This window comes from Phascolarctos cinereus, unplaced genomic scaffold, assembly GCF_003287225.1.
Source record: "Phascolarctos cinereus isolate Bilbo 61053 unplaced genomic scaffold, phaCin_HiC Scaffold_2;HRSCAF=192, whole genome shotgun sequence".
Classification (NCBI taxonomy): domain Eukaryota; kingdom Metazoa; phylum Chordata; class Mammalia; order Diprotodontia; family Phascolarctidae; genus Phascolarctos; species Phascolarctos cinereus.
The window spans coordinates 227400312-227472400 of NW_027555625.1; the positions used below are offsets into that span (position 1 = coordinate 227400312).

Consider the following 72089-nt stretch of genomic DNA (forward strand, 5'->3'; position numbering starts at 1 on the left):
ATGTTTGCTGCAATATCTTTCATTTCCAGTCAGTTTGTTCATCTTTTCCAGAAGTGTATAGTCTTCACGGGTGGCTGTCAGCTCACCTCTCAGGTATATGGCCATTTTGCAGAACATGTCCTGGCACAGTCCCATGATGTCTACCTCAGAGGGCTCTGTGGCCTCCTCAGCGTCTCCACCACGGCATCATCTAGGTCGGGGAAGGGAAGAAGGGGAAAGGAAGGAGCGAAGGATGAGAATGGGGGAAGGGAGGGAGGGAGGGGAGGAAGGGGAGAAAAAGGGAAGTATGAAGAGTCGGAGAAGGAGGTGAGGACCAAGGGCAACATCTTTATGATCAGTTTGCTTTAATAATCTCTAATTTGTTCAGAGTCAATTCTGGTTTGAGAAATCAATATTGATAAATATTTTCCAACAACACTTGAGTGATGGTAGTTACTTTCTGACTTTTTTATTGGGCGGGCTTGTGTATCTGTTACAAGGGTCTCTTATCATTAGGAAGTGACACTTACTTTTACAATTCCCTTCAAGAATAAAAAAAAATCACGCACACAAGTTTCACTAATTTCTTGATGCTTTAATTCTCTTAATATGCCACATGAGCTGACACAATTTTCTGTTGCGCACCAAACATACGGAGCACACCATGATACATTTATTATACATGTCGTTAACCATTTGGGGCTAATAAAACCCATCTTTTAGTAGTTCAAGGGTTCTCCCTTGACTTAAACGTTGAAAGTCATCATGCAATGCTTACATGGTCATAGCATATTTACAAAGGTAGCACCAACCATCTCTAGATACCATTTGAAGCATCAGTCATCTCTTCCAAATTTCCAACTTCTCTGTCATTGTCTTCACAGTAGTAACCCTTCTAGAGAATGACATTCGAGTCTGTGAGGGTTAACCCCTCAATTTGTTGATTGCATTATTTCACAGAAGCCATCATCATTCATTTCTTCTTATCACCAGTGTGTGCTACAGTTACCCAAAAATAACACTCGGAGATTTTCTAGGTATAAAGTGAAAGATTTATTACGTTCTCGCGAGAAGCGGGCATCTGCTTCGTCCGACAGTCCGAGCGAAGCGAGGCGAGACACAAAGGTCAGAACAAAGGTTATATAGTCCTAATGCAGAGACCCCCACCCACCACTGGCTGTAAATTCCCATTGGACAGGAATTTCAGCCTTACAATCTAAAACGCAAAAATCTACCCCAGAAACAAGGAATCTCATTATAATACTACCAATCCTAGCTATTGTCTCTTTATTTAGCATTAGCCATTACCTAATACTAATGTAACAGTACAGATCATGTGTTTTTCTAGGAACTTGAAACTTGGACCTATTCAGGCTAACGTAACCAACCTTGAGTTTGTAACAGTCTACAAAACTGTTACACTCAGTCCATCTGAGAGATCTCACACTGTTTTCATTGTCTCACTCACCAGTCATCCAGGGATAACTGAGATAAAGAAGTTTTGGCTTAATGTAATATATTTGACCATGCTAATGTTATGATTTTCAGTGGCAGTCCCAAGCTTACGGTTGTATATATTGATAGTTAATTATCTTCCTGGGAGTTACAAACAGCTCTCACTTCTCTAATTATTAACACAATATCAGTATCATGAACTTCATGAAATAGGAAATCAGCCTCCATATTAGTTTTTCTTGGTTACTAGTATATGCCAATCTCATAGTCACAGGTAAAAAATGTCAGAGTTGAAAGAAACTTTAAATTTTATGTAGCCCTATGATGTCCTTTCACAGAGGAGAAAACTGAAGCATGAGGGAGGGGAAGAGACTTACCCAGCAGCACACAGTCAGTGAGAGGACACGGGCTAGCATTCAAGCAGTGAAGACCTAGAAGGAAATCCCTGTTCCCATTTCTTCAGACCAGGTTGCCTCTCTCCTCACTGAAGGCCTGGACATGGCCACTCTTGGTCATACCCTTGACATGGCTCTGATGAGGCCATATGGGCAGCAAGACCGCCCTTCCCCCCATTACTTCTCTAGCTGAAGCTGGTGGATACTGTTATGATGCCATTAATGAGTAGTTCCTTTCCATCATTTCTGAGGTCTTCCATTACATACAGAGGAGCTTTTCATGGCTGTTCTAGGAAGGCTCTAGAGAATGTGAGCAAATGAATTTTGTAATTTGTTCTTTGGGCATATTCCATGTTCCATTATTTTATTAAAGAACACTTCCCCGTCCCCTCCTACTGAGCTGTTCTCTTTGAGTTGTTGTCGATGTGTCATCAGACGGTCTGACTTTCTATCATTCTGTCTCACTTTGATATATTGATATGTTATTTCTCCACTCTGAACAATCAGGAGTCTCTTGCTAGGAGTCACACATACATTGAAGCTTTGAAGTAAGATTGATTTGAATTTCACAAGTCAATTCGATTTTCATAATTTGGAAAGAACATTCCAAATAGTTTGAGATTTTAACAGGTCATCAAAATGTGTCATATTTTGTTCATAATCTCAAACAACTAGATATCCCTAGAGTTGAAAGCACTCTTTCCATTCTAATGATATCTATTTTTTCAAATTCTTGTGCTCCTCTCGATCAGCCTTTAATGCTGACTAGCAACCCAAAAAATTCAAATTCAAATACAAATTCAAAAGATACATTTTTTAGTGGGATAAGATATTACATAAAGTTGGCATAGGCTTATTGAGGTGTTACACCAATACCAAATTCCCTTACTAATCACTATAAAAATTCTTGCTATGTTATTTCAGGCATTGATATTTTTATACCTTGTCTGACTTCATACATTGTTCCTTTAAGACTTCCTAACAGTGTATTTCTTTTTTCCTCTTTGGAACTTACCACCATTGTAGGGTTTGTTATATATATATATTTAAATTTAATAGTATTTTTTCCTAATTACATGTAAAGACAATTTTCAACATTCATTTTGTTAAATTAAAAAAAAATTTTTTAATTTAAAAAAATTTTTTTTGGGCTAGGCAATGGGGTTAAGTGACTTGCCCAGGGTCACACAGCTAGTTAAGTGTTATGTGTCTGAGGCTGGATTTGAACTCAGGTCCTCCTGAATTCAGGGTCAGTGCTCTATCCACTGCGCCACCTAGCTGCCCCCAACATTCATTTTTTTTAGTGAGGCAATTGGGGTTAAGTGACTTGGCCAGAGTCACACAGCTAGGAAGTATTATATGTCTGAGGCCGGATTTGAACTCAGGTCCTCCTGACTCCAGGGCCAATGCTCTAACCACTATACCACCTATGCCCCATAACATTCATTTTCTGAAGGATTTTGAGTTCCAAATTTTTTCCCTCTCTCCTTCCCCCTACCCCCTTCCCCAGGATGGCAAGTAATCTGATTATTATACATGTGCAATCATGTAAAACTTATTTCCACATTAGTTGTGGTAAAAGAAGAAATAGAACAAAAGGGAAAAAAATGAAAAAAAAAACCCAAAATGAAAACAGTATGCTTTGATCTGCATTCAGCCTGAGTGTATCATATTTCTAACCAAAGTGTACTATATTTCTGCTCCAGGGGATCATGGATCTTTCCCTGAAAAAAAAAATCTTAATGTAAGTCTGTGAATTTGATGTTATATTACACTCTGTGGTGTAGGGAAGCTTATTTACATCTATAGCTGGTTCTAGCATTTCAATTTTTTTAAAATTTCAAGTTAATTCTAATAACTTGTCTCTAGATACTCTGTTAATACAATTTAAAATCAATTAAGTATCTTCTCCTTTTTTCTGAGTGGATTTATAATTAGAAACCAATCATTCCCTAGAATCTCTAGCCTTTTAGTAATGGTTTATGTCCATTTGCAGGTAATCACAGAAACCACATAAGATTTTTTTCTCTCTTCATACTTCTTAGATAATGCTTCATATTTCCTGATATTTTTCAACAGTCATCCTTTAGCGGGTGAGGTTTGAATCCTGTTCATTTTTCTTGCACATTCCCCCACTTACCAAGTCAACAAGTGTTGGTTCTAAGCACTCCATGTCTGGTGCTGTACTAAGTATTGTGGTTCCCAAGAAAGGCCAAAACGACCCTGCCCTCACAGAGCTCACATTTTAATGGAGGAGACAATATTCCAAGAATTATATACCTAGAAGATAGATATGAGGTAAAGACACTAGCTTTGAGGCAGAGTGTGAAAGGATTTTTGCAGAAGGTGGCATTATATCTGAGACTTGAAAGAAGCCAGGGAAGCCAGCAGATAAAGATAATGGTAGAGAAGGGAATGAGCATTCCAGGAATGGGGGAAGGTCAGTGAAATATAGAGTCAGGACATGAGAGTGTCATGTGGAAAGAACAGCAAGGAGGCTAGTGTCACTAGATCTTAAATCACCTGAAGGGGAGCAAAGTCTAAGACTGGAAAGGTTGGAAGGGACCAGGTTACGAGGGGCTTTAAAATGCAAACATAGATCTACCATGTCACTTCCTCTCCCCCTCCCCCAATAAATTTCAGTGACTCCCTATTGCCTCCTGGATCAAATATAAACCCCTACTGATCATTTTAGCTCTTTAGCTGAGTAGAAAATTGACAGGGTATTTATGGCAGGGAGACATACCAGCTGGCTATTGCTGAAATAGGATTAACTCTTTTCTCCAAGAAATAGAGCTGCTTGTTGTAGAAACTGTAGAAAGATTGAAAGCCATTTGTATCTTATTCTATAGCTGTTTGGAGGGTCTCTGAGATGATGTTATAACTTCTTTTATATGTGTCTGGAGAATTCTTAGGATAACTTGCTTTCTTCTGGTTTGTAATATTGGGGTGGGGGAGGTGTTGCGGTAAGGGGAAGGAATAAACATTTATACAGCACCCACTATGTGCCAGAAATTGTGGAGATTAAGCACTTTGCAAATATCTCATTTCATCCTTCATTCCCACTGTCACTAATCTTCCATTTCTCCCTCTCTCCTGGCTGTTTCTCTGCTGCCTACATCAGGCCTACATTTCCCCCATCCTTAAAAAAATCCTCACTGGGTCCATCCAAACCCTCTAGCAATCATTCTATTTCTCTCCTCCCCTCCAAGGCTAAATCATCAGTATCTCTACTTTCCTCTCAGGGAGTTAGGTGGTGCAGTGGATAGAATACTGTGCCTGGAGTCAGGAAAACCTGAATTCAAATTTGATCTCAGACACTTACTGACTGTGTGACCCTGGACAAGTCGCTTAACACTGTTTGCTTCAGTTTCCTCATCTGTAAAATGAGCTAGAGAAGGAAATGGCAAACTACTCCAATATCTTTGCCAAGAAAACCCCAGTTGGGGTCAAAAAGAGTTGGATATGACTGAAATAACCAAACAATAACCACTGGAATAGTACTTTATAGTTATGGGCAACAAGGGAATAAACCAGAGCCTGGACATATTTCTTCTTCTGGAATACTGATGTTATAGCTGGAGGAAAGTATTTTAAGAATTATTCTGATGATTTGGTGATTGTCTAGCCTAAAGTGGTGAGACACTCTCATTCTAATGATTCTATTCAGTCTATGATCTATGTGACTAGAAAAGGATGGCCCAAATCAGTCCACGTGGCCGAGCCATCAGAGATCCTATCACGTCCATTTCAGAAGCTAGGAAGGAAATAAAGACCTAGCCCCTTTTTGGAAGGGCACAACAGAGTTATGATTTATCATCTTCAATCTAATGTGACAAATCTTTTTTACTCCAGAGAGAGAAAAATCATCTATACCAGTTGTGCTTTGGGTCGCTGCTGAAAGCAAACTTCCTTCTGGTCTATTGGCTTAACACTGACGTTAAACTTCCTTGTTGGCCTACTGCTTCACCCCTGAAATTTAATTTTCCTCTTAGTCTATTGGCTCACCACTGGAGTTACTGTTGGTCAACACCAGGCTTTCCACCAGGCAATCAATGAATCAATTTTTATTAAGTGCCCAATCTGCGCCAGACACTGGGCTCAGTGCTGAAAAAAATTGAACAGCCTCTGCCCAAAAGAAGCTTACATTCCAGGACTTCTGGTGAGGGAAGTGATGGGATCCAGTGGCGTTGATGTCTTTTTGAAGCATGAAGTTGGAAGTCCACCTTGGGAAGCCCTTGGGACTTTGTTGTGGTATTGGTGGTAAGAAGAACTTCCCATAAATTTCAAGGAGGTTTTGTTTTTATTGATGCCTCCTCGTGTGGACCTGCCAAATTTCTTTTAATGCTACATAGCCTTTGCTCCTTTTGAATTTCTCAGGTAACTTTGCTCCTAGGATCAGAGATGAAACTTGGAGAGTTCCAAGATTTCCAAGCACAGTTTCCAATTTGCTACTAAATTCCCTTTAGAAGCTTCTCTACATCTAGTCATCTTATAGCAATTGTAGGGCATAATGGTGAGCAGAGTTATTTACTTACCCTTGTTTGCTCTCTTCCTATTATTGACTCATTGTCTAGATGGGTTGTTTGCCTGATATAAATATTTTCTCTCTGAGAAGTTATATAGTTACAGCAAGTGAATTTTTCTTCTTCTTCTTCTTCTTCCTCTTCTCTCTCTCTCTCTCTCTCTCTTCCTCCCTTCCCCTCCTGTCCTGCTCCTTACTTGACCCCTGGTCTGAGGCAGTGCTCTGGAGAAACACCAGGGTTTTGAGTCTATTTCTCTCTCCTCTTCAGGATAGTTCCGTCAATTGACTTCCCTATAAATACATCTGGGCAGTTAGGCAGTGCAGTGGATAGGGTGCTGTACTGGAGTCAGGAAGACGTATCTTAACTTACTGAGTTCAAATCTGGCCTCAGACTAGCTGGGTGACCCTGGGCAAGCTACTTAAACCTGTATGTCTCAGTTTCCTCATCTGTAAAATGAGCTGGACAAGGAAATGCCAAACCACTCCAGTATCTTTGCTGAGAAAACCCCAAATGGAGTCACAAAGAGTCAGACACAACTGAAACACCAAAACAACACAACATTAAGCACAACGGCATACCCTATAAGTATACCCACATCAGCAAATGACTGAGGTTAACACCATTTATTTCAGCTAAGACAAAATAAATGGTTAAAACAAAGAAAGTTGAGCATGCATTTAAGAAATAGAATGTTCTTGTGTCCAGAGGAAAAAAAGCTTTAGGCTTCCATAAAGGTTATCAAAGAGAGAAAAAAAAAACCCAAGAAGGTTCACCTCCTTGGGGCCAGCATTGAGGATGCAGGTGGGATGTATCCACATTGTATCCACACCATCACACCAGCTGCCACATCAGCCTATACTTCCTTGCTCCCCAAGTTCGGTTTCCTCTCCACACAGCAGCTGGATTTGATGCTGTTTCTGCTTCTGCTCTTCCAGTTTTATGTAGCTTCATTCTACCTCTCTTCTTCTAGGTCCAAGCATCTTCTATGTATCTTGTCAGAAGTTGGGCTCCTCTCCCACTGAAATAAAGGAAGGAGAAGCTCTGAAGGATTATTAGGGAATGACCAGTCTTCGTCCAGCCAATGGCTAACTTCTCTTCCAATTCAATCAAGGAAACCATCATGCTTTGTAAAGGGATAATTAAGCATAGACCCACTTTTGTACTTTCTTAAAATTAACATCTCTTTACCTCTGTTATCTGCCCTTTACTCTCTGTGATTACATTGACTGAGCTGAGGGGAAATCAACTGATCAGCAACTATTCCAACTTATGCTCCCTGTTACATTCTCCCCTCCCCAGTTAAACATTTTCTGTTCTTGGCAAATCAGTTGTGATACTTTTGACATGTGTTCATACTCTCAGTTCTGGATAGCTCTCTAGTGGCTTTGGGGAAGCTCCAGCAATACCCTTTTGAATGATTTCCCTCAGTGCCTAAAGTTCATGTGGCACAGTTTTTAAGCAGTCCGGAAAAATAACATGCTTCCTCGAGGGTACTTGCCTACTAAACCTGATGAATTTGGGAGACTGTGCTCATCTCCAAATATGTGGTTATACTATTTCAACCAAACAATATCCTTTTTAGAATTCTCAAAGGTGATCACCTAATTTAGTGCTTTCTTGGCTTACCTTCCACCTTACCTCCTATTCACAAGACCCCTTCAGAACCAGGATCTCCTCCAAGTTCATGGTCCCAGGCCCACAGGGTAGCTTGCATTTAGGTAGAGTCTGAAATTTCAGAGTTGAGAGAGTTGGGAAGGCCAGCTATCTATAAATAGTCTCACCTGCCTACCTTGCTGTTCTAAGTTCTATTGGTGGGGCTCCAAAGAGCAGACTCCTGGGAATTAAAATGTTTTTCAGTCCTGTGAAACACCTGTTGTAATATGAGCAGTAATGCAATAATCATAGTAGGCTGAAAAGAATAACTTGAAGATCTAAATTATATTCAGGGCATATTATATACACATGTCACAGCATACATGTGTATCCATAGCATATAAACATAAAGACATACTGGTAAAACATAACAAAAAAACCCAAAAAATAATACCAGTAGGCCTAAATGATAACAGAACATAGTTAAATAGCAGTGTAATCACGTACAAAAACTATGCATAGCAAAAAAATCCAAATGTATCTGACACATGTACAATTCTAGTACAAGAGTAAGTAAACATGAAAAACAAAATAATAAAATAGAATATATATTCAAAAGGAATATTTTTTAAATCAGTTAGTACTGATTACTTTGATTCCTTTTTAGTTTGATTGTAGGATTAAAAAAATGTCTTTCTTTAGGAAAAGCTAGCCCTAACAGCTAAGCCAAATTAACATAGATATTCTTTTAAGTCTAGGTTACCTATAGATTTAGTGAATAGATAGATTGATAAGACTATCATTTAGTAGCAGATAATTTAGAGTAAGACATACATCTTCACGGGAATAAATTAATTATAGGATTATAAGATTTTAAAAAATCTTAGGGGCAGCTAGGTGGTGCAGTGGATAGAGCTCTGGCCTGGGAGTCAGGAAGACCTGGGTTCAAATCCAGCCTCAGATACTTGGCACTTACTAGCTGTGTTACCCTGGGCAAGTCACTTAACCCCAACTGCCTTGTAAAAACAAACAAAAAAACAAAAGAAAATCCTCTTTCTCAGTCTTAGTTCCCTTTTTCCTCAACACCCTGAAGTAAGTTCAAACTACAGGACCCTTTAAAGTAAGCTTTTTAATTACAAAATACTACAAGTGAAGGGCAGAGATTCCTAAAGCAATCTCACTTTGCCAGACAGATTGATAGTTACAGGCCCTAATCCAATAGGTTACCAAATTTAAGAACTCTCTCACCCTGGAAACTCTCCATTATGCCCCCAACATGCCCAGCAGCCTAACGCTATAAATTAGCCTACTTCCCTGTTCTTGTTACACTTCCCTATTCCTGTAAATCTTACGCCTCTTTTCTATTATAGACATAAGCTCTGTGAACCACTCCTTTGTCACTAATTATTGAGAGAATTATAGACCTGACTTAATGGTAACCTGGACCATTAGTATTAAATCATTATTTGCTCAGAAGCTTTGTATCACACAATTGTTTTCTTTTTCAGATAATTAATTTAACAAACCTGAAATGTCAGTTGGTTAAAAGTTAGTTTGTTCAGAGGTTAAATAGATTTCTTTTATAACCTGCTGCCCTGTTTCCCCCTGAACCTGAGCTGTTTTATGGTATAGACTGATCCTAGGCTTCATCAGCAAGATAGTCTTGCAGACAGCCTCAGTTGACTAGCAGTGTGACTATGCTCTTTAGGATGTCTCTTACCCTGGTAATCCCAGGGCTGAAGTTCTAGGCAGGAAAGGCTTCAGTCCTCTTCCCCTTTCTGAATTGGTTGTTATGCAACAGTACATGGTGTCTTCTTCATTTGAAGTATCTGTTTCTGACATACTGCCTTTCCATGTCACCTGCCATTCAAGCTGAGATTATTTGCATAAGACTCTGGAAAAGAATGCTGATGACATGCCATACCTGCATAAGAGAGACTAACAGGTAGAGTTGGCATGAGAGCTTGCAGGAAGAGAGACCTATTTCTTTTTTTCTTTTCAAATTTATTCATTTTTCTCTTTCAACATTCACTCCACAAGTTTTTGAATTCCAAATTTATACCCCATCTCCCCTCTCCTCCCACCCCAAGATGGCATGCATTCTGAATATCCCTTTCCCTAGTCGGTCCTCTTTTCTTTCTCTCCCCCCTTCTCTTATCCCCTTCCATTTCTATTTTCCTGTAGGGCAGGATAGACTTCTGTACCCCATTTCCTGTATTTCTTATTTCCCAGTAGCATGTGAAAACACTTTTTTTAAACATATGTTTTTAAAACTTCAGGTTTCAAATTTTCTCTCTTCCTCCCTCCCCACCCACCCTCATTGAAAAGGCAAGCAACTCAATATAGGTTGTACATGTGCAGTTATGCAAAACATGTCCATAGTAGACATGTTGTGAAAAACTAACTCTATTTCCTTTAATCCTATCCTGCTTTCCCATTTATTCTATTCTTTCTTTTGACCCTGTCCCTCCTCAGAAGTATTTACTTCTGATTACTCCCTTTCCCAATCTGCCCTCCTCTCTATCCTCCCCTGCTCTCTTGTCCCCTTCTCCCCCTATTTTCCTGTAGGGTAAGACAGATTTCCATACCCAATTGAATGCGTTTGTTATTCCCTCCTTAAGCCAAATCCTACAAGAATAAGATTCACTCATTCTCTCACCTTCCCCCATTTCCCCTCCACTGTAAGAGACTTTTCTTTTTTTTTTTTTGTGAGATAGTTTACCCCATTCTACCTCTCCCTTTCTTCTTCTCTGAGTATAATCCTCTCTCATCCCTTAATTTTATTCTCCAGATATGACCCCTTAATCTTCAACTCACCCTGTGCCCTCTATCTATCTATCTACATATACATACATATAATTTTTTTCCTCCAACTACCCTAATACTGACAAAGGTCTCATGAGTTATAAATATCATCTTTCCATGCAGGAATGTAAACAGTTCAATCTTAATAAGTCTCTTATGATTTCTCTTTCCTGTTTACCTCTTCATGTTCCACTTGAGTCCTGTATTTGAAAGTCAAATTTTCTATTCAGCTCTGGTCTTTTCATCAAGAATGCTTGAAAGTCCTCTATTTCACTGAATGACCATTTTTTCCCCTGAAGGATTATACTCAGTTTTGCTGGGTAGGTGATTCTTGGTTGTAATCCTATCTCCTTTGTCCTCTGGAATTTATATTCCATGCCCTGTGTCCTTTAATGTAGAAGCTGCTAAATGTTGTGTTCTCCTGATTGTGTTTCCACAGTACTTGAATTGTTTCCTTCTGGCAGCTTGTAATATTTTCTCCTTGACCTGGGAACTCTGGAATTTGGCTTCAATATTCCTAGGAGTTTTCCTTTGGGGATCTCTTTCAGGAGATCTGTGGATTCTTTTAATGTATATTTTGCCCTCTGGTTCTACTATATCAGGGCAGTTTTCCTTGATAATTTCTTGAAAGATGGTGTCTAGGCTCTTTTTTTGATCATGGCTTTTTAAATTCTCTCTCCTGGATCTATTTTCCAGTTCAGTTGTTTTTCCAATGGGATATTTCACATTGTTTTCTAATTTTTCATTCTTTTGGATGCGTTGTTCTGTGTCGTGATTTCTCATAAAGTCACTAGCTTCCAATTGTTCTATTCTAATTTTTAAGGGAGTATTTTCTTCAGTAAGCTTTTAGACTTCCTTTTCCATTTGGCCAGTTTTGCTTTTTAAGGCATTCTTCTCCTCATTGGCTTTTTGGACCTCTTTTGCCATTTGGGTTAGGCTATTTTTTAAGGTGTTATTTTCTCCAGTATTTTTTTGAGTCTCCTTTAGCAGGCTGTTGACTTGTTTTTCATGATTTTCTTGCATCACTCTCAGTTTTTCCTCTACTTCCCTTACTTGCTTCTCAAAATCCCTTTTGAGCTCTTCCAAGGCCTGGGACTGATTCATATTTTTCTTGGAGGCTTTGGATGTAGGAGCTTTGACTTTGTTGTCTTCTTCTGGTTGTATATTTTGATCTTCTTTTTCACCAAAGTAAGATTCTATGGTCTGACTCTTTTTGCTGCTTGCTCATGATCCCAGCCAATTACTTGAGTTTTAAACTCTTTGTTAAGGTAAGAGTCTGCTTCCAATGTGGAGAATGTATTGTCCCAAGCTTCAGGGGTTTGTATAGCTGTTTTCAGAGATACTTGTAGGGACCTGTAAATTTTCAGTTCTTCCAAGGTGGTATGATAAGGGGCGAGGTGTTTACTCCTTTCCTGGCCTGTGACCACAAGTATTCCTTTTTGTCCTGTAACTGTGAGGAAGGTTCCTCTCCACAGCTACTCCAAGCTCTACCACGCCAGCATTCCTCCTCACCCCAGCACCTGCCGCCCAGAACTGTGACCCAGATCCAAACACGGGCAAAGCAAGAGATTCCTGCCTCAGCACTGGCAAAGAGATCCCTGCAGTCCCTCTCTGATCAGCCACTGGATTCCCCCTCAGTCTGTGGGCCGGAAGCTCAGGAAGCAGCTCCCCCCCCCCCCCCCCCGCCATGCTTTTGGGGAATGGAGCTGAAACCCCGCCTTCCTCTCTGACCACCGACAGAAACAGACCTTTCCCACTGACCTTCTAAGTTGTCTTTGGCATTTGTGGATTGAGGAGTCTGGAAACCTCCACAGCTGCCCACGATTCAGTCCTCTGAGGCCTGCTCCAGGTTCCCTGCGGTCTGCGCGCCCACGCCACGCTGCGCTGCACTCCCAGCCCGGCGCGATACACCTTTCTGATCAATCATCCAGGTTGTCTTGGGCTGGAAATTTGTTTCACTCTGTCTTTCTGTGGGTTCTGCTGCTTCAGAATTTGTTTAGAGCCATTTTTTATCAGTATTTGGAGGGGTTTGGAGGAGAGCTCCAGCAAGTCACTGCTTTCACTCCACCATCTTGGCTCTGCCCCCCTCCCCCCAGACCTATTTCTTTCCTGCTTTGAGAGAGCATCCATGTGGGTTCAGAAGACCATTTCAGGGAGAAACTCAGCGAGAAAAAGAATAAGACTTCAGATATCGGGGACATGTGCGAAGGGAGTAGCTTTCCTTCGCATATCTGCCTTCCAAAGTTTATTCTCTTTTTCTCTGGGTTTTTTTCCCTAAAAGGGGCTGGAATCATGAGTGCCCTCTCTTGAAGCAAGAGGGTGTAATGCTTATATCAAGCCTTTTTTTTTTTTGGTAGTTGGGGTTAAGTGACTTGCCCAGGGTCACACAGCTAGTAAATGTGAAGTGTTTGGTCTGAGGCAGGATTTGAACTCAGGTCCTCCCGACTTCAGGGCCTGTGCTCTATTCACTGCACCACCTAGCTGCCCCTTTGTATCAATACTCTTGATAGAATTGTATTTGTTGCTAGGAATGCTACAGGCTAACTTCCCCAGTTTTGTTCTGGTCTCTATCCCTAACATAGGCAGCAGCATGAAGTCAGAATATTCAAGTATATCTCTGCATTACTTGATGCCAGCCAAAGCTGACATCTCCTTGAGTTATCTCTGCCTTGGCAGATCTCTGAGCCTGGTAGGAAATACTTTTCTCACAACACTTTAGCAATTGTGAAAACTTTCTGGTTGGCTTATGCTTTCATTGCCTTACTTCTTGGCTTGTATCACTTCTGATCAGGCATCTACTTTTGCTTCTAGTCATCCCCAAACAGTTGAGGTAGAAAAGTTTGGTTCAGTGAAACCAGCTTTACATATGCTGTGGGCATAGTGTCTGGTGGGAAGCCCCTAATTCTTTACTACACAGCCATTTGCTTGTAACCTAGTTCCCTGGCCTTCACAAATACAACCTTCACTTAGGTATCCTCCTCCACCTTGTTTGGGACTGAAATGGGGTTATATTATGGTACTATGTCACCTATATACTCGACAGAGGCTCTGAAAAGCTGAGACCGGTCGACTGGAAACTTCAGAACATTTTCCTTTTGATGATCCAGCACCTTCATTGATCTTCTCATGTTCTTCTAGGGTCTTCCTAAAGATTATGAGGTCATCTAACTATGCCAACATTTCTAGTTAATCCATATTTCTAACTAATTTCTCCATCAGTCATTGGAAAGTGGCAAGTGCCTCCCAGATACCTTGTGACATCTGCCCCAAACTGGCAAAATCCAGCTAGGTAGATGGAAGCTGTCCATCACTCCTTGTCTGCCATAGGAACCTAATATCAGTCACTGCATAAGTATAATTACTGGCTGCCTAACAGGTAGTCAAGGATGTCTTGAGCCCTTGGCACGGGCTACTGGTTCACTTTGATTTTTTTGTTCCAAGTCTTGTAATCTACACATATTGATATTTTTCCATTCTCTTATTGTACCACCATAATACAGTTGATGCATATGGGCTACTAGGCTCTGTGATGATGCTTTTGTCTAGTTGGTCTTTGGAAAGGTTTCTGAGGTCATGCAACACAGATAAAGAAATCTTTCTAGATCATTACTGGAATGGTTGGTGGTCAATGAAGTGGATCCTGTAGGTTGCTCCTTGAGTGTATATCACACCCCACTCATGCAGTGAGAATACACCTGTCCTCTTGCTGAATTTTTGTTTTAACCAATCCTTCTATTCTTCTGCTACTGGACAATCACCAAAGTCTGATATCTTGGGATCAGCTTATGAAGTTGAAGAGCCAGAATTCTTGGGCCCTATCTTGCCTCTATTCTCCTATAGGCCTCTATTATAGGCTGAACAGAGGGTCAAACTGTACAGGTATTGGGCCCAACTTGTTGTATTCAGTATCTTGTTAATATCTTTAGCAGACTGGAATTGGTTCCAATTAGCACTGACATGTTAAAGATAATAATATCTGGGTCTGGACACACATGAGCCAAGGTATCCACTTTTCTATTGACACCAACAAGCTCCATAATGAACTTCAGGCTCATTCTGATGTAACACAGACATGGCTAGTTTTTGTCACTCAGTTCTCTAAATCCAAACCCTTCTAAAGGCTATAATGGTATTTTTCCATCAAATATCTCTTACAAAATAATTAGAATACAATGGTCCTTTGTGCTCTACTCTCTGACAGTACATTTCACATTCTCAGCCTTTGTCTTCTTTTGTGGGTCCTATGAGTCCAGGTGGAATTGAGTCACAAGGGTCATGCTTCCAGTTTTCTGGGTCAAAGGTACTCTCCTTCCCTGGCCCCCTCTCCTGTTCCCAAAGCTGCTCCTGGACACATCAGCTTCTGTAACATTAAAGCTGCATTCTCCTCACTAATGCATTTGGCCTACGGTATGGCCATCTTCTTCACAGTTGTAACAGAAGGTCCTGCCTTTCTGATTGTCTCCTGGTGGTATGGTTTGCATGTCCAACCTTCTCGGTCTGGATTCCTTTGTGCCATTCATTACCTTTTCCAGAGAGCATGGTTTTGTCTATCGCTCACCAGATTTTCTGTGGTCTTCAGGACTCTAATCTGCGTCTTTAGCCAGCCAGCAAGCATTTATTAAGCACCTGCTATGTGTTTGATTAGGAGCCTTAGGTAGAGAACCTATCCTCAGCTCCTCAGGACAGAGAGCTGAGCCTGAGGAAAGAGGGCTAAGTGTCCAGGGTCAGGAATCTCAACCTACCTTTGTCAATCAGTCTATAAACATTTATTAATATACTATATGCCAGGCACTGTAATAAGTACCAGGGATACAAAGAAGTGCAAAAGATAGTCTCTGCCCTCAAGGAACTCACAAACTAATGGACGAGACAACATGCAAACAATTATATGCAAACAAGATATAGTCAGGATAAATCAGAGAAAATCAATAGAGAGAAGGCACTAACCTTTCAGGGGTCAGGCTTCTTGCAGAAGGTGGGACTTTACTTGGGACTTAAAGGAAGCTAGGGAAGTCAGGAGGCAGAGTCAAGGGAGAGAATTCTAGGTACGGGGGACAGCCAATGAAATTGCATGGAGTTGGGTGATTCTTGCTTTGCTTCTATGGCTCATACACAAGAGGGCCCTCTAGAGCTAGGTGAGGCTGAGTCTTCCCAGAACGAAAACTTTAGGTGGCTCTGCACTCTCAATCTGTGGCTGTGAGATCACTGTGAGATGTCACATGAGAGATTGCTTGGCATCTTCAAGCCAGTGCATAGAACCGCAGTTCTCTCACTACAAATTTAATTTTAAGAAAAAAAAATTATGTAGTTGTTCATTTATGTTATTAAACAGTAATATACGTTCTGTACAGTAATATTATATGTAATAGTACATACATTTTACGCATTTCTGAGCTCCTAAGCTTTTCCTGTGTCATCTGTTGGCCTTCACCTGTTGCCTGTGTCTTCCACAAAACTCCCCCCAAGTTCCCATTTAATTTCTTATGCCAAACTACAATATATTGAAACTGAGATGGGGAAAGTCACAATATGGAAGGGATAACTGCATGTTATTTATCTAGTTTGTCTCATCATCGAGCCTTACACCTGGTTCTTTCCTAGAGAATCTTCTTATTTCTGGCTTAAGATATCCTTCTTCAGGATATATCTAATTTCAGTCTTGCCCGCAGATACTTTGTCTTTGTTCAGTTCAGGAGTTTTCAGCCTTGCCTCACCCACAGAGGAGCTATCTCTCTGCCATGGGTAGCTATGGGTCATAGTGGATAGAGTGCTGAGCCTGGAGCCAGGATGACCTGAGCTCATATCTAGCCTCAGACACTTACTAGCTGTGTGACCCTGGGCAAGTCATTTAACCTTTGTTTGTCTCAGTTCCCTCATCTGCAAAATGGGGATAATAATAGCATCTACCTTAAAGAGTTGTTGTGAGGATCAGATGAGGTAGTAATTTTCAAGCAGTTAGTGCTGGCCCACAGCAAGTGCTATAGAAATGTCAGTTAGTATTATTGCCATAGCCAGCCTAGCTTTCAGCCTTCTCCCAGCTGAGTTGTCTCCTTCTGACTTGAGGACTCCCTTCAGTCTGTTGCTGTCAGGCTCCCTTTGCTGAGTAAGGCTGGTCTACTCTTCAGACCAACTCTCCCTCCTCAGAAGAGGACTCATAGCTCAGTTCCCAGGAGTCTGCCTCCTGTTAATGTATTTGGTATTTTCATATGATGCAGAGTCATTTAAAGAGCAGTAATGAGATAGTCTCCCCAGTTATGACCTTGCCACTAATTACCTGGCAGTCTCCCATTTTTAAAAAACTTTCATCATAATATCCTTATTTTTATTCTCTAGATACACTCCTAACATCAGGAATCCCTATGAGATTATAGTTTAAAATTATCATAATTCTTTTCAAGAACATCACAGCCTATCTCCCTAGTAAATTAATCCATGACGTCCACGTTCAAGAAATCATAGTCATGAGGTCACCCGGACATGCAACATCAATCTGTAGTGATACAATAAAGATCTATGCAAGGAAGGGATATACATATACATATATACGTGTATGTATGCATGTATATGTATTATATCTATATATTATACGCATATATATTATGTCTATATATTATATGTGTATATATTATATCTATGTATGACATATGTGTGTATGTACATGTATATATAAAATGTGTATATTGCAAAGAATAGCAAAGTGAAAATGAGAATTAGTAGCTATATGACAGTACGTTCTCAGCATTTCATTTTTACACCAACAATTAATGACCTTTTGATCTCAGCAGTTACTAGGACCCATGTAGGCAACGATGTGTTCCCTGACTTTCCAGCCTCCTGCCTCCAACTCTATCATCAACTACTCGGTGACCACAATGAGATGGGCTAACTTTTTCTGCAAGGACTTCCAGACTAGTGGCATTGATACCATTATGTCCAAGACCATAGTGTCCCCATTGAGAGAATTGTAACATAGCTTGCAAGTAAACCAGCTGAGGCTCACAAGGAGTACCAAGACATAGTAGATGGTATGGTTCAAATTCCAAAGGGAACCGAGGGTGTTTTCCTCCTGGTTGGGTAATTTAGTGAATGTCATCAGATATACCTGGCCGTACCATGAAAAGCATATTCAGGAAGGATACAGGACAGCTTCTCTATTTCTGTGTTGGTCATCCTCACACAGCAGGCAGAAGCTTGTATCAAGGCTAGAGGAGGAGATCCTGGCTCCACATTGGCCAGTTTTTATACTTAGGTGTCAGAAAGCTATATGAATGATTTTTAAAGTTAGCCTCTTGACCAATTAAGTCTTATGGATAGTTACAATACCCTTCCCTCAAATGACTTGCCCTGGATCACACAGCTGGTAGGTGCCTGAGGTCACATTTGAACTCAAATCCTCTTGACTCTAGGGCCAGTGCTCTATCCACTACACCACCTAGCTGCCTCTACAATACCTTTTAAGGAAAAAATAGCCTAGCCTGAATAGGATAGATGTTGCCCCTATGGCAGTTGACATTTACATTGTGTTTTAAAATTTGCAAAGCACTTTATGGATTCACAACAACCAGGAGCCATGGGTACTACTGTTATTATTATCTCAATTTCACAAGTGAGAAAACTCAGCGTGGTTAAATGACTTACTTGCTTATGATCATACAGCTAGTGTTTCAGGTCTTCCTGGCTTTGGTGTCAGCACTCAATGCATTAAACTTCCTCATATTGAGCTGAGATCTATAACTTTAACTGCCTAAAACTTAGTTCCCAGGTTTGCCTTCTGGGGTCAAACAGAACATCTCTGAACCCTCTTCACACCACAGTGCTTGAAGTAATGTTCATTACTTCCATCCTCCCCATATCTTCTCTTCTCAAGTCTAAACATCCCCGATGCCTTCAATTAACCCTTATATGACATGATTTGCAATCCCTCATCATCTTGGTTACACAACTATTTTCTATAGCATCAATTTCAAATTTATCTGTCTAGATTTTTATTTGTTTTTTTTTTTTTTGTGGGGGCAGTCAAGATTAAGTGACTTGCCCAGGGTCATGCAGCTAATAAGTGTCAAGTGTCTGATGCTGGATTTGAACTCACGTCTTCCTGATTCCCCAGGGCTCTATCCACTGTGCTAACTGCCCCCATCTAGATAAGAAAAAAACAACCAGATTTTGCTTTTTGTTTTTATATCATTTTCCTTTCTTCATCTCTTCCAGAGATCTATTCCTTATAATAAAGAATAAAAAAGAGAAGAAGAAAAGTATTTCAGCAAAACTACCCAATGTATAGAAAAAGTCTGACATTACATGCAGTGTTTCACATTCAGGATTCCCCATCTAAGCAAAGAAGTGGGCAGAAGATATCTTCTTGTACATCTTTGTTGGGGCCAAGGTTGGTTGGTATAAATTCTCTGTTTTGCTTTTAATGACCCACATCTATCTGGTTATTTCTACCTCTTCAGTCAGACCTTCTGGTTGGTTGTATGGTTGTTCTCAAAGAGGACCAAAATGACATCACAATGTCAGGGTCAAGGTACAGTGTGTCCAACTCTGGCTAATCAGACCAATACAAGCTTAGAAAGCTCTACCACAGGTTGGGCACAAAAAAATCCATATGAACTCCTGGGGTGGAGATAGCTCTAAATTTGTTCATCTTATGTTTCTTTTGAGTTACTGCAGTTCTGCTTTGCTCATAGAGCACAACACCTTCTTTGATGCGGGCATGCCATGCTAGGCGATCCTTCGCCAGCATCTCCCATGTCATGCCCTCAATTCTGATCTTCTGCCGCTCCAACAAATACCAGTCTGCTCTCCTTGCTATCCCTGCAGCCCCGTCTGTAGCTGCTCCCCCTCCCTCCACCAGCTTGCTCATTCTGACTTGCCTGATTGGACTCACATTGTTCCCCTGCATAGGATGAGCTCCCTAGTCTGTCTCCCCATCCCTCCAAACTTAGATCCTTGGGGTCTCGGTTTTTTCTTTTGTAAAATGAACAGAGTGGATGAGATGGTCCTTAAGTCTCTACCAGCTCAAATACTCGAAGTTGAAGGCTGTCTTCCAGCCCTAACAGTCTGTTACCTGCTACTATATTCTATCACTAGAATCTGGTGTTGTGTGATCTAAGCTCCCTTCTAGCTATAGCGTTATTTCTTCTATGTTTTAAGGTTCTTTCTAGCCTTGACACTCAGTTCTATGTTCTGAAGTCTTTTGCAGAGTTATCATCTGGTGTTCTAAGATCCCTTACAACCAGAAGTATGCTGGTAAATATTTAACAACTGGCTCTCTGGGTGAGGGGAATATATACATAGGACACAATTTAAAGTTTAATCTGTATTGGAGTTTTTTGAATAATATTTTATTTTTTTCCCAATTACTTATAAAGACAATTTTTAACATCTGCTTTTTTAGAATTTTGAGTTCCAAATTCTCTCCCATACACCCCTCCACCCTTCCTAAGAGGGTAAGCAATTTGACATAGGTTATACATGTGCAAGCATACAAAACATGTTTCCACATTTAATGTGCATTGTTAACATTTTATCCATCACTTTCTTAAGATAATCAACAGAATGATTATCAAGCCCTGATTTTTGGCATTTGTCAGTTTCCAGGGTGTAAATGGTCACACTAAAAATGTAAGGATCGGCTCTGCTGATCAAGCTGGCTCCAGCATACTCCTGCTCACAGTGCAATACTGTAGGTGCTATTTTCTATGGTGCCTTCCAGTTCAGAAATCCTATAGTTTATTATTGGTTCCTCCTGGGCCTGTGCAGCTTGTCCAGATACAGCCTAATCTTCCTGGACAAGGCATCCTTAGCTCATACACTTGTATTTGGTTAGGTCTAAGATCAAATTAGTGCATAGATAAAATATGATCAAAGCAAGCCTCCTCCCTCCTACCAAACTTCTTTAGAGGATGGAAATAGAATGGACCACGGAAGGCTAATCTCAGAAAGAAACCATAGAGACTATCCAGTGCAAGCCCCATCAGAACAAGGCTCTCTCCTCTGCAAAATAGCCAATAAGATGTCCCAGCCTTTGCCGGAACCCTTGAGTGATGAGGAACTCCTTACCTCCCAAGGCAGCCCATTGCCCTTTTGGACTGCTCTGATTTTCCAGACGATGCATTGTACATCAAGGCCAAATGTGCTCCTTCATAACTTCCTGCTGTGGCTTCTAGCTGCCCCTCTGTAGTAAGCAGAACAAGTCTACTCTTTTGAGCACTGGGCAGTCCATCATGTAAGCGATTAAGACTGCTCTTATATCCCCTCTGAGTCACCTCCTTTCCAGATTAAATGCCCCCCATCCTCCAGTGACGCAGAACTATCACATTCTGGTTAGCTAGGAGTACAATGGAAAGACCATTGAACTTGGAGTCAGGAAGACCTGAGTTGGAATCCAGCCTCAGACATTTATTAGCTGTGTGACCTTGAGCAGGTAACTTTAACTTCTCCCAGCCTCAGGTTCCTCATCTGTAAAATGGGGAGAATGACAGCCCTTACCTTCCAGGGTTGTTGTGATCCTCAAACAAGATAGTATTTGTGAGGTAGTTGATGAACCTTGAAATGTTATTACATAAATGTTAGCCATGATGCTGATGTTGATGTTGGGGTTTCTCTCTTATACTGAGAGTGTCTTTCTTGATCTGCTGAATGCCCCGGACTGGTGAATCCTATTTGGACGACTGCCAAAGTTGCAAACGCCCTCAATCTGCTGTAGGGCATGTGGGTAACCAAGTAGGCAGGAGGGGAACAAGGGAGAAGCACGTAAACAGAGCATTGGAAGGAAGTGCTGATGAGAGATGGGAGGCCCTTATTCATGAGGAGTGAAACAAGTCTTCCTGAAGAAGGATAGGCCTATTTCTTCAGGGTAAGCCTACTGGAAAGAATATGGTCTCGGCAGGAAAGAAATTTAGTACTAGCTCTACCATTAACTTGCTACATGACCTTGGATCAGATGATGGTATACTTAGAGCTGTAACAGATTTTAAATGTCATTTAGCTTCACCCCTTCATTTTGTATATGACGGACCAAAGCTCATTCAGGTTAAGTGACTTGTCCAGGGCCACATAGCTAGCTAACAGTGGCTGGGGGAGGATTTGAACTCAGGTCTTTCTTTTCTAACTCCACAGCCAGCTATCTTATCAATTGCACCATGCTGCTTCTTGGCTTAGAAACTGTCTCAGTTTCCTCCTCAGTCCAATAAGAAGATTGGAATAGGTGATTTCTAAAGTCCTTTCTATTTTTATTCATTCATTTATTTTTTTTGGTGAGGCAATTGAGGTTAAGTGACTTGCCCAGAGTCACACAGCTAGTGAGTGTTATGTGTCTGAGGCTGGATTTGAACTCAGGTCCTCCTGACTTCAGGGCCAGTGCTCTATCCACTGTGCCACCTAGTAGCTCCCTAAGTCTTTTCTAAGTAGGATACTGTATGACCATGACTCTGGCTCTGACTCTTTGCTTTTGTTGAAAGATGGAAGTAGAAGAAAATTTAGGCAGTTAGGTAGTATAGTGGATGTAGTGCTAGGCCTGGACTCAGGAAGACTGAGTTCAAATCCAGCCTCAGGCACTTGCAAGCTGCATGACTCTGGGCAAATCACTTAGCCTTATATTTGCCTCAGTTTCTACAACTGTGAAATGGGGATAATAATAACATGTACCTTACAGGGTTGTTGTGAGGATCAAATAAAGTAATACTTGTTAAGTGGCTTAGTACAATGCCTGGCACAGAGCAGGCACTATATAAATGCTTATTCCCTTCCTTATTTTCCCCTCCCTCTCTCTTTCAGAAACCCATTCCTCTCTGGCCTCTCCTGCCATCATCCAGCAAAGAAACCCCACCACCACCCCGTCTGTTTGTGTGTGTGCGTGTGTGTGTGTGTGTGTGTGTGTGTGTGTGTGTGTGTGTGTGTGTGTATAGGAGGCCCAATCCTTCTTCCCTGATGTTCTGTATGCTAATGGACCTACAACTTCCTTGACTCCGCCTACAAAGGTAGCGAGGCCTCTCTGTCATTGCTGCCACCAGCTGGGACATCCTTAGTTCTCCTGGTCTAGACATGAATTCCTTCTTCCCTTAATCCCAGTTAGACACAGGATAGTGATGATGATGATGATAATGATAATTGATTATGATGATACTGATGATTTTAAAAGTTCCATTATTTTCTCTGCTTAGGTGGGAAGACAATTCTGAACATTGAGAAGTCACACATTTGAATGTTGGTTATTCCACTTAGGACAGATAGGTGGTGCAGTCAATAGAGTGCCAGGCCTGGAGTCAGGAAGACTTATCTGGCCTCAAACACTGACTAGCTGTGTGACCCTGTGTAAGTCACTTAATCCTGTTTGCCTTAGTTTCCTTATCTGTCAAATCAGCTGGAGAAAGAAACGGCAAATCACTCCAGTATCTTTGCCAAGAAAACCCTAAATGGGGTCATGAAGAATCAGACATGACTGAAAACAGCTGAACAACAAAAATTCCACTTGTTTTGTGGATGATCTAGAGGAAGTCACAATCTCACTGAGCCTCAGTTTTTCTCTTCCATAAAATGAGGTGATTAAAATAGATTTTTTCCTATTTCCTATTTCCAAAGGCCTCTTCTAGTTATAATCCTTGAATTTATTAAGCCAATGCCAGCACAAAACCCTGGTGATTAACTTTACCCCTTGGTCTTCCTGGGCCCCCAATCTCCTCCTCCTCCCCTCAACTTTGCAAAAGTCAAAGAGGCAGCCAGATACTAGCCAGATCCTTGGTCTTGGAGTGAAAAGAGTAAGAATTTTGGTTCCTTTGCTTGTTAGCTCCATGTCCTTAGCCAAGTCCTACAGCATCTCTGACTGTCAGTTTCTTGCCCACAAGGGAGGTTCAAATAAGGAATTAGACCAAGAGCTTGCCTCTCTCCCAGCTGTCAAACTTTGGGGACCACAGGTAGTCTAAGGTTCAGGTGGTTACGAGCACCCCTTTTTAAGGATTATCAAAGATTTGGTAGTTTATATCAACAGCCTAGTGTGGCATTAGGGCTCTTAAGAGTTTGCTACCCTGGGTGCCTTTCCCTTTGTGCCTGTGATTGTGTTTCCTTGTGTCATATGTGTGTCCTTGGGGAGAGTCTCATAAAGCATCCTTAACAACATGATCTGAACTCTTCTCTACAGATCTACAGAAAAAAAAAATCATATGGTCTTTGGGACCTTTCATCCCTCTTCTGTTCTCATCAAAGCTTAGAATTACAGAATCTTACACCAGAAAATGTGGGAGCTGGAAAGGCCAGCTCTAATCAAAGGTCATAAAGTACAGAATGTCAGAGCTGGAATGGACTTCAGAAGATAAAACTTAAAATGTGAGAGCTGGTAGAGACCTCAGAACAGAGCTATCTGCTTCCTCAGCTGCTAGGAAAGCTCGGGAAGCAGGGGACCCAGAAAGAAGGAGAAAACCACGGAGGAAGAAGCCAGAGGTCAGACTAGAATGGATTCAAGTGACCAGACAGAAGGGTCCCTGAGAAAGCTTGATCTTGGCTGCATTAGGCTGGACCCCCTAAGGTTCCACCTGTATAAAGCCTATGCTCTGCTTAAAAATCTTCATACTTAAAAGAAGGTAGTATGGTTATACAGTTTGTCCTGATTATGTACTGGCACCCCCAGGCGGCCTTAACTCCTCAGCGACAGCCAAAGTAGACAGCCAGAAGCTGCAGTTTTCCCAAGAAATTATAATAATTCATACTTTATAACAGTTCGAGGTTTGCAAAGCTCATTTCCTACAGATACTTGGTGAAATATTTTATCCCCATTTTACAGATGAGGAAACTGAGGCTCAGTGAATTTAAGTAGCTTGCTCAAGGTCACAGTTAGTTAGTTAGTTTTAGAGCTGGGGATTTACACCCAGTGTCTGAATGAATTTTGTTATTACGTTGTCTAGCTCTATAAAGTATCCCTTTGGCATCCCTCTTGCCATGATACACATTAATTTCTCATCCTTGATGAGCAACTCTAACATTTTCCTAATCATAATCCCTTAGCATGATTCCCTTTCTAAACCTATTCTTTGCTCTCATTAAGACGCCTCAATTCCTCTACCCCTTAATGCTTTCTCAGGATATTATCCTTTCTCTGACTTTACTTTGTTTCTTTCTAATCTCAACCCAACAGTTAGCCATCTCACCCCTACAATGTCCTTTACTTTTGTGTCTCTAGTCTTCTTGTCCTGTTGCTGCCCATCTCTTGAACCTTGGCCTTGGAGCTGTCCTACCATCCACCTCCTCCATTCCTACTCCTGAACAGCTAGAGGAAGTCTCACAACAGTGGTGACTAGGTTCATTTCAAATTTACGTCCTTCATCCTCAAATAACCCCTATTACAGCAAGACATTTATTGCTCCCCAACTGATTTCTTATCTCCCCAAGGGAGCTATTCCAAATCTTATCTTCCCTCCTCAAGTCTCCCACACTTTTCCTCTCCCCCTCCTTAGCTAAGGATCTAACTTTATTGAGAATTCAACATGTGCTCCCTCTCCTCCCATTCTCTTCATCTCCTAGCTCCTTGACATTATCTCCCATACTCTCCCCCCTTTCACAAAGTCTGACACAAAGCTGTCCTCCCTCCTTGCCAAGGCCAACCCATCTATGTGTGCGCCAGATCCCCTTCTGTTTCTTCTGCAGACTGAAGCCTCAATCATCCCTCTTCTCTCTCTCGAATCTTCAACCTCTCCCTACTTACTTATTCCTTCTCTACTGTCTTCAAATATGTACAAGTATCTTCCCTTCTAAAAAAAAAACAACCAAACCTTCATTAGATCCTACCATCCCCCCCAAACTATCCCCATTATCTCTCCTTCCTTTTCAGCCAAACTCCTTGAAAGAGCTGTCTACACTCACTGCTTCCATTTCCTCTCCTCTCACTCCTCAACCCTTTGCAATCTGGTCTCTGATCTCATCACTCAACTAAAAGTGCTCTCTCCAAAGTTAACAATGATCTTTTTAAGAAATAATTTTATTGATATCTTTTTTTTAGTATCATGTAAATTTGCCCCTGTATTTCTCTCCCTTTTCCTTCCTGGGGTGTGAGGGTAGCATTCCTTATAACAAAGAAATACCAGTGATCTTTTAATTGCCAAATTTGATGGTCTTTTCTCAGTCCTACTTCTTGACCCATCTGCTGCTTTTTTCTCTGTTGACCACCCTCTCTTCCTGGACATTCTTTGCTCTTTATGTTACAGTGACACCACTCTCTCTTGGTTTTTTTTCCCAACCTGCCTTACTGCTCCTCTGCTCTCTCATCATCATATCACTCCCCCTAACTATGGGAGCTCCCCAAGGTTTTGTCCTCTTCTCCTCTCTCTCTATACACTCTCTTCTGGTAACATTCTCATGAGTTTAACTATCAATTCTATTCAGATGATTAACACGTGCATCCATATACTCACACACATTTCTATTTATGCATGAGTATGTGTATCACCAGCCCCAATTTCTACCCTGGCCTTCAGTCAGCCCTGCAACACCAATTATCTATTGGATATTTCAGACTGGACATCTCTGAGACATGTCAAACTCAGCATGTCCAAAACTGAACTCAGTATCTTTTCCCCTAAACCCTCCTTCCTCCCAGACTCCCCAATTTCTGTTGAAGGCACCCCCATTTTTCCAGTTCCACAGATTTGTAACCTTGGTATTATCCTCAACTACTCCCCACATACTCAATCAGTTGACAAATCTATCTTTTGAAACATTCTTTTTCTCACCCAAGCCCTTCTTTCCACACATTCAGTCACAGCCTAAATTCTGATTTTCATCATTTTTAGCCCATGTTATTGCAGCAATTTCTTTTTTTTTTTTAAAGGCAATAGAGGTTAAGTGACTTGCCCAGGGTCACACATCTAGTTCATTTCTGAAGCTGGATTTTTTTGAAATTAGGTCCTCCTGACTCCAGGGCCAGTGCTCTATCAACTGCACTACCCAGCTGCCCCTTGCAATAGTTTCCTAATTGGTCTCCCTGCCTCAAATGCCTCTCCACTCCAGTCCATCCTACATACTGTGGCCTAAGTCGTTTTTCTTGAATGCATATGTGACCATGTGACATTTCCCTACTCCTCCACCATCAACTCCAGTGGCTTCCTATTTGCCTCTGAGATAAGATAGAATTTCTTCTGTTTAGCTTTTAAAGCCCTACACAACCTGGCCCTGATCTGTCTTTTCAGCCTCATTGTACATTAACTTCCACTCTTCACCTATTCAATACAGACAAATTGGCCTTTTCTCTCTTCTTCATGATACTCCACCTTCCAACTTCTTGCCTTTCCACTGGCTGTCTCACATGCCTGGAACGCTCTCCCTTTTTACCGTTGCCTAATAGAGTCATCCAATTTCTTTTTAAGATACTGCTTGGACAAAAAATTGGAAATGGCTGAACAAGCTGTGGTTATGGAATACTATTGTGCTATAAGAAATGACAAGCAGAATAATTTCAGAAAAACCTGCAAGGACTTACGTGAACTAATGCAAAGTGAAGTGAGCAGAACCAGGAGAACATAGTACACAATAACAGCAGTATTGTACAATGAAGAACTGTGAATGACTTAACTATTCTCAGCAACCCAATGATCCAAGACAATCCCAAAGGACTCATGATGAAGTGTGCTATCTTCCCTCCAGAGAAGGAACTGATATTGTCTGAATACAGACTGAAGCATGCTATTTTTATCTTTCTTTCTTTCTTTTGAGTTTTCTTATACAAAATGACTAATATGGAATGTTTTACATAGTTGTACATATATAACCTATATCAGATTGCTTACTGTCTCAGGAAGGGAGGGAGAGAGAGAATTTGGAACTCAAAACTTTAAAAAAAATGTTAAAATTGTTTTAACATGTAATTGGGGAAAATCAAATATTATATTTAAAAATATAATTGGAAAAAATAAAATATTATTTTTAAAAATGATATTGCTTAGACACCATCTTCTTTATGTATCCTTTCCTGGTCTTCCCACTTGCCATCTCTCTCAAGTTATCGTCTATTTAAGTCATATATATGTATGTATGTATGTATGCATGTTGATGTTGAATATGTACATATATTTACATAAGAATGTGTCTCTTCCATTAGACTGTAAGTTCTTTAAAAATAGCAATTATTTTTCTTTTGGTACCTGTACCCTTAGTGCCCAGCACAGTGCTCAACACAGAGCAGGTACTTTTACTTGTTATTGATGGATCCATCGTTTGCTATAGCACCTAATTTATAAATTAATTTTGGCAGTATTGTCATTGTGATTTTATTATATGGTTGATATGTTGATATGATATTATTATGGTACAGCCATGACCACTGAATATTCTGAATATTATTTAAGCTGTTCTTTGCTTCTTTGAAGAGGCAGTATGGCATAGTGGATACAGAACTGGCCTGGGAACCAGGAAGACCTAGATTCACAGTTCCCGCCTCTTACCCATACTAGCAGTATGATCCCTGGTAAGTCACTTTACCTCTCCTTGCTCTGGGCAGCTTTCTAAGACTATGATTTGCATAGAAGGTGCTGACCTACATTTTTGGAGGGAGTTTCCTCATCCGAGCTTTTCCCATATTAGTAAAATCATGGAACTATTCCCTAGTTTTCCTTTATCTCTCAAAAGAACATTTTGTAATTGTATCTCAATAGGTACTGAATACGTTTTGTTGGAAATGACTTCCAGGTACTTATTTTAAGTATTTCATAGTCATTTTGAATGAGACTTGCCTTTTTAACTCCTGTCTCCTGAATGTTGTTAGTTATATAAAGAAATACTGTTGCTTTTGTGGCTTTATTTTGTAGCCTGCAACTTTCCTGAAGATACTTTTGTCAACAAGGTATTTTTGCTTTTGTTTTTGCTGATTTCCCAGAATTTTCAAAGTATATTGTTATGTCATGAAGCTTCTAAATCTTCTCCAATTGCATATAATGCTAGTTTAGTTTTCAGTAGATAATTTTTTATCATATTTAAAAAACCCCCTTCTACTGATACTTTGGAGAGTTTTTAGCACAAATGAGTATTGGATTTTGTCAAAGGCTGTTTTTTTCATCTATTGAGATAATCATGTGGATTTATGTATTTTTGTTTTTAATATGATTATGTTAATTTTTCTTTCTAATTTTGCATCTCTTGTATAAATCCAACTTTATAATGATTTTTTATTAATTGCTATCATTTGCTAGAAATTACTACAAATTTTTTTGCCAAGATTTAAATTTAAATTTTGTAATGGATATTCATTAATGATATTCATCTGTATTTTGCTCTCTTTGTTTATCCTTCCCTGGTTTAGATATCAAGACCATTTTATCTCATAACCTATGTTTGATAGAGTATTTTATTTCTCAATTTTTTAGAATAATTTCTATTTTCAAAAGAAGAATGGCAAATGATTAATAGCCATAAGAAAGAGTGTTCCAAATCACTGAGGAATGCAAATCAAAACAGCAGTGAAGTCTCACCTCACAACCAGCAAATTGGCGAAGATGAATGGTTAGTGTTAGAGAGACTCTGGCAAGACAGACAAGTAATAAACTGCCAGACCAGCTGAGAACTGGTCCAACCAAGGCAATTTGTAATCAAGCTAAAATAATTATGCTCATGGCTTTTTCAGTGAGAGATTTCATGGTAAGGCATATGATCCAAGGAAGTCAAAGACAGGAAGAAAGGAAGATTAGGTTAATTCCACTTGGCACTTAAAGGTAGAATGAAGATCTATGGAGGTAAATTCCTAAAAGAAAAAGTGTGGCTATAAATAGGAAATTCCTCACAATCATGGCTGTCCAACAAGGAATAGGCTGCTTTGAAAGGTAGTGAGCTCTCCATCACTGGAGATGTTCAAAGACAAGATAGATGGCCACAGATCAGATGGTGTAGGGGACAGAAATGGTTCAGGTAGGGTTTGGACTAGATTGGCCTTTAAGATTCTTTCCAGTACTGAGATCGTGCAATTCTGAGTCTAGGAAGCTTTGAGGTCATGCAGTAGAATGGAAAGAACGCTGACTCTGCATTCAGAAGTCCTGGTTTTGAAACCTAGTTCTGCTATGTATTGTCTTTGTGACCCTGGGCAAGTTATTTATCTTTTCCTGATCTCTGCTTGCTCATCTCTAAAGGGAGGTGGTTTGACCAAAAGGTAAACAAGCTCTAAGAATCCATCTACCTGTAAATCCTGTAATCTTAGCTCACAATCATGTTGAGGGAAGAACTCCCCTATAAATACATGAAATAAGCCTGGAGAGGCTTTAGAAAAAGTTTAGGGGAATGGGTGGGATGGGCAAGGGAATGGAGTTTGATGGTGATTATGGATGAGTAACGTGTAAAGGAGCAGAGATGTAACTAGGACTCCTTTCAGATGAAGTCAAAACGACTATGGAGTGGAGAGGTAGGGTGGAGGTGAGAACACAGTCCTAGGTTAGAGGGAGAGGGCAGCTCTGTGCAGAGTCAGTCTGGGATGGGGAGGAATCTGAGTCACTCATTTCCAGATTCCACAGGAGGAACCAGGTCCCAACCCAAGCCAGTGCCTATGATAAAGTCCCACATACTCCACCTAGTTATTACTCTATAAAGAAACTTTAGGTGTTTGTTAATGCCAGCTGAGCCTGGGCTGCTTCCCTATTTCATAGAGGGCATGGTTTGCTAACCAAGGAAACTCCAAATGGGTGGGGAAGAACAGCATGTAACTGGACTAGGGACAATATGCCATTCGAGGGCTCAGAGGGTGATCCAAAGTGGAAGGAAGATGGATGAGTTGTCAAACAGTAGAAGGAGCCCCAGCCCCAGTTCTGGTCCCAGAATTTCTACTAATCTGTTTTTATCCCATAGTTATTTCCTTTCTCATAATTGACCCACTGTTGGCAAAGAATTGGAAATTGAGCTTACAGTCTAATGGAGGAGATAACATACAAGCAACTACATACAAACAAGCTATATATAGGATTAATTGGAAATAATTGGGAGGAGGTAGTGTTAAGGGAGAATAAGGAAAACCTTCTTATAGAAGATAAAATTTTATCCAGGACTTAAAGGAAGCCAGGGAAACCAAAAGGCAAATATGAGGAGAAAGAACATTCCAAGCATGGGGGGACGGTCTGGGAAAATGCCCTGTTAGGAGACAGCGTATCTTGGGAAGAAGAGGGAAAGGGCTGAGTTACTCTTGTTTTAATATCCAGGAAATGGGCCACTCTTTCTGGTTTAATGCGGTGGAGTTGCAGTTGCACAAAGTTATCAGCTTCACTTTCTCTTCCAGAGTCCTGAAAGTCCGGTGGGGAGACAAAAGTCAAGACATCTAGTAATGTCCCAGGATACATTGGATGACCTTGGTGCCTTCAATGTCTGAGTGCTCCACAGAGCCTGCTTTAGCCACTTTCATGGCTGTTGGAGCAAATTGTTCTCATCTGCCCATTCCACCAGGAGATGTCTTCACATGCTTGGGGTACATTCTCCTAACTCACTGATATGTTTGAGGTCTGTTGGTTACTGTCTACCTGGTTCAGCCTGTCTGCTGATATATTTTACTGGGGTGTGACTGCTCTGCATGCTATAGCTTTTTGGAACCACAGGTGGAGGCTGGGAGGGTTGGAAGAGAATGTCTATACATAGATCTCAAGTTTCTAGCAGCTTCTGACTTTTTGCAGCATCCTTTTGGGGAGAAATCATGCAACTGAGATGGGGAGGAGTAAGTGGGATTGCACCAAAGCTTCCCTGTTCTTCCTGGTGAGCTCGCTGGAAAAGGGGATGGCACAGAACACCTTTGCTATAGAAAGCAGGGAACAGCTCAGGCAACAGGGCCAAGAGTAGAAAAATGCTGACTAGAATGAGGGAATATGTGACTACATGAGCCAGCAAGAGTGGATGAGAGGGAAGAGAAAATCAGGCTGAACTCGCAGATTGAAGCTGGTGAGACCACTGGAGTCTAGTCCAGGCATAGCACCTTTTCCCCCCATTTCCTAGAGTACTGCCTAGCAAAGCCATCCTGACTACTCTTCCCAGTTCTTCCTGAAGAAGAAAGAAGGGGGAAAGTTTCAAACCCCTTTCCCTTGATGTTATTGGTATTGGATTCTGCTATGTTATATTTTAATGTCTATCTGCATATTGAAAGTGACATTAAAGTACACAGCCATTGAAAATGATCTTTGTCTGAGCCTATAGGTGTGATTGGAATAGGGGAATCTAAAGTCAACTAAGTGGTACCATAGTGCATAGAGTGCCAGGCCTGAAGTCAGGAAAACTTATCTTCCTGAGTTCGAATCTGGCCTAAACACCTACTAGCTATATGACCCTGGGCAAGTCACTTAGCCCTCTTTGCCTCGGTTTCCTCATCTGTAAAATGAGCTGGAGAAGAAAATGGCAAACCACTCCTGTATCTTTGCCAAGAAAACCCCAAATAGAGTCACAAAGAGTCAGACATGACCAAAAAACAAGAACAACTATGTGAATGTAATCCTAAAAGGAGAGGAGATTCTCCCTAGTTTGTTCTGTAGTTATAAGTGAACCAAGTAGAGATTTTCTAAAATTTTAATAAACTCTGAGATCTTGATACCCATTAGATTTTGTGGACCTGGAGAAGCACTTGATAAAGAAATGAGCAAGTAGCAGTGAGAAGTGGAGTTTGGTGTCAGGCAAACACACAGGACCAATTCCCTTACCTGGCTATATAAAGTACAGCTCCTGGTGTCTCTTCCTTTCTTTTTTAACTGAATTTTTTAAAATTTTAATTCATGGAATAAAACAAGCATTTCCATAACATAGTACAATAACAAAGATGATTGCACATGAAACTGCAAATCTACTATGCACAATTTGCTATTTCTTTCAAATATATAACATATATATACATATATACATATATATATATATATATATATATCATGTCAATTTCTTTTTTTCTCCTTTTTTTCTTCCCCTCACTCTAGAGATGGATACCATTAGACAAAAATGTATAATAGTATTTATAATAGTCAAAAGAAGTTATTCACTTAAAGTCATTACTAAAACAATGTTGCTGTTACTGTATACAATGTTCTCTTGGTTTTGCTCATTTCACTCTTCATTATTTTGTGTAAGTCTTTCTATGTTTTTTTGTAAAATCATTGAGTTCATCATTTCTTATAGTACTGTAGTATTCAATCACAATCATATAGCACAATTTGTTCAGCCATTCCCCAATTGATAGGCATTCCTATAATATCTGTTTCTTAGGGGTCAGGCAGGCCCTCTTCTTCCATCACAAGGTATCAGTTGCAACAATCTTCCAGGCCAAGCATTGACTTTAATGACCTACTCTAATACAGGCAAAAGGAACAGGCATGCAATCAACTGTATATAGCTCAGTTATTACTGATACCTAGTACAGGTACACAGTCCAATTTAGTCTAGCTTGGATCAGTCTTACTTTGAAACCCTTCAATGCCTCATACAGTCCCATGAGTTTGATTTCTCTTGTACCATGTCCTCCTTTCCCTGAACTTCTCTTGATCACTTTGGACATGTCAGGAAGCAGGTCAATCTCATGAGCCTTATTTAAAAGCTTTCATAGCCATCCTTCACACTTATAGCCCTATGAAGTAGGCAGTGGATGTATTATTACTCCAATTTGGCAAATGGGACAATTGAAGACCAAAGTAATTAATTGATGTGTCCAGTGTCACACAGTAAGTTAATAGCAGAGACAAGATTAGACCCCGAGTCTGGGCTCCCAGAGGAAGAGCATTCATTCCACCACCTGACCCAAGTTTAGGTATGGGAGAGGGGATTGAAAAACCCAACAGCAGGATATCACAACACCAGCAAGGTCAGGAATAATTGTGAGAGAGAACTACTAGGTACATGCCTGATCAATCTACAAGTGTGTATGAAGTACCATGGCTTCAGGCTCAGTTCTAAATAGCTCCTTTGACTATGACCAAAGGGCTATAAAAATGTGCATACCCTTTGACCCAGCAATAGCACTTCTAGGGCTATATCTCAGAGAGATCACACAAATGGGAAAAGGACCCACATGTACAAAAATATTCACAGCAGCTGTTTTTGTGGTGGCAAAGAATTGGAAATTGAGAGGATGCCCATCAATCGGGGAATGGCTGAGCAAGTTGTGGTATATGAATGTAATGGAATGCTATTGTGCTATAAGAAATGATGAACAGGCTGACTTCAGAACAACTGGGAAAGACTTGTATGGTCTGATGCTGAGTGAAGTGAGCCAGGAGAACATCGTACACAGTAACAGTCACATTATGGAATAATTAGTATTGATAGACTTAACCCTTCTCAGCAGTACAAGGATCTAAGACATTTCCAAAGGCCTCGTAATGGAAAATGCTATGCACAAAGAAGAAAGAACTATGAAGTTTGAATGCAGATTGAAGCATACTATTTGCTATTTTTTTCTTCTGTTGTGTTTTGTTTCCTCTTTCTGGTAGTTCCTCCTATTGGTTCTAATTCTTACCTACAACATCACTGATGTGAAAATATATTTAATAGGAATATATATATATATATATATATATATATATATATATATATATATATATATATATATATAGAGAGAGAGAGAGAGAGAGAGAGAGAGAGAGAGAGAGCTTATATCAGATTGCATGCCATCTTGGGGAGGGAAGTGGGGAAGGAGGGGGAGAAAAATTTAAAACTCAGAAGCTTATGGAAGTGAGTGTAGCTAATCCAAAATTAATTAATTAATTAAATTTTCGAGAATGGATAAATAAATAAATAAATGGCTCCTTTGCCAAATCCCAAGATCCCTAACTCCTAACTTGTAGTCCTCACCACATACATGAGACTCAGAACAAGGCCTCTTCTAGTTTACCATAGGAGCATGGAATTTAGACTTGGGAGGAATCAGAGATCATAGGATCATAGATGGAGAACTGGGAGGAACTTTAGAAATCATAGAATCATTATTTTAGAGGTGAAAGTGACTTTTACAGATTAGGCAACTGAGGCCCAGAGAGAGGAAGTTTAACCAAGGTCACATAGTTCAAACCTAGTCTCTCTGACTTCAGACTCAATAGTGTGCTTTAATAAAGTACCTTGAGCTACAAAGCACCCTAGAAATATGAAATTTTTTCATTCACATTATTGGGCTTGACGGATAACCCAGCACCTTGTTCTTCCCTTTTCTCCTACACATCCCTTTCCTGCTAGGCCCATCCCCTCTCTTTGGGACCTCAAGGTCACCCCCAGGGAAAAGGAAAGTGGTTATCAGCATTTTTGGAAGTCAGCAAAATTTAATTCAGGTCAGAGCTTTGTTTGTGCAACCTTGCCCCAAAAGAACCAATATAATATCTGAGGCAGTTCTCCTGGGACTCCACCTATTGGCTTAGCTATAAATGCCAGGTCCTTCTATCAGTTACCTCAATGGCTCCAGCCCTCATCATGAAGTCCAGGAGCCTCTTCTTCTTCCTGGCATTCCTTGCCCTTATGTTCCTGACATCTTCCGAGAGCCCAAATGCTGCCAAAACAGGTGAGGTCAGGGCTAGGGCTAGTCTGCACAATGGAAGATTAGGGACTCCCTCTGCCTCCCTGAGACTGAGCTTCCCAGGGTAGGAAGCTTTGGCCCTCTGGATGCCATGGACAAAGACAGAAAATTCCAACATTCCCCTCCACCCCATCACAATCTTCTTACCCACATTACCCAATTCCTAAGCAGAGATGCTGTTTGAGAAGTTTCTGAGGGTCCAGGATTCAAAAGCTTCATTGCTGTATTCTGTGTGTCTATCTGAGTTTCACTCTGACACTCTGTCTCTTCCTCACCCTTTGTCTCAGTCATATTCTCTCAGTTTTTTCCTCCATCTCTTTCCGTTTCTTTCTCTTTTTCTTACTCCCTAGCTCATTCTCTCTTTCCATCATTCTATCTCTCTCTGTCTCATCCTCTTATTTCATCCTTTGTCAATGACTCTCTCTGTCCCTGAGATATTTTTTTTTTGCCATTACCATTCTGGTTTTGCCTTTTTCTGGGCAAATGGAGAATTTATTGTTCTTTGAATTAAGAAACCCAAGTTCAAGTCCTTGTTCTTCTACTTATTTAGATAAGTTACCTAACCTCTCTGAGTCTCAGTTTCCTCATCTACAAAATGGGATAACAATGCTTTTTAGCATTGTGGTAGTTGTGGGAAAAGCCCTTTATAAACTTTATGGTTCTACAGGATTGGAAGCTATTATATCACCCCTTTTTTTCTCTCTTCTGTGATGCCTCTTTGCATCTGTCCCTTTTGTGGCTCTTTGGAAATCCTGATTTTCCTTCCTATACTATTAAAATAGTGACTCCTCCATGCTCAGGGTTAGGTGAGCTGTCTCTTGCACACAGAACTTCCCCTCCTAACCCCTATCCACATTGCCTTCCCAACTTATGTCCCAGAGCCTTCCCTCAGCTCAAAAGATCATAAAATTTAGAGATGAGAGGAATCTTAGAGAGCATTTAGTTCAAATTTCCCATTTTATAGAAAAGGAAAGAGAAGGCCAAAATGGAGAAGGTACTGGCCATAGCCACAGAGATAGTAAATAGGTGAGTCTGGATTCTAGGAGATATTCCACCTATGTAAGTGTGAAAAATCTCTCCTCTCCTAAGAGTCTGGCTTCTCTGTCCATGGACGAAGATGGGAATTCAGGCCTTGGCCCCATAGTCCAACCTCTACTTCCTTCTCCAAGTAAAGTGAAGGCAGGGAGCTGCCCCCTAGACAACGTTCGCTGTTTTAAGGAAGATCCTCCACAGTGCAATGATGATGAGCAGTGCCCTCTAGGGCAGAAATGCTGTTATTATCATTGTGGTTTCAAGTGTGTAGAGCCCAGCGGAACAAAGGACCCAGGTGAGGAGGCTCTGGTGCTGGGGCAGGGAGGGGAGGGAAGCTGCAAGTACCTGGGGGCTAAGGAGGTCTCTCCTAGGTAGGGATGGCTATAGTTAGGGCTTCTCATGGAGCCCTCATTGAAACAGCACCCAGGGAGCAAATGGACAGGCTTGTGGGTACAGACTGAAAAATAGGAAGGAGAGACCAGCCACTAAAGAGAAGAGCTTCAATCTCAGAGGCTACTGGGGTCAGAAGCACGATATTAGATTTCCTCCTAGGAAGGAGGGGGGATGGTGATGTACCCTAGATGTGGATTGCGTTGGGCTCCAGGTGTTGGTTATGTCAGGTCGCCTGAGACCAGAGAGAATTGCTGTTGGATCAGAAGAGCAGGAGGTGGGAGCTCTCGGGGCTAATTTTCAGGGCCGGGAGATGGATATTCTCTGGTCAGTCCACCAAGCATGATGGGAATTTGGCATCTCAGGTGGAAACCGGATTTGGAAGGAAGTGCCCTAGAGATTGCTCAACGTTGCCAAACTACAGCCTGGGCTGTAAGGGAGGAGCCCTGGGGTAATCCTGATGATTCGCCCATGTCCTGCCCTTACTGGTTGCAGCAAGGACAGAGCTAGTCTCTCTCTCTCTCTCTCTCTCTCTCTCTCTCTCTCTCTCTCTCTCTCTCTCTCTCTCTCTCTCTCTCTCTCTCTCTCTGTCTCTCTCTCTCTCTCTCTCTCTGTCTCTCTCTCTCTCTCTCTCTCTCTCTTTCTCTCTTCTGCCCTCTCTTTCTCCCCCCCACCTTTGTCTTTGTCTCATACTTTTTCACTGAGTTAATGCCTCACTGACCATCTATTGTCTCTCCCTCTGGCCAATCAGAGCTCCTGCCTGGAAGGACTAGCCCATCCTCCTATGTAGTGACTCTTCCCTGTTTGAAGTCAGGCTGGGCTCAGTCCCCTCTTCTACCAGGGCCTCTTCTTTCCTGGTGCCTTCCTTCTAAACTGAGGATCATAGAATTTAGAGCTGGCCTGAATCTTAGAGAACATCTAGTCCAACCCTTTTGCAACAGAAGAAACAGAATGGGGAAGTAACTTACCCAAAGTTACGATGGTAATTAGAGAGATGAGTTTGCATTCTTGGTGACAGCTCCCTTTGTTAGAGCTCTTTCATCTATCTTAGGAGTTCAGTCTCCCTCTCCATAAGAACTCAGGCTTCATCTACATCCTCACCCTTTTGGCCTTTCTCCAAGAGCCAACAAAGCAGGGACCTACCCCACACCTCCTTTCTGTTGTCTTCTTGCTGAAACCAATCAGTGCCACCCACAGTGCTGGGCAGTGCCCAGAGAGGCAGAAATATTATTACTGTGGATTAAGGTTGTGAGCTCTGAAGAGACTAAGGGCTTGAAATGAAGAGCCCCTGACTAGTCCTAGAGAGGACAAGGCAGGGAAGGCCTCTGGGACTGAGGAGATGAATGGGGTGAGAAGGACAGATCAGCCTTAGGGCTGGGGAGAAGTCAGAAGTACTGGAGGGTGAGGTTGGGGAGGCATCTGGGACTGGGGAGGCCAACGAGGGAAAGACAGACCAAACTCAAGGGCATGAACCGTACTTAACCAATCAATCAATCACAAGCTATAATGAGTCTACCATGTGTCAGGCTTTATACTAAGCACTGGAGAGAGCAGGGAGGAAGGTGGAAATGAGCCTGACCTCAAGAAACTTATATTCTGATGGGAAAGACAACAATTATACTTAAAAGTATGTACAGAGCATGTCTAAAATGGATGCAAAGTAGTTTGGGGAGAGCTACACTAGCAGCAGAAGTGGTCAGGAAAGGCTTCATGGAGAAGGTCCCACTTGAGCTGAGTCTTATTGGAAACCAGCAATTCCAAAAGGTGAAGGTGAGAAGAAAGTGCAAAGGCTTGGAGATGGGAGATTTGTGTTGTGTGCTGTGCAGTGTTATACTCATGGACCAAGGAGTAGGCTGATATAGCTAGATTCAAGAACAGAAGGACAGGAGTAAAGAATAAGCCTGAAAATGTAGGAAAGGGCTAGGTTGTGGAAAGCATTTAAATGTTCAAGAAGAGGGGCTTATATATCATCATCTTAGGGGCAATTGGGAGCCATTGGGCTTTACTGAGAGGGAGGTGGGGTGACATGATCAGACCTTGTACCTTTAGGAAAGGTACTCTGGTACTCAAGTCTGTTTGGGATAGGGAGGGAGGCCAGGTATTCTGGTCTCAACAGGTTGGGAACTGGGATAAGTCCCCTGGACCCAGAGAGGGACAGTGCTGGAGTCAGCATGACAGACTGTATTGTTCAATTTTCAGTATGTTGTTCAGTCATTTTCAGCCATGTCAGACTCTTTATGATCCCATTTTGGGTTTTCTTGTCAAAGACACTGGCATGATTTGCCATTTCCTTCTCCAGCTCACTTTACAGATGAGGAAACTGAGGTAAATAGGGTTAGATGATTCACCCAGAGTCACACTGCTAGTATCTGAGGCCAGATTTGAACTCAGGACTTCCTGACTCCAGGCCTAGTGCCCTATCCACTGAGCCTCAGAAATAAGCAATACTATAAACTAGGGCTTGAATTATAATTTTGTTGATTTATCCAAACTTAAGAAAGTGATGAAGAAAATGTTAATAATGCAGATTATACTTAAAAGCATGTCCAGTATACCCTTACCCCCAAGCCTGTTGTTAAACATTTACCAGCATGCCCTGCCTCTGGGGAAGCCTCTTTTAACTTGTCCAACTTTCTCTCTCCAGCTTCATCAAAGCCAGGAAAGTGTCCAAATGGGCAGTGCCACATGAACAGCCCCCAAGCACCCATGAGAAAGATGGGCAGTGCAAAGGCCCCCTGAAGTGCTGTAAGGGAATGTGGGGGAGATTCTGCATGGCCCTGGAAGGTATGGCATCTATGCAACCTCAGCACCCCCTCCAAATGCCCAGTATTTGTCTGTTCTCTGTGTCCCATATCCATCATCCTGCCTGCCTATTCCCTTTCTTCCCAGTAGGGGTCTCTCCTGATGGCAAGGAGCTCTTCTGATCACCACATGAGTGACCCAATGCCAGGGCCTTTGTCCCAAGCTCGTCTAAGATCAACTCGGGCATTGTGGGCATTCTAGACCTTTGGGGAACATTCTCTTCCTTGTTAATTTCATGGTGTCCAGAAGGCAATGTAGTATAGTGGAAAGAGCACTTAATTTGGAGAAGAAACCCAGAAGAGCTGGGTTTGAATTCCCAGCTAAATCATCCATTGGCCTAGGTTGATAAATTGGGGGGAGGAGTGTGCATGTGTGTTTGTATGTGCATGTATGTGTGTGTGTGTGTGTGTGTGTGTGTGTGTGATTTCTTCAATTAGAATTTTATGAGCTCCATCACTATTTTTAGAACCTACTGGTCCAAAGTCCCTGAAAGAAGTAATACTTCTGGGGGCAGCTAGGTGGTGCAGTGGATAGAGCATCAGCCCTAAAGTCAGGAGGACCTGAGTTCAAATCTGACCTCAGACCTGACACTTACTAGCTGTGTGACCCTGGGCAAGTCACTTAACCCCAGTTGCCCCAAAACAAACAAACAGACAAAAAAAGTAATACTTCTTTTATAATTAAGCTCTCCTTACCAGATCTAGGTACAATTTGATACCTTTCCCCTATGAGCTTAACTGTTAGGATTCCTAGTTTAAGAACAACCTGTACCTCTATTCCCCTTCTTCTTTGTGTAGACAGGCTAAGAATCCAGGTAATCAGGACTGGGTTTTGGGGGCAGGGGGAGAGAAGCAGTTTGGAACTATGAGTCTCTGATCTGGCTTTTTCTCCTTAGATTGATTCCCTCTCTAAGCTGAGGTGGTTGGACTCATATATTTGGACTCTGAAATGGCAGCACTCTCACTCTCTGGCCCTACAACTCTGAGAAGTTGGGTTATCTGTGGGACAGCACCTCCCACAGGTCAGAACAATCAGCACCAACTCCTGGAGGGTGGAGGACCTTGTCTTCTTTGTGTTATCGCAAACAAAATGTTCCAGGCTTGGGTGAAGGTCTGATTACATCTGTTGTCCTTAAAACCCAGGTTGGGATGGGGCTTCACAAGTAGTAGGGACTGACTGAACCCCTGTTGTTGGAACACTTACCATAATGCTTAGTGCAAAATAAAATGCTGGGCCCCATGAGGAGGGGCATAACTGTTTTACATTCAGCAGAATGCAAGTTCTTTGATGTCAACCATTATTTCCTTCAATCTTTGTTTCTCCAGCTTAGCAGAATCCCTGGCACATTGTACATGCATAATAAATCCTCAATGACTGGTTGATTGACTGGGATCTATGTATGAACCAGAGTCTCCTAGCATGTATGACTTCTGAGGTTCGTGGACTTTTATCTGAAAGAGTTGGGAAAGGAGAAGTCATCCAGAGACTGGCCCATCCCCAGTTGGCTGAGTCAGAACAGTGTCCAAGGTCTCTGACTTCTTCCTTAGGCTTAGAGGATTACTAGATACTAGAGTGGAAGCAGTTACTTCTCACTCTATTTCTCACTTCTTCAGTCAAATCCTTGGGGTTGTTAGAGGTGATTATTAGCTGATTAGGGAGCAGAGTTCTACCTAAGCATCATTTCACCTAGAACTGAAGCAGTTTTGGGAGTTGGAGTGAGGTTGGGAAATGAGAGAAGATCTTGCTAGATTAGCAGTCATAGGGAGGCAAAAGCCCGGGGCAGGAAGAGATCTGAGTCATTGGTCTATGGACTTCCCAGGAGAAATGAGGCCCAAGACATTTTGGTGAAAGTCCCCAACACCACACCTCATTACCATTCTATTTTTTTTCCCTTTTTTTTCCTGTTTTCTTATTGTTTGGCAGTGGGGATTAAGTGACTTGCCCAGGGTCACACAGCTAGTAAGTGTTACATGTCTGAGGCTGGATTTGAACTCAGGTCCTCCTGAATCCAGGGCTGGTGCTCTATTCACTGCACCACCTAGCTGCCCCTCATTACCATTCTAGAAAGAAACTTCAGGTCTTAACACCAGCTGAGCCAGATTTGCTCCCCTGATTCAGAGAAGGCATGGTTTACTAACCAAGGAAACTCCAATCGGGTGAAAAGGAGTATCATGTAATCTGAGTATGGACCACCCCTATCAAGTCTTGTAGTCAGAGGAGGGCTCAGAGTGGTCTGAGGTGTATAGGTGAGTAGGCAGGCTGTGGCATGGTAGTGGTGGAAGGAGCCCCAGCCTAGAAGTCTAGAGACCTGAATTCTAGTCTCAGATCTGCCGTTAACCTGTTTAAGCTTGGGCAAGACCCTCCCACTCTAGGAGACTCAGCTTCCTTCCCTGCAAAATGAACATGTAATGATCTCTGAAGTTCCTCCCAGCTCTAAAGTTATATGTTCTTATGACAATCAAGGAAGGCTTCCAGGAAGGGGTTATCTTGGAGACAGGTTTTGGAAGAAGAGATGGATATGATTTGGTTAAGAATTTAGGATGGCAAAAGCTTGGAGGTGGGGTTGTTCTAAGTGGACTGTGGGGTCTGGCACCATCTCTAGGGAGGTCATCTAGGGTAAATCACAATGTCCTCCCAACACCCCAAATCCCTAAATAAATATAGAAAAACCAGCATTACTATTCAGTTAACATGAAGGTAAAAGATAGATGAAGGGGGGAAGGTAAAGGAGATCTTCCTTGCCTTTGTCCTAGAGATAGAGATTGTAATGGAATGAGCCATATATATGTGCCTTAGGGGGAATTTTTTTTGGGGGGGGCGTTATTTTTTTGTTTTGTTTTGAAATAGCAACAGAAGCCTTCCCGAGTCACTGAGTTGATGGGGAAGCTTGTCTAGGCAGGGATGGCCCAGAGAAGGACGCCTGCTTAACCCAATAGTGATGTCTCCCCTCTTTCCCCTACACCCTTCTCTAAAAGCTTTGGCTTGACCCTAGTTCTCTTCTCTCTTCTCTCTCTCTCTCAACATCACAATACTCTCACAGGAATCAGGACAGATTAGTCCAAGAAATTCTTAGCAGCTACTGCCAGTAACCGAACAAGAATAATTCCCATTTTTCCCTAGGACTTTAAGGCTTACAAAGCACTTACCTCATAACAATCTTGTGAGACAGTTACTGCAAATATTTGCCTATTTTATGTGTAGCCCCACCCAGTCCCCCACCCCATTCAGAGATCAGAGATTCACAGCTTGGCATCCTAAGGAGGGAACTACTTTCCTAGATTTTAAAGGGGAATTCTGTGGGTCTACACTCCCCAGACTATAGTTTAGCGATCCCCACCAGTGATCTTACCTTTAATAATCAGCCTATAGACCCAATGTGGGCAGCTAGGTGGTGCAGTAGATAGAGCGCAGGGCCTGAAGTCAGAAAGACTCATCTTTCTGAGTTCAAATCTTTCTTAGCTGTGTGACCCTGGGCAAGTCACTTAACCCTGTTTGCTTCAGTTTCCTCAGCTGTAAAATGAGCTGGAGAAGGAAATGGAAAACCACTCCAGTATCTTTGCCAAGAAAACCCCAAATGAGATCAAGAAGAGTTGGACACAACTCAGAAATGAGTGAACACCAAGAAGATCCAAGTAGTTCAAAACAAAGACAGTAGCTGTAATACATCTCTCCATCCATACACCTGGGGTGTAATCCTCACCCCCACCCTTCACCTCTGCAAGTGTACACAGCGTCCATGGGAAAAGGAGGCACACACTTAGATAGTGAGGCATACACCTAAGAAACACATATGGCCAAGGCAACCCATACCTCTAGTACTGTAGGGTTTGAAGCCCTTCATCTTCTCATGCTCTTACTCTGCTCCTCCCTGGGCACAAAGTCTCTTCTGGATTGGTCACTCATGTGAGTTTCCCAGGCAAGCTTCTCTATGAAGGTCAACTGCCAACTGCGAGTTCTAATTCTCCCTTGAGTCCATGGTTGGCTCTCTTCTCCGCAGCCAGGGGTCATGCTCTTTGAAGCTGCTTCCTTCCTAGAATGCTGCCTCTCTTGTCTGGCTCTGCTCCTTGGTGGAAACAGTGTCTCCTACTGGGTGAGCAGCTCCAAAAAAAGATTGTGGCTTTTGGAATGGGGAGGAGAGAAAATCTGTTACACCCACTGATTCCATCTGGTAACGGTTCTGAAGTCTTCCAAGGCCGTTCTATACAGATGCATCCTGCCTTAAACTGCTCAGCTATCTGCAATTGACTTCAGGGCTTGGTTGATTTTTCTTCCACATTAGTCATATTGTGACAGAAGAATCAAAACAAAAAGGGAAAAACCATGAGAAAGAAAAACCAATTAAAAAAAAAGAGAAAATAGTATGTCTCAATCTGCATTCAGACTCTGCAATTCTTTGTCTAGATGTAGATAGCAATTTCTATCATGAGTCTTTTGGAATTGTCTTAGATCGTTGCATTGCTCGGAAGAGCTAAGTCTAACAAAGTCAGTCATCACACAATGTTACTGTTACTGTGTGCAGTGTTCTGGTTCTGCTCACTTTACTCAGCATCAATTCATGCAAGTCTTTCCAGGTTTTTCTGAAGTCTGCCTGCTCATCATTTCTTATGGAACAATAGTATTCCATTACATTCATATACCACAACTTGTTTAGCCATTCACCAATTGATGGACGTCCCCTTAGTTTCCAATTCTTTGCCACCACAGAAAGAGCTGCTGTAACTATTTTTGTACATGTGGGTCCTTTTCCCTTTTTTATGATCTCTTTGGGATACAGACCTAGTAATGGTATTGCTGGATCAAAAGATATGCACAGGTTTATAGCCCTTTGGGCATAGTTTCAAATTACTCTCCAGAATGGTTGGATCAGTTCACAACTCCACCAACAATGCATTAGTGTTCCAATTTTCCCACATCTTCTTCAACATTTATCATTTTCCTCTTTTGTCATGTTAGCCAAGCAGATTTTGTTTTTTAAAAAACCTCCAGAGACCTGGCCAGTTTTCAGTTGGCCAATGCCAAGTTCCTCTTCTAATTCAATCAGATCACTTAGTCATACTTTGTAAAAGGATAACAAGGTATAGATACACTTTTGCATTTCTTCCACATAGTAACACCTTGCTATCCCTGTTATCTGCCCCTTGCTTTCAGTGAGTATGTCAGCTAAGTTGAGGGGTAGAGGGTGGGAAATTGCTTCATAGATAGAGCTGGAGCATTCAAAACCAACACTCACCTTATATAGAGGAGGTTGATGCTCAGAGAATTAATGTGATTTACCTAAGGTCACACAACTAATGAGGGAGAGAGGTAAAACTTGAACCCAGGTCTCTTGACTCTTGATCTAGAGTTCTTCCTACTATACTATGTTGTTTTCATAATCCTGCCTCTTCCTCCTCTGCTCCTCCCTCCATCCCAGGACTATTTTGGGGAGTGAGCCCTTTCTTTTCTTCATCTTTTTATACCTGTCCTCTAAAGCAGTCTCCAGGATTCAAGGGTCTCAAAATGCAGAGGCTATGCCAAGCTGGCACTCGGTCCCAATAAGGCAAGAGAGTATGTTAGTTCATTCCCTCTGCCCAGTAGTTTTTATCTTTGCCTTAGGAACAGCAGGCACCTAATCCCCTAGGGAATTCTTATGGCTGGGCCTTTCCAATAACTTGGGAGGAATAGAGATACTGGTGGACTCAGTCCTAGCAAGATGCTACAAAGGAGTCATTCCTCCAGGATACAGATTCAAGTGGAGTCTTGGGGCTAGCTCCGACATTTCCTGGCCAGGTGCCCTAGGGTAAGCCATAGGCTTTCTTTGGGCCTCAATTTCCTCATTTGTGACAGATAGGGAGCTGTAAGCATTCAGGAGCTCCCTCTTCCTGAGGGGGTATGGGGAGGGAGCCAACCTTTCTAGGTGATTGGTATTTTCCCCAGGTTGCTGTGGAATTATCCTCACCATTCATGCTTTCCCAATGGAGGAAGAGCCTGATAAATGAAGACTTTATCATAGTCTGGTGACTTCAGAGGGACCTCATTTGAGAATGCCTCTGCCTCAATGACCCTCTCTTTGTATTATAAAGAAATGACTTCCAATTAATGTTCAGTTTATGTCTTATTGGTTGAAGCACAGGGCACCTTTGGTTGATATATCAGCTGCCTGTGTGTAGATGGTTGATAAACTGGAGACTATATCCTGTATTTTAGGTTGGAGTCTTTAGGTATTTTTATGTATTGATTGGGTTATCAGAGTGTAACAGGGAATATGAATGTATTTGGACTGCTACCTCTGTGGGCAGGGAAAAAGTTCTGAAACTCTAACTGGGAATACTGGGAGTTACAGCACAAGAGAAGTTTCATTCTCTTCCTTGGAAGAGATTTTATCATCAGTCAGAGTTCCTCTAAGGGAGGAACTAATTGTACCAATATATAGGAAGAGAAAGAAGAAACCAGTTGGTGGCAGGAAGAAAAGGGGGAATGGATGGTGGTAGCCAAAGCAGCTCGTATGATGGCTCCTCACACAGAAAAAGAAGCCTCCATAAATCTCTGCAATATTGATTTCAAGACTAGAGATTAATGTCTCTGTGTATGACCTTTTGAGTGATTACAAAAGGTCAACTTTTCCCCATTCTTCAACAGATCTGTTTTTTTTAAGTCTGTTTGTAACTTCTAATTGAATTGATGTCCAAAGCCTTTTTCCCTTGACCTAAAATACTATGATCTACCCTAAATTCTGTTTGATGCATGTCTGTATATTTATTCTGCCCTGGGGAAAAGCAACTGTGGGATGAAAGTGAATGATTAGTTGGAAACACACAAAATTTAAGTAGGTTTGAGATCTAAATCTCTCTATAAAACTAGTTGGAAGTTCCACAAGCTACAAGTGTGAAATGGTAATGACTTTATTATTAATGTAGTGGCCCTTTTATGAGCTTCTAAAATAGCAAAGAGATGGCCCATGTGGGAAAAATTTACCCAAGGCTAAAGCTGAGAGCTCCATTATTTGTAACTAAAACCGGCTGTCTTAGACCTTAGATGTCTCTGGCAACTCTCTTGACTCTGAACAAGGGGCAGGGTTAGAGGCACAGGACCAAAATGAAGGCCACACCATGGGAAGGAGAAAAGTATGGTCTGGAAGTCTCTTCCAATTATCCTATGCAATGACTCTGGGAATCGACTCCTCCCCTTTTCTTTTGGGAAGAAGGAGTTTAATTTTTTTTTTTTTGAGTGTTCAAATGAACTTTGACCCACAGCTACACCTGCTGGTGTGAAGTGGGTTATTGACAGCATTATCCTGGACGCAGGGAGTCTGGGACATCTCTTGCATGAGTGGAAGTTTTAGTGAGACATGGGGATGATGGCTGTATGGGCTCATTCTCTCGGGGTTTTTTCTCCTTCCAGAATGGCTAAGGAGCTGGACTTTTTCTTGTGGGCTGTGGGATGTATGTGTGGGGGAGGAGAGTGGTGAGAATAGATGTGACAAAATACAAAAAAGCTTCCAGCCTTTTCCAGTCTTTTTCTCTATCACCTCAGAATTCGGAATCAGTGGCAAGGGACCTTAGAACATAGAATGTAAGAGGAGGATTATAAAGGACTTTAGAGATCCTTTTGTCCAATTCCTTTACTTCACAGAAGAGGAAAATAAGAAGCAAAGAGGAAAAATAACTCATCCATTGTCCCCAAAGCCAGTAAGGGGTAGAACCCCAAATCAAGGCCAAAATTTCTGGAAGTTCAGTAAACATTCTATTTCAATACACTACTCCTCTTGAAGTTTCTCTCTTTGAGGTCTGGCCTTCCTCTTCCTTAGTCACCAGCTATTTGTTGCAGTAGCCTCCCAGGCCAAATCTTTAGTTCAATAGCAATAAAATTCTATCAAATACAGGCTAGAGGATTAATCAAGGCACACTCTAAATATAGATGTGCAATTACAGGCACCCAGAGTAAGTATAGAATGAAGCTCACTTGAGCTTAAATCAATCTTACTTAAAAGTCCACCCATTCAGGAGAAATAAAATATTATATGTTATTTTAAAAATGCAAGAATGCATAGGAATAAATGGACCACTGTGTAATGGTAAGCAGTATCTATTGACAACCAAGAATTAGCATTATGGTAATGGAGAAACTCTAGAAGTTTTTCCAATAAGAATAGAAGGAAAGCCAGGATGTTCATTGTCAGCACTAAAATTTAATATAGATCTAGAAACAAGGCCTGTAGCAATGACAAGGGAAAAAAAATGAAGTAATAAACATAAAAAAAGAAACAAAATTATTGCCACATATATATATATATGCCACTTAGACAATCCTAGATATAAAACTTTAAAATATTGAAACAATAAAGAAGCTTGACATAAAAAAGTCCACCCATCTGTAGAGTCTTATTTTACGGAGTTTTACCACATGGAACTGTGCAAGCCCATGAGTTCAGTCTATTTTGAAGCCAAGAGTCACCCTGGTCACCCTTTTGGCCATCTCAGGAAGCAAGGCCATCTCACTGGCAATTTCAAAAAACTTTCAGAGCTATCATATCAGAAGCGGTATTATTATTTCCATTTGACCAATAGGGCAATTGAAGAGCAAAAGAGTTAACTGATGTGCTCAAAGTCACACAGAGAGACACGATTAGAACCAGATCTTCCATTGTCAGAGTATTCATCCCACTACCCAGCTCAATTTTAGGCACAGAAAGAAATGTTGAAAAAAAAACTGTCTCAGCTCAGGGGGAATAAGCATATATTAAACACCTACTATGTGTCAGGAACTGTACTAAGTGCTTAACACATTATCTCAATAGATCCTTCCAACCCTAGGAGGTAGATGCTGTTATTATCCCCATTTTACAATTAAGGAAACCGAGGCAAATAGAGGTTAAGTGACTTGCTCAGAGTCATTATAGCTAATAAGTATTTCAATCCAGATTTGAACTCAGGTCTTCCTGACTCCAAGTCTCAATCCATTGAATTACCTAGCTGCCCTTATCAGAGATGAGATAGATAGATGGACAAAGCATTTATTAAGCACTTACCGTATGCTGATCGCTGTGCTAAATACTAGATAGCAAATAAGACAGTCCCTGTTCTCAAGGAGAGTGTATGCTAATAAGGGAATACAACATATTAATAGGTACTTTAAAATGGGGAATGTGGGCTAGAAGGAGTATGGAGGTTTGTGTCCTGGCCAGATAAGGCTAAGGCTCACCCATGGGGGGTGGGGCAGGTGGAGTCCATGTTTTGGGTGGGGCAAAAATGGTAGAAGAGTGGGACCATGGTGAGCCATCATCACTAATGGCCAGGAAGATAGACTACCTGAATGACGCCTATATAATGTACAAAAGCCCTAAAGGAAAGCTCTAATTATGTTATTGTGCTAGCACTGTTTCTGCTCAGGTCTCATCACTCTATGGTTTCAGTTCCCCTGTCCCACCAGAGAGCCATCTCTAACAACAAATAGCTAAAAAAATAAGAAAGAAAAAGCTATTCAGTAAAACTAAACAAGACATCAATCAAGTCAAACAATAAAAGAAGTGCTCTCCCTCATTTCCCCAAAGAAAGAAGAGAAAGCGATGCATTCTCCCACGCCCTCTCCTGAGTCAACCTGGATCAGTATCATTTCACTGCGCTCAGTTTCATTGTCTTCGAATTTACACTGTTGTAGTTGCTGTGTCTGCGTTCTGCTTACTTGACTTTATCATTTCTCACAGGTCTTCCCATGACGTCCTGTACTCTATGTATTCATCATTTCATGTGGAGCAGCAATAGTAGATGATATTCTTCTACCACAATTTGTTTCACCATTTTCCCATCAGTGTACATCCACTGTTTCCGTTTTTGCTGCTACAAAAAGAGGGCTTCAAAGATATTTTGTTATGTATCGTATCTTTATTTTTCTCTTTGACCTCCTGGGGTACGTGCCTGGAAGTGGAATTTATGGGTCAAAGGTAATTTCTCAGCATAATTCCAAATTGCTTTCCAGAAATTGTTGGCCCAATTCACAGCTCCACCAACAGTGGATCCATGTGCTTGTCTTTCCATAGTACTGACAGCATTGATTATTCCCGTCATCTATCATCTTTGCCAATGTTCGGGGTGTGAGGTGAAACTCCAGTTTCTTGTGATCTGCACTCTGATGATCAGTGATTTGGAGCAGCAATATGTGGTTGTTAATAATTTTCAGTTCTTTTGAGAACTATTTGTTCATGTATTTTATCTCTTATCCACTGCCATCCCCTAATTTTTAGTAGCTCCTTTCAAATGTTCTATGGTACCCATCCTATAATCCTCACAGAGACCCACCCCACCCAGGAGACACAGAACATGGACCTTAGAGATCATAGGATCATTGGAGTATGATGGGATCAGCCTAGAGTAGAGGAAGACCATTGGCCAGCTTGCGTCCATCTCAGTGACAAGCAGTGCCCCAACACCTAACACAGGGCACTGTACCCCATAGACCCAGAGATCAGCTCAAACATTCCTCAGCCCCCACCACCCATCTCCCTAGGCATTGTCCTGGGCATAGCCCCCAGCATCACCCAGGCACTGACCAGGACATTGCCCACAGCATCATGCAGGGCAAAACCTCTGGCATCACCCTGGGTACCTCCCTTGGTGCCAGCAGGCACCAACTCAGGAATAGCTCTGGGCATCATGCCAGGCAACATCCTGGGCATCACTTCAGGCATTACCCCAGGCAACACCTGGAATCTAGCTGTGGTCATTGCCCCAGTCACCAACTATGACATAGCCTTGGAGATTGCCCCACGTACCACCAGAAACATAGCCCTGGGAATTGGCCCAGGCATCAACTCAGGCATAGTCCTGGGCATTGCTTTGGCATCACCCAGGGTGCATCCAGATCCAGCACCCACCCACACTCCATCGCCATTCAGGGACCCCTGTGCTCCTGACCTCTCCATAAACCACAGACCTAGCCTCGTTTCAAGGACAGTTCTTGAGGAGTAGTAGAGTGTACAGGGGTTTACACTCCCAGAAAGGATTTCCCTCTGCTGCCATTGAGTACAATCAATAACCTAAGAAGAAAAAGTCTCTACAGCAATCCCAACAAGTGGTTATCCAACTAGAAGCTTGAAGACCTCATCTGAAAGCAACCCAGTGGAGAGTTCTCACTTTGAAAGAGCTCTCACATTTGACATGGAGGGGATCTTGGAAATGATTTAGGTCACTAACTATCTCCCCCACCCCACACACCACCCACACCCCTAGCCAATACCTTACTTATTTTTACAAGTGAGAAAACTCTAGAGAGGCCTAGGAAGAGGAAGTCACTTGCCCAAGGTTTCATAATCCCTGTGCTCTTTTTTTTCCCAATCTAGTAAAGATGTTTCTAACAGCAAAGCAATTTAGACATGTGGGCTAATATGACTATTGCGTTTAGCAGACAGTGTATCATCCTGCTCCTCCCTTTTTTTCTCATCTTCTCCCAAAACCTGAGGCCTAATGCTTGGGGCCTCAGAGGCTCCTGGGGACAGGGAAATGGCTCTCAGAGAAATGGAATTCTAAGATCATTCAATTTAAGTCCAAACTTCCTGCTTGTGCAACTCCACCTGGAAAAACCCAACACTGAAACGTCACCAGTTTGTGTAGATATAAATGCCAGGCCCCTGCACCATCTGCCCCTATGTTCTCTGTCTCAGCTCACCATGAAGTACAGGAGCCTCTTTTTCCTTGTGGCATCCCTTGCCCTTGTGATGCTGGCATCATCCTGGACCCTTAAACCTGCTAAAAAAGGTGAGGTCAGGGGAGTCATCAGGATGCAGAACAGGGGATTCCCTATACCCTTCCAAATCGTTTGTTAAGTTTTTCAATTGTGCAGAGTTTAAACTTCATCTTCATGGTCTGTGGGTCTCTCTGTCTGAATCTCACTGTCTATCTCTGTCTCTCAACCTTTTTCTCAGTCTTATTTTCAGCTTCAGTTTGGTTCTTCCTTCCTCTCTTCCTTCCTCCCTCCCTTCCTCCCTTCCTCCCTTCCTTCCTTCCTTCCTTCCTTCCTTCCTTCCTTCCTTCCTTCCTTCCTTCCTTCCTTCCTTCCTTCCTTCCTTCCTTCCTTCCTATCTCTTTTGCTGCCCTGTTCATTCTCTTCATCATTCTATCCCTGTCATCATCACTCTCTGTCTCATTCTCGTTATCTGATTCTTTCCCTATCCCTGGTTTTCTTGCCATCATCTCCTTCTGTCTTTTATCTCTGGGAGGCAGCATGACACAATGCAAGGTTATTTGTTTGAGTCGGGAAGCCTGAATCCATTCCTTACTTCCATAAGGCTCTTAACCTCCCTGATTCTCGGTTTCCTCATCTACAAAGTGGGATGCTAATGCTTTTATCTCATAGGATTATTGTGGGCAAAGCCATTTATTAAGTTGAAGGTGCTATAGAAATTGAGAGCTATCATCTTCCCCTCCCCCATTCTCAGTCACCCTTTGCCTGCCTGTGTCTCTCCCTCTGGCTGCCATCTGCTGAAAGACTTACCTTTCCCCTCCTGTGCTATTAAAGAGAGGGCGGGTTTTGGAGCCAGCAGACCTCAGTCTGAATCCCAGCTCTGCCACTCCTGACTTGGGTGATCTTGGAGGAGTTGCTTATCATCTTTGGGCTTTGGGTCCTTGTGTGGACAATGATTTCTGAGGGCCCTTGGAGCTCTAAATTCATGATTTTGCTATCCTATATTTCCTTAGAGTTGATTACCAAGGTTTCCCTCATTCCCCAACCCCACACCTCACTTCCAAGACCTTTCTTTCAGCTCTTAGAATCATAGAATTTAGAGCTGGGAGGGGTTATGGAGATATTCTAGTCCATCCCTATCATGTCAGAGAGAAGGAAACTGAAATACAGTCAGGAAGTGACTTGCCAATTGTTAGAGAGTTAATAAATAGATAAGTCTGGATTTCTGGAGACAAGTCCAAGTGTGAAAGTCCAGACTTTGTTCATAAGCATGGGTGGGAGCTCAGGCCTAGTCCGTGTCCTCACACCTTTGGTCTTCTTCTCTAGGGACCAAGAAAGCAGGGAGTTGCCCCGACGATCCATTCCGCTGTATTCGGGGAGAGCCTAGTGAGTGTGTGGGAGATGAGCAGTGCCCCCAGAATCGGAAATGCTGTTATTATCGCTGCGGCTTCAAGTGTGTGCACCCCAAGGAGACTAACAGCACAGGTAAGGAAGCCCAGGACTGGGGGGAGGGGGACTAGAGGCACCTCAGGTTGGGGAGGCCTCTGCCAGGAAGGGGTGGCTGCATCCAGGGCTTCTCTGGAGTCCCACCAGTCACAGCAATGCCCAAGGAGGGAATGGACAGCCTTGTGGGTGGAGGCCATAGTGAGAGGGCAGATCAACCCCCAAGGCAATGAGCCACAGTCCTAGAATCTTCTAGGTCTGAGACTGCTGGGAGCAGGAGGGGAAAGGGAGATTTCTCCCTAGGAAGGTGGGAACTGAAGGCTTAAGATGTGGGCTGTGATGAGGTTCCAGATGTTAGCTATGGCAGGCCTCCTCGCACTGGAGAGAGATGCTGTGGGGTCAGCCTGCCCATCAGGGCAGGAGATAGGAGCTCCAAATTTGGATTGTATCAGATTACTCTGGGACCAGATAGGGATGCCCTGTGGTTGGCCCATCCAGTAGAAAGTGAGCTGAAGAGATGCATCCTAGAGACTGACTTGTCCTGGTCTTATCTTTGTTAGCTCCAACAAAGGCAGGGCAGTGTCCACCTAAGACGAGCCTTTGTCTGACCCCAAACCAGTGTGAAGATGATGGGCACTGTCAGGGCAACATGAAGTGCTGTCAGGGCCTGTGTGGGAAGGTCTGCACAGCTCCAGTGACAGGTATGGAGGGTGCTCAGTCCCCTTCTTTCCTCTTTTCCCTTTATTTATCCCTTTATCTTAACCTCAGAGCTGGAATCCCAAAGGGATTCTCTCTTTCTCTCTGTATCTCTCTCTTCTCCATGTCTCTTTCTGTCCTGCACCGCCTCCCTCTGCCCCTTCCACCCCCAATCACCAAACCAATCATCCTGGGAAATAGGACTGTCCATGGGAGATTTTTCAGTCTCAGAGCTCCAGCCCCAGGACTCCTTCCTGATGTGACTGGTACTTTGCCTCAGGGATGGAATGTGGGAACAAAACATATAGAGTACTCAGCCAGGGTCTAGTCTTCTAGGCAGGTGCCCTGGCCATGGGCATGGATGGAAGTACAAGGCTAGTTCCCATTCTCACACTTTCTCCAGGATCCAAGAAAGCTGGGACTTGCCTACCTTTCCTTAGATTCCTTCCACTCTATTCATGCTGAAACCAGCTAGCACCACAATGCTGAGCAGTGTCCAACGAAGCAGAAATATTGTGATTACCACTGGGGCTTTTAATGCGTGAGCCCTGAGGATATTAAAGCCTGAAATGAGGAAACCTTGGCTGGATCAGAATTATGGGCAAGGAGGAAAAGAGACCCCAGAGAGTGAGACTGGGGAGACCACAGGAGAGAAGGACAGACCAGCTTTAGAGAGGGAAGGAAGAGAGGCCAAAAGCTTTAGAATCGAGGCTGGGGAGGCCAAAGACGGAAGGCGAGACCAGACTCAAGCTGATGAGTCACAGCTCTAGAGGCCTCTGAACCTAGGTCTGAGCCTGCTGGAGTAGAAAGAAGGAACAGAGATTCCATCTGACTCCAGGATTGGGAGCTGGGGTAAGACCCCTGGCCCCAGTAGGAAATGCAATCTGGGGAATTTTCCTCCCTCTCCATTTTAATCAAAGCCAGGGAAACACCCCAAACTCCCGGGCCAGTGTAACACAGTCACTGTGAAGGGTAAAGGAAATACTAGGCCCCCTCGAAGTGGTGTAAGGGGATGCAGAGGGACATCTACATGTCCTCGGAAGATAAGGAATCTATGTGATTTCAGCCCACCCCTCCCCCAAACGAATAGCATCTAGCTGTTCCCATTGTTCAATGCCCTTGGCCCTCACACCCATGCAGAACCCTTGGACCAGATCTCCCTTCCCCTCATTCTCTGACCCAGGAGCTTTCTCTCTGCGTCCTATATGAGTGGGCAGTTGCATGGGTGGGGTGGGGGGCCCTCCTCCCAAGCAAAGCCTGCCATCTCCTGAGCCACTGTTCAGCCAGTGCTCGCTTTAGAGACATCCTTCCCACAGTTCATTTCCGGGTGCTAAGGTGAAGCGATGTTGGCTCGTGGAATGAGCATGGGATCTGGACCCGAAGGATCCGGTTGAAATCCCAGCTGTGGCACTTGCTACCTGAATGACCTTCCTCAGGCACTTCACGTTTCTGGCCACATTTTTCCCCCTAAAAAGGAGGGTGTTGGACTAGATTGTTTGGAAGATTCCTTCTAGGGCTAAATTCTTTGAAACTTACGACAAACTAAGTGGTCTTCTGAGAATTCCCCAATGCCCAGTGTTTCCTGAGCAGTGGTTTATCTTCCTAGTACTTTGATTTCTGCCTTGGACCTTCATCTTCTGATCTAGGAAAGAAAGAAGTATTCATTAAATACCCACTATATGCCTGGTACTGTGCTAAGCGCTTTATAAATATTATATTGTTTGATCCTCACAACAATCCTATGAGGCAGATGCTATTATTTTCCCCATTTTACAGTTGAGGAAACTGAGGCTAAGTGACTGGCTCAGGGTCACACAGCCAGGATTTGAACTCAGGTCTTACCTGATTCCAAGCCTTGCCCTCTATCCACTGCACCACCTAGCTGTCTGTTGACATTTAACCAGCCAACACAGGATGAAGCTATATTGGCTGCCTAAACTGTCAATTGGGTGGTTAGGTTGCACAGTGGATAGAGTTCCAGGCCTGGAGTCAGGAAGGCTCATTTTCCTGAGTTCAGATCTGGCCTCAGACACTTACAAGCTGTGTGACCCTGAGCAAATCACTTAACCCTATTGCCTCAGTTTCCTCATCTGTAAAATGAGCTGGGGAAGGAAATGGCAAACCACTCTAGTCACTTTGCCAAGAAAACCCTAAATGGGGTCACAAAGAGTTGAATACAACTGAAACGAGCAAACAACAACAAACCGTCAATCAGAATCTCTCATCAACCATGATTTTAATTGATTAGATTGTCACTACTGATTGACCACTAAAGTATGCAGTGGCTGGGTGAAAGAAGGAAAGGAGTAGTGGATTCAGTTTTGCATGCTCTAAAACTATTTGCAGGATCTGCTGCAAATCCTAGGTCCCTGCAAGAAAACTCACATCTTCTATAACGAATTTCTCTTTATCCAGTACTAGATACAGTTTGATGCCTTTTTCTTGTACACTTAATGCTGGAATTCATGATCTCAGGGTGTCCTGTCCCTCCATCTTCTTTGGATGGACAGACTAGCAACTGAGAGAGCCAGTGCCGGATTGGGGGTGGGGGAAAGGGGGCATAGTTTAGAACTTCAAAGCCCTGCTCTGGTTTTCTCTCCTTAGACTGATTTCTGCCCTTGAGCTGAAGTTGGACCCTGTAGACCCGGACTCCATGAAGACAATGTTCTCTGCCATTAGGACTCACTCTCTCCAGGAAGTAGGGGAGTAGCTCTCATATCCAGGGCTTGTCACCAATAACTCCCAGAGACTGAAAGACCCTATGTTCTTCTCTGTATTCCTTTCAGCCTGAGTACAGAGCTTAGCATATAGTATATACTCAGTGAATCACTGTTGGAATAACCCTTACCCCAAGCTTTAGTGCAATATGAAGTACTGGCCCTGTGGGGAGGGAATCGGGGTGGGCTATCGGTTGTTCTGGTGTTATGTGGGCCATTTCACTGTGACCACATGGTGTCTGCTTTGTGGTTTCTATACATCTGCTTATGACAGGCATGAAAACATATTTGCTTACTAGGATTCTCTACCTGTGATTGCCATCCTTCCTCTGATGAATATGAATGAATTGATATTGCTTGCTAGAGGAGACATGCATGCACCCACACATTTATGCACATATATGATAGCAGCCAATTAATATTAATTAATATTCATAATTGAGTCCTTTTTCTCCATGTTAGAATCTTTGCATCCTTATCCCTCGTAGAATCTGAGTTAGCATTCACATGTGTAATCCTCAGAGAAAAAGCTAGAAGCACCTCCAGCCTAAGGCCTTCACTCCTCATTGGAGAAAACAACCCAAGGCCAAGGTCAGGCAGTTCAGAGGCAGAATTCCCTGGAAAGACTCATATCTATATTAATTGGTTACTATAATTCACATGTAAAATATATATGCACGTACATTTATGCGTACACATACTCGGTATTTGGTATTCAATTGTCCCAAATCTTAGCTCTGAAAACAGCAGCAATAGGAACATACATCTTGATCTAGGAGCCTTGCCCCCCACCAAATACCATCACAGAACCATTGAAAACGAAGAGTACTTCAACACCCATCAGATGGGGGATTTCTCTTATACAATAAGAGAAAGCTGGGAATATGTCTTGGGACCTATTATACCTTGGGACCTAATGTGTCTTGGGACCCCTCACCCTCCTGTCTCTAGCCTTCTGAGGTCTTGGTGGACTATAAAACCTATCCTTTAATAAATCAACTATGGAAACAGTAGTCTTATGTATTGGCTTTCTCTTTTTCCCTCCCCTAGTGCAGACCCTGAAATGAGGGTGATGATGACAGCTAGCATTTATATATTGCTTGAAGGTTTGAAAAATGCTATGATAATAATAATAACAGCTAACACTTATATAGTGCTTACTATGTGCCAGGCACTGTGCTAAGCACTTTACAATTATAGTTATCCTTTCCACATCAAGGGACTTAGGGACACAGTGCCCCCACATTTGGAAAATCTGCATAAAAATTTTTGGTCCCCCTTTCATACCAGAGAAAAAGTATGAATTTTTTCTTTTTCTTTTATGGGGGTGTGTACAATACCTTATCGTAAAATTTGGGTTATTTGGTCATAGGCTCTGTGTTGTCTTTCGTTTCCACAAAACTCCCCCCAAATTCCCATTCACTAATACTTTGCTTAAGTAAGCATCCAGTTTCCCCATGCCGCCACCCCCATTGGTGTTGCTGTTGCTGCTGGTGGTGCTATTTTGTTGTTCATCCTTTGTTCTTGATGAAGACCAGTGACATCATGAGGGTAATAATGCCTCGACTGTGGATTGGGTTGAACTGAGGCAGAGCTGCACAAGGATGACAGTGAGATCACAGACAGAGCTAGAAAGGACTCCAGAGATCATCTAGCCCAGCCATCTTATTTTGAGGATGATGAAGGCTAGAAAGGGAAATAATTCACCCCAAGTCACGCAACTTGAAAGTAACGGAGTAAGAGTCAAGACCAGGTTATCTAACTTCAGATCTGGTGCTTCACTGCTGAACTGTTACGTCTAAAGAAAAAAAGATAAAAGAAAAAACAAAGTAACACCTGAGTGAACAAAGAACTAATCATGTAATGCTGTGATCCATAGACAGGTGCATTGTCCATTGTACCTCTGGCCCTAGCTCTCTGTCCTTGTCATGCTCTTCTGGACTGGCCCTGGAGGCCAGAGAATGGGTGTTACCAGGGCACCCTCCCCACTGCACAAAGCACAGAAGTGGGGGAGGGGGAAATTCTTCACAAAGGGAGGATAGAACCCTTCCCTCTGATATCAAGAACTTCCCAGGGTTGTAACCAAGGGGCTTGGTGGTCTGGGGTGAATCCCTTCCATTCTCTGAACCTCATTTGTCTCCTCTCTCAAAAGATATTAATAATGGGGTGGCTAAGTGGCTTGGTAGATAGAGTACCAGCCCTGGAGTCAGGAGGACCTGGGTTCAAATTCTACCTCAGATACTTAATAGCTGTGTGACCCTAGGCAAGTCACTTAATTCTGATTGCCTTTAAAAAAAAAAGAGTGTTAATAATACCATCCCTTGTCCTTCCCTCACAGTGCTGTCTATAGCATAAAATGAGATAACGAATGGGGATGCTCCATGAGAAGTCGAAAACTGGAATGGAGTGTGAGGGAGAATTATAGCCAAAGGTTCTGAAGTCCTTTGCATCTCTGCCAGCCCCAATATTTTACGTTCTAAGGTCCTTTCCATTTGAAGATCCAGAATACCTTCATTAGAGTGTAAGTTCCTTGAGGGCAGGCACTATTTTTTACCTTTCTTTGTATCTCTAGCACTTAGCACAATGCCTGGCACATAGTAGGTGCTTAAGAAATACCAGCTGACTCATTGACTCCAGGAATTCAAAGGTAGGATGAGATTTCTGACCCTTGACATTTAGCTCTATTTCTTCATGCTCAACTCTCTGTGCTGAGGTTCTGAGGATAGGTCCTCTATATAAAGCTCTTATTTGAACATAATCATGGTCATAGGATATCAAGACTGATGGGGACCTTAGAATCCTATAGAGGAGAACACTGAAGTTCAGAGAGGGGACATGACATGATTGAGGTCACATAGCAAGTCAGCGACAGAATCAGGACAAGAACACAAGTAGTGGAAGACTCCAAAGGAAATCCCCTGGCACTTTTTACACAGGTCTGCCTCTCCCTGCACTTAGTAACTGGCCATGACCATGTTGGCCATGTTGATGAGGCCATATTAGGCAGCAAGATTAGGGTTCTCAGCCTAGTTCAGTGAAAGTCAAGGAGGGAAAAGTGTTGATTCAGGTACTATGGGCCACACTAGAGGTAAGATGAAGAGCGGGATGATCAGGGTAGACCATAAGCTTATTCAAAGGCAAGTGGGGAATGTTTGAACTAAGAAGATCAGCATAGTGCTAGGATGGCAGATTCATGGCAACCTTCACTGAGCACTGGCTACATTCCCAGTTAAGTCAAGCTTTTGGCTTCCAGCAGTGGAAGGGGACAGACATTAGGGGGACTCTGATCTTATCACTTCTCTACTAGAGAACCTGTGCATGGGATTTGGATTTAGGGTCAGGACCAAATTTCAAAGCCTACCTCTGTGCTTATGGTCTGTAATGACCTTGGACATGTCACTGAACCTTGGTTTCTTCAACTATAAATGGTTGTACTCAATGACTAGAACTGGACAGGATGAGTTGTGGCCAAATTGCCTAAGTTTACATCTGGACTCTCTTCTTCATCTGCTTATTGTCCTGATTATCAACATTATAATGGTATAGCAAAACAAAGTAATGGAATACTACACATATATATCTAGTATGTAGAGGTAAGGGTTACATATAATGACTCCTTAGCCTTAGACCCTAAAATCTCACAGCTAAAAGGAACCCCAGAGATCTCTAGTCCAACTCTCTCTCAGTGCAGGAATCCCTTCTGCATCACCCATGATAGAAGACCTGACAGGCAGCTTCTATTTGGATACTTTTAGTGACCGGGAACTCATTTTTTCCTAAGATAGGCCCATTCCATTATTGGATAGTTTTAATAGTTACGTAATGCCTTAAAGTTTATAGATCACTTGACTTATTTGAGTCTCACAACCCTATGAGGTGGATATTACAAATATTATTATCCCCATTTTTATAGGTGAGAAAACTGAGGCTCAGAGAGGTTAGGTAACTTGCCCATGGTCACAGAGCAAATTAATGTCAGATGTAGGCTATGAACCCAGGTCATCCTTGTGTTAGGGACAGCATAATATTGAGTTGAAATCTGCCTCCTTGTAACTTTACTCCCAGCTTTGGCCCTTATTTTCACCCTTTGGGGCCAAACAAAATAGCTGCATCTTTCATCTGACAGAGCTTTATATATTTGAAGATAGTCCCCCCATGCAACACCCAAGTCTTCTCTTTTCTGGACTGAACATTCCCAGGACCTTCAATTAATCCTTGGATAACATGGTTTCCAGTCTCTTCTCTACCCTGATGGTCCATTTCTTTTCTATAGCATCCAATCCAAATTTCTCTGCCTGGTCATAAAAGACCTGCTTCAATCTGACTCTTTCTATCTCTTCAATCTGGCCTTTAATACATACCAACACATACCAGCCTGGTCTCCTCACTGTCCCTGTTGGGACTTGAATCTCTCCTTTTCACATTGCTCCCGTGTGTGGAATGTCCTCCCCAAACTTCTCTTCCTCCTCATCCTTCATCCCTGGGTCTTAGTTTTCTCCTCCATAAAATAAAAGGATTGACTTTTATAATCCCTAAGCTCCTTCAAGCTCTGACACTCCGTGTTCGAAGGCTTCTTCTAGCCTTCACAATTTATGATCTCCTTACTTCCCAATATTAGGGTGGAGAGAAGGGGACAGATATGAGAGATGTAGAGGTTTGGCAAGATCAGCAACTGATTGATGTGTGAGATGGAGAGAGAGGAGTTAAAGATGTCACCAAAGTGATGAAAAATTGGATGTCTGCAAGGATACTGTGCCCTCTACAGTGAGAGGAAGTTTGGAAGATGGGTGGGTTTCAGAGGACAAATAATGTAATGATGTCTGCAATGCAAAGTATAGTCCATCCAAGCCCATTCATCTCATGTGATTCCCTCAGCACCCATCAAAATAAAAAAAAAAAGATGGTAGAGGCAGGGCTCTTACTCACTACTCTTTGCCCCAGAGCACAGAGCCTGCCCTCTCAGGGGTACCTGCTGTAGCCACGGGGTGATCTTCGGGGCATGGGATGAGGTGGAATGTTTCCAATGACAGCTGCCCAGCTGCTGTAAGTAGCAACTATTTTAGGTGATAACTACCTTGACTAGTTAATTCCAGGATCAGAAGAAGGAAGAAAAGGAGCTTGAACAGCAGAGGGAGGGGGAAGAGTATTGGAGGATAAGGGTAGATGGGATTATGTTGGCAATAACTGCTATAACTGGTTTTTGATTGGCTAATGCAGGTACTCTTGGATTTGACCTGACTTTCTACCCTCCAAAGTCAGCTAGGTGGCTCAGTGGATAAAGGGCTAGGCCTGAAGTCAGAAAGCCTTATTTTTCTGAGTTCAAATCTGGCCTCAGGAGCTCACTAGTTATATGACCCTGGGCAAGTCATTTAACCCTGTTTGTCTCAGTTTCTTCATCTGTAAAATGAGCTGGAGAAGGAAATGGCAAACTACTCCAGTATCTTTGCCAAGAAAACCCCAAATGAGGTCATGAAGAATTGTACTTGACTGAACAACAACAAGAAAATCTATTCTCCAAATGGCTAATCACATCCCCCTAGGGGTCAGTCAGGGCCTCCTTCAGCGTAATGCCACAGCCCAGCAAAGGATATGGGCCTCTACTTTGGAGCCGACTGGCCTTGGGAATCAGGAGATCTGGGTTCCAGTCCCAGCTCTCTTTACCAATCTCTTCTTCCTACTCAATAAACTCTAATAGCTCCCTATCGATGCTCAGATATTATTTCAGCTTTAGTTCACTCTTTTTAAATTTCTAAATTTTTGTTTTATAATGTACATGATTATTAGAATAGTAGTATGTATATACTAAATATATATATGTTGAATCTTTCACAATTTCCTCTGGGCCTCAGTTTCCTTGTCTGCTCAATGAGGAGGTGATTTCTAAGGTCCTTTTCACCTCTGACACTATACAGCCTTAAATCTGCCTCTGCCTCTGCCTCTGCCTCTGCCTTGGTCTGGGCCTTAGCGAGAGTTTGAAGTAGGAGAAAATGTCCAGCTCCCTCTTTCAGAGCCCTGTACTTCCAATCCTTTCCTGCATGAACCTAACAAAAAATATCCCAGGTGAGGGTTCCCTCTTCTATGCTGCTGTGTGCTCTAACACACCCAATCTCAAATAGTGGCAGCCCTTCCATCATAAATGCTCTCATCATTGACTCCCTCAATGACTCCCTGAGGTACCTTAAATGCCCTTAGCTCTACTGGCTAGGCAAAAGATGAAATCCTTCTTCTCTTAAAGTAAACCCACTAAGACACAGGATAATGATAGTGATGATGAGATAACATTAATAATGAGAATGAGAAAACAGGTGCCATCAGCTCAAGGTAGCTCTTAATGAAAACTTCCTCATCAAAATAGAGAAAGGAAACTGATAAATGCTCTTAAGTCACATAATAAATTTGTTTAAAAAATCCACAGAGGTACTTCTGAAGCACACGGTGCTACACAAAGAAAAAGTTGACAATGGGTATGCACCACTGGATATTTGGAAGGTGACCAATATTGTTTTCCCTCTGAATGGAGCCTATGAAAGGGCTGACATGCAAGAATGGAAGGAAAAGCCCTTGATGGATGATGTTGACAAAGAACACAACCACTAATATGTCAACAAAGATTGATTGAATAAATGGCTGATTTATGTATATTATTTTTACAGAAATGGAGGGGTTCATGACAGCAATAAAAGAATAGGTTATTATAAATAGAAATTATAACAGGGTCATCTTGCACACCCCCATATCCAATATGTTTGCAAGGCCTGTTGATTTTGTTTTCATAACATCTCTTGCATATGTATCCTTCTCTGTTCTCGCACTGCCATCGCTCTGGTGCAGGCCCTCACCCTCTCATGCCGACTATTGCAGTAACCTGATGGTGGGGCTGCCTGCCTCAAGTCTCTTTCCACTCCAGTCCATCCTCTACTCAGCTGTTAAGGTGATCTTCCTAAAGCACAGGTCTGACCATGTTACCACCCCACCCTACCCCCATTTGATAAACTGCACTGGCTTCCTATCATCTCCAGGATCAAAGATGAAATCTCCTGTTTGGTGTTCAAAACCCTTCATAACCTGTTCTCACCTCTTTCCAGTCTTCCAGTATTCTTATACCTTCTACCTTCCTCCCCTCCCTCTTCTTTCCCAGCCCCTATCCTGGGCATGTACCCCACAAATGGCTAATCACACACCTCTAGGGGTCAGTTCAGGCCTCCTTCATTGTAATGTCACAGCCCCTCAAGGGATATGGGTCTCTACTTTGGAGACCACTGGCCTTGGAAAACAGGAGAACTGGATTCTAGTCCCAACTTTCTCACCTATCTCCTCCCCATACCCAATAAACTCTAATGGCTCCCAGAAAGAACACTGACTTAGAAGTCATAAGATCTGGGTTTTTGTCTAAGTGTTACTGCTACCATATGATTGTGTGACCTTGGGCAATTGCTTTTCAGGAGTCTGTAGGAAGAGGTGTGTCAAACCTAACCAAGATACAGAGTCTGTATTCAGTCTAACTATGGGGAAGTTCTGGGACCCATGGGTACAGAGCCCTGGCTCAGACAAGAGTTCCATAGTGGAAAGAAGATTTGATTCATTATTTTATTTTTTTCTTTATGTATGTATAAAATTTTGATCTATCAACAATCACTTCCATAAGTGAAATTTTTCTCCCCCTCCCTCCCTCCCTCCCCAAGATGGCACGTAGGCTATACATATACATTCCTATTAAACATATTTTCACATTAGTGATGTTGTAAGTAAGAATTAGAACCAATAGGAGGAACCACCAGAAAGAGGAAACAAAACACAACAGAAGAGGAAAAAATAGCAAATACTATGCTTCATCCATATTCAAATTCCATAGTTCTTTCTTTGGATGTGGATAACATTTTCCATCATGAAGCCTTTGGAGAAATCTTAGATACTCGTATTGCTGAGAAGGGTTAAGTCTATCAATATTAGCTATTGCACAACATGGCTGTTACTGTGTAGAACCTTCTTCTGGTTCTGCTCGCTTCACTCAGCATCAAACTATACAAGTCTTTCCAGGTTTTTCTGAAGTCTGCCCATCATTTCTTATAGCACAATAGCATTCCATTACATTCACATATCACATTCACAGTTGTGATTACTATCTGTGTGTTTCCCTCCATCCTTTCCCCCCCCATTTATGCTTTTCTTTCTCCTTTCTCCTTTTCCCTCTTCCCTAATGTTTTGCTTTTGACCACCGTCTCCCTCAGTCCCACCTCCTTTCTATCAGCCCCCTCCTTTTTCTTCCCCTTGACCTTTACTACTTCTTCCCTCCCTTCTATCCCTCTCCCTTTTCTTTCCCCTTCTCCCTCCTACTGCTTATAGGGCATGTTAGATTTCTATACCTAACTGATTATGTTATTCCCTTCTTGAGCCAAATCTGATGAAAGCAAGGTTCAAACAATGCTCATCTCCCTCCCTTCTTTCCTTCTGCTGTAATAGGTTTTTGGGTCTTTTCCTGTAATGTAATTTACCCTTGTCTGCCTCCTCCTTTCCTTTTCTCTTGGCACATTTTCTTAGATCAGATTAATCCACTTACTTGGATCCCTTTAACCCACTTGATTAGGTTTTTTTCATCATTACATCAAAGTCAATTTATGCCTACCTCCTTTATGTATACCCCTTTAACATAGTGTAATAACAATACAATTCTCAAGAGTTACAATTGTCATCTTCCCTTGTAGGGATGTAAACAGTTTACCTTTATTAATAACATGTTGGCTTCTCTCTGTCCCATATACCTTTTTATGTCTTTCTTGAGTCTTGTATTTGAAGATCAAATTTTCTGTTGAACTCTGGTCTTTTTATCAAGAAGGTATGGAAATCCCCAATTTCATTGAATATCCATCTCCTCCCCTGAAAGATCATGCTCATTTTCACTGGGTAGTTGATCCTTGGTTGTAATTCAAGCTCCTTTGCCTTGTGGAATATCATATTCCACGCCCTACAGTCTTTCAATATAGAAGGTGCAAGGTCCTGTGTAATCCTGACTGTGGTTCCATGATATTTAAATTGTTTCTTTCTGGCTGCTTGCAGCATTTTCTCTTTTACCTGGTAATTTTGGAATTTGGCTACTATATTCCTTGGTGTTTTCAATTTGGGATCTCTTTCAGGAGGTGATCCATGGATTCTTTCTATGGCTACTTTACCCTCTAGTTCAGGACCTCAGGACAGTTTTCCTTTATGATTTCTTGAAAGATACTGTCTAGGCTCTTTTTTTCATCGTGATTTTCAGGTAGACCAATAGTTTTTAAATTGTCTCTCCTGGATCGATTTTCCAGGCTAGTTGTTTTACCAATGAGATATTTTACATTTTTATCTATTTTTTCATTCTTTTGTTTTTGTTTGACTGATTCTTGCTCTCTCATAGAATCATTAGCTTCCATTTGCCCAATTCTAATTTTTAACAAATTGCTTTCTTCTATTAGATTTTGTACCTTCTTCCACATTTGGCCAATTGTATTTTTTAGGGATTTGTTTTCTTCAGTGTACTTTTTTTCCAGTTGGCCAATTGTATTTTTTAGGGACTTGTTTTCTTCAGTGTACTTTTTTCCGGTTGGCCAATTGTATTTTTAGGGGCTTGTTTTCTTCAGTGTACTTTTTTTCCAGTTGACCAATTGTATTTTTTAAGGACTTGTCTTCTACAGTTAATTTTTGTCCTTTTTCCAAGCTATTGACTCTCTTGCATACCTCTCATTTCTTTTCCCATTTTTTCTTCCACCTCTCTCATTTGACTTTTAAAATCCTTCTTGAGCTCTTCTAAGAAGGCTTTTTGGTCTTCAGACCAGTTCATATTCCCTTTTGGGGTTCCAGATGTGGGTTTGTTGACAATGTTGTCCTGTCAGAATTTCTGCCTTGATCTTCACTCTTCCCATAAGAAGAATCTGTGGTACATTTCTTTTTGCTTACGGTGTTTGCTTATTTCCTGGCCTTTAAAGAGATTGAGCTCTCCTACTGGGGAGCAGAGGGCACTGACCCAAGCTTCTTGTGTTGGGAGCCTAGGGCCTGGTTGCTAGCTTTGTGTGCTGGGGCCTCCAATGCTGGGAGTTGGAGGCTGTAGGTTCTGGCAGCTTACCTGGTGTTGGGCTGGAATCAGCAACACTGGAACTCTAGGGGTAGGATTGGGTAGCTTGGCCCCTGGACGTTGCCTGCTTTTCCTTTCCTTTCACTTTCTTCAGCTCCTTTCAGATGGATGTTTAGGGTGTTCATCCTCCTGGGGCTCCTTGGAGCACTGTTTCCCTCAGTTTCGCTGAGGCACTGGGAGACCCGGTTGCTCTAGAATGCCCAGACACCTGGTGGTTTTCCAAGCTGGTTTCCACCAGTTCCCCTGCCTTCACTGAGGCACTTGGGGATCCAGGTGTTGGTGTTTGCCTGTTTCACCACCTGGGCTTCAGGATCTCCTCTTGGTATGCTGAGATGGGGTTTTCCACTAGCTTGCTGGGATGCCTCCCATTCTGTACTGCTCCCCTTCCCCCAGGGTAAGAGGGGCCTTTCCTGTTAATTCCTCAAGCTAACTGGGCTACTGGACTTGCTGCACCCCATCTTTCTTCTGGTTCAGCTGTTCCAGGGTTTTTCCTGGGGTCGATTCACTATTTTAGGATGTGAAAATTGTAATTTTCTCTCTCTCTCCTGTCTTCTTCCCCACTCCTGCCCAAAGAAAAATAAAACCCTTGTACCAAATATGCATAGTCAGTCAAAACAGATTCCCGCCTTAGCCATATCTAAAGATTCCTGTCTCATTTTGCATCTTGAGCCCATAACCTGCCAGGAAGTAGTTGGTCATTGTGATGATCAGAGTTTTCAAGTCTTTTAAAATTGCTCAGTTTTACTATGTTGTAATTATCTAAGTTGTTCTCCTGGTGCTTCTCCCTTCTCTCTTCATTAGTTCATATAAATCTTCCCAGGTTTCTCAGAAGCTGTCTCTTTTGTCATTTCTGACAAAACAGAAATAATCCATTATGTTCATATGCTATAATTTGCTTAGCCATTCCCCTACTCATGGTCACTCCTTTAATTTCCAGGCCTTTGCCTCTACAGAAAGGGTTGCTATAAATATTTTTATATCTAGGAGTCCTTTCCCTATTCCTTTTATCCCTTTCTGGTATATAGTCCTAGTAGCAGATGTTAGTAGGTCAAAAAGTTTGCACAATTTAGTAACTTTCTGGGCATGGTTCCCTATTATTTTCCAGAATGACTGGACTAAATCACAGCTCAACAAAAGTACATTAATGTCTCTATTTTCCCGCAACCTCTTCAACACTTGTCATTTTCCACTTTGGTCAACTTGGCCAACTGATGAGTGCAGAGTGGAATCTCAAAGTTGTTTTAATTTAAATTTCTCCAATCACTAGGGAATTGGAGTATTTTTTCACACAGTTGTTGACAGCTTAGATTCTTTCTCTAAAAACTGCCTGTTCACAGCCTTTGGCTATTTGCAAATTGGGGAATGACTCATACATTTGACTCAGTTCCTCATATATCTTAGAAATGAGACCCTTATCAGAGAAACTTGATGTAAGGTGTGGTTTTTGTTGCTGTTGTTGTGAGTGTATGTGTGTGTGTGTGTGTGTGTGTGTGTGTGTGTGTGTGTGTGTGTGTGTTTACTAGTTTACTGTTTCCCTTCTAATTTTAGGTCAATCGGTTTTATTTGTGTGAAAACTTTTAAAATTTGTGTAATTAAAATTGCCCATTTTATCTTCTGTGATCCTTTCTATGTCCTGTTTGGAAATGAATAAGTACCCCTATCCATAGAGCTCAGAGGTAATTTTCCTCTTGCTCCTCTAATTTGTTCAGGATGTGAATTTTCATATTTAAGTCATACAAGATTAAATTCATTCTACTTAACCCTTGATGGCAGAACTGGGAACAATGGGGGTCAATTGTAGTTATAAAGAGGAAATCTCTCATAGTTACAGATGCTCAACAATAAAATTAGCTGCCTTGAAAGGTAGCAAGCTCTCCATCACTAGGGAGAAAATACGGAAAACAGAGGCGGGAGGGAAGTCTTGCGTGACATGGTGTGACGATGGCAAGGGAAGAGCAGTGTAGGGGGCCAAGTCTAGACATAGTGAAGGCTGCTCAACCAGAAGACCGGGTCCTTACGGTTATAGGTAAGTGCTGGGTAGGAAGTGGATACTGGAGAATATGCCCAATGTCAGACATTAAATTAGCAAATGAATATAAATCAATACATAAAATTAATACATACTATTAATAAGCTAAAATCAGAGGCAAGATTATAATCCAGGTCTCCCCTTCCTACAGTGTTCAGGTGACTATCTGACCCAATTGTAGGGAGTATTGTGAAATAAGACATCAGAATGCCATAAGACCAGAGAGGTCAGAAATAATTGTGCTAAGAGGCCCTATGGCCATTTCTATGCTCTTAAGTCACATAATAAATAGATTAAAAATCTACAGAGATACTTCTGAAGCAAACAGAACTACACAAAGAAAAAACTGACAATAGGCATACACCACTGGATATTTGGAAGATTACCAGTATTGGTTTACCTCTGAATGGAGCCTATGAAATGGCTGACATGCAAGAATGGAAGGCAGATGAGGCAATAAGCCACAGTCCCAGAGCCTTCTGGTCAGAGCCTGCTGGGACCACAAGAGGAAAGGGAGATGTCCATCTAGGAAGGCAGGAGCTGAGTTCGGTGTGGGGAGAGGGAGGAGCAGTTTACTTTGAAGCTATCATCTGGCTTTCTCTCTTTAGATTGATTCCTGCCCCTCAGCTGCGGCTGTTGGACTCATATCCCTGGATTCCAGGAGAACATCATACTTTCTCTCTGAGCCCAGCCTCTACCTGCAAAGTGGGAGTATCTTTGGGAGCATCTCCTGTAGGTCAGATTTATCATCAACAACAACTTCTGGATGGTTCTGTCTTCTCCTTCTCTAAATCCCTTGTGATCCAGCTGACTACAAGGCTTGACAGGTAGTAAGTAGGTGTTCAGTAAATCCCTTCCCACAGCTCCTAGCGCAATGTAGAATACAGGCTATATGGATGAACTAAGCTCTCCCCAGCACCTCTGGTTTCTGTAGTTCATGGATCTGGGTCTGAAAACGGTGGGGAGGAAGTGTTCATCCAGAGACTGGCCCATCTCTAGGAAGCTGAGTCACAGCAGGCTCAGTTCCCTGCTAACGCTCCCTTGGCCCCCAGAGGGTCCATAGTGGGGGAGTATAGGGGACAGAGAGAGGGAGGTACTTTTCTCCAGCATCGTTCACTTCTTTAATCACATCCTTCAAGGTCTCACACACAGTTGTGTGTTTTTTCTTTTTCTTTTTTTTAAAATTAATTTATTTATTTTTCATTTTCAACATTCACTTCCATGAGATTTTGAGTTCTAAATTTTCTCCCCATCTCCCCCCCCCATCCAAAGATGGCATGCAATCTGATATAGGCTCTACATATACATTCATATTGACCCTATCTTCACATTACTCATGTTGTAAAAAAGAATTAGAACCAATGGGAGAAACCACGAGAAAGAAGAAACAAACAAAAAAAAAAAGAAAAAGAAAAAAAAAGAGCAAATAGTATGCTTCCATCTGCATTCAGACTCCATAGTTCTTTTTTCTGGATATGGATAGCATTTTCCATCATGACTCCTTTGGAGTTGTCTTGGATCCCTGCATTTCTGAGAGAAGATGAGTCTGTCAAAGTTAGTTATCACACATTGTGGTTGTTAAGGTGTACGGTGTTCTGCTGGTTCTGCCCACTTCACTCAGCATCAGTTCATTTGAGTCTTTCCAGGTTTGTCTGAAGTCTGCCTGCTCACCATTTCTTATAGCACAACAATATTCCATTACAGTAGGTGTTTAATAAATATTTATGGAATGAATGAACAAGTGACTGATTAGATGATTAATGGAATGGGGGACCAGGCAAAGCTCTCTTTGGCTTCTGAACTTTGACTGCCCTCCCCCAAGCCTGAGGCTCTCTCACTATTATTCTCATCATCCATCTAGCTCTCCCACCTCACAGAATGATAGATGAGACCCTAAAATTTAGAACTAGAAAGGACACTAGAGATTATCCAGTCTGACCATGTAACACTCCCACTCCCACCCCGTAAACTTCAGTGGCTCCCTATTGTCTTCATGATCAAATGCAAAATCCTCTGCTTGGTGTTCAAAATCCTTTATAACTTAGTCTCCCCCTACCTTTCCAGTCTTCTTATATCTTACTCTCTGCCATATAATCTTCCGTCCAGTGACACTGGCCTCAAAGAACATCCTATTCCTTAGACGAGACACTACATCTCCCCACTGTGGGCATTTTTACTGGCTGTTCCCCATGCCTAGAACACTCTCATTCCTCATCTCCATCTGCTTGCTTCTTCCTCTTTCTTTAAGTCCTAACTAAAATCTCATCTTCTGCAAGAAGCCTTTCCTCCCCTCTCTTAATTCTATTACCTTTCCTCTGTTAATTATATCCCATTTACTCCATTAGCAGCTAGGTGGTACACTGTATAGATTGTCAGCCTTGGAGTCAGGAAGACTCCTTTTCCAGAGTTGAAATCCAGCTTCAGATGCTTGTTAACTGTGTGACCCTGGGCAAGTCACTTCACCTTGTCTGCCTCAGTTTCCTCATCTGTAAAATGATTTGCAGGTAGAAATGGCAAACCACTCCAGTATCTCTGCCAAGAAAACCCCAAATGGGGTCATGAAGAGCTGGATACAACTGAAACGACGGAACAGCAACAGCATTTATCCTGCATATAGCTTGTTTGTACATGTTTGTTTGCTGTTTCCCCTACTAGCTTGTGAGCTCCTTGAAGGCAGAGACTGTCTTTTGCCTCTTTTTATATCCCCGCTGCTTAGTACTATATCTGGCACATAGTATGCATTTAGTAATTTTGTTGACTGATTCATCTAGTCCAGACCCTCCATTTTAAAGATAAAGAAACTGAGGCTCAAAGACAGGAAATAATCTGCTTGAGGTCACACAAGTATTAAGTAGAGAAGTCAGAGTTAAACTTAGGATCTCTGACCCCAGCTCCAGTTTATGTTCCATTATGGCACACTGCCTCTGAAGTGGAGGGGGAAAAAAAGGCCCTGAGCCAGCCTGGAGCCAACCTCAGAACTGTGCTGTGATCCGTAGAGGGATGCATTGTTCATCGTCTCACCTGTCCTGTCTCCCTGTGCCTGTCACGCACAGCGGCTCTTCTTTGATGGGCCCTGGCGTTCTCAGAATGGGTGTTTCCTAGGCACTCTTCCCACAGCTGATGGGAACCCTCACAAGGAGGGGAGGGTAGAATACTTCCCTCTGCTGTCAGGATCCACCCAGTTTTGTTACTAATTGTTTTGGGGCTTTAGATGAATCATTTCTCTTTCTTCTCTGGCAAATGTCAGTGATACTATCTGTTGTGCCACTCTCAAAGAGCTGTGGTTGGGATAGAATGAGGCAGCTGAGTGGAACAGTGGCTAGAGCGCTGGCCTTGGAGTTAGGAAGACCTGAGTTCAAATCCAGCCTTGGACACTTAACTAGCTGTGTAACTTTGAGTATGTTACTTAACTTTTAATTTACTTTCCCCATCTGTAAAATGGGGATAATAATAGCACTTACCTCCCAGGATTGTTATAAGGATCAAATGTTTTTAAAACTCTTAGCATAGTGGCTGCACGTGGTAGGTACAATACAAGCTCTAGCTATTATTGTTATTATTACTATTATTATTTCTAGTAGATGAGGAATGAGAAAGCTGTGTGAATAGTTAAAAACTGGATGTGAATGATAGTAGGTACACTATAAATGCTCGCTATTATTGTTAATACTATTAGATAATGAAGGAGAAAGCTCTGTGAATAGTTAAAAACTGGATGTGAATGTAAGGGAGGATTATGATCCCTACCACCATGGACTAGAATGACCCCAAATCTAACACTCTGCTTGGGAATCAGTGGAAGGGCCAGATGCCTTAATATTTAATCTCATTCTTCTTACCTTGCTCCCTGCCCTGAGCAGCTAAAGCCTCTACAAAAACCTCCCAGTTGAACAAAGTCATGGTCACTGTCATAGGAGGTCAGAATTCAGAGGGACCTTTGAGTCCTGCTCCTTCATTTCACAGAAGAAGAAACTGAAACATGGCCAGTCAAT

General features: G+C 42.2%; 1 protein-coding gene and 2 long non-coding RNA genes across 3 annotated transcripts; 2 read left to right on the forward strand and 1 right to left on the reverse strand.

Moving 5' to 3' along the window:
* Positions 1-6781: 6781 nt before the first annotated feature.
* Positions 6782-16018, reverse strand: LOC110206586 (uncharacterized). Its single transcript, XR_013484676.1, has 3 exons — positions 15701-16018; positions 7982-8080; positions 6782-7373 (listed from the first exon to the last, which is right to left on the reverse strand). It is a non-coding gene; the product is annotated as an uncharacterized LOC110206586 (long non-coding RNA).
* A 12091-nt stretch (positions 16019-28109) lies between these two features.
* On the forward strand, positions 28110-31869 carry LOC144455864 (uncharacterized). The gene is made up of 2 exons (XR_013484677.1): positions 28110-28202; positions 30987-31869. It is a non-coding gene; the product is annotated as an uncharacterized LOC144455864 (long non-coding RNA).
* Positions 31870-51049: 19180 nt separating this feature from the next.
* On the forward strand, positions 51050-56979 carry LOC110206414 (WAP four-disulfide core domain protein 12-like). The gene is made up of 4 exons (XM_020983740.2): positions 51050-51184; positions 52437-52595; positions 53114-53254; positions 55854-56979. The coding sequence occupies exons 1-4, from the start codon at positions 51097-51099 to the stop codon at positions 55856-55858; spliced, it is 393 nt and encodes a 130-aa protein (XP_020839399.1). The 5' UTR covers positions 51050-51096; the 3' UTR covers positions 55859-56979.
* The last annotated feature ends 15110 nt before the right edge of the window (positions 56980-72089 follow it).

Coding starts and splice junctions, on each gene's coding strand:
- LOC110206414 (XM_020983740.2), top strand. CDS start 51,097: ATGAAGTACAGGAGCCTCTTTTTCCTTGTGGCATCCCTTGCCCTTGTG. Junction 51,185..52,436: donor CCTTAAACCTGCTAAAAAAG/GTGAGGTCAGGG, acceptor CTTCTTCTCTAG/GGACCAAGAAAGCAGGGAGT. Junction 52,596..53,113: donor CAAGGAGACTAACAGCACAG/GTAAGGAAGCCC, acceptor TATCTTTGTTAG/CTCCAACAAAGGCAGGGCAG.